The sequence below is a fragment of the Bos indicus x Bos taurus genome, chromosome 6, assembly GCF_003369695.1.
Source record: "Bos indicus x Bos taurus breed Angus x Brahman F1 hybrid chromosome 6, Bos_hybrid_MaternalHap_v2.0, whole genome shotgun sequence".
Lineage (NCBI taxonomy): Eukaryota > Metazoa > Chordata > Mammalia > Artiodactyla > Bovidae > Bos > Bos indicus x Bos taurus.
The window spans coordinates 84,573,487-84,634,434 of NC_040081.1; the positions used below are offsets into that span (position 1 = coordinate 84,573,487).

The 60,948-nt window shown below is 39.0% G+C and overlaps 1 pseudogene; it reads right to left on the reverse strand.

Moving 5' to 3' along the window:
- Positions 1-6,478: 6,478 nt before the first annotated feature.
- Positions 6,479-46,262, reverse strand: LOC113894642 (annotated as a pseudogene).
- Between the last annotated feature and the right edge of the window lie 14,686 nt (positions 46,263-60,948).

Consider the following 60,948-nt stretch of genomic DNA (forward strand, 5'->3'; position numbering starts at 1 on the left):
CCTTTGGGCTTTTTTGTTTAATGAGCTGTATATGCCCTGCATTTTTCATAAATCATAATGGCTCTGTTATTTATTGCTATATAATCAACCATTATTAAACTTGCGGTTAAAACAGCACCATATCATTTGCTCATGATACTCTGGACCAGCAATTTGGGCTGGTTTCAGGGAAATATATCCTCTCTGCAGATTTCCTGGGCTTACTCTTGAAGCTCCAGTTAGTTATCAGCTTGGCTGGGGCAGAATGATCCAAGACAGCATCAGTCACATGGCTGCAGTTTGGCAAATTAGTAGGAAGCTTTTATTCCTGTCTTCCAACCAACAAACTTGGGTTTTTCAAATGATCGCAGAATCCCAGACCAGCTTGTTTGGAAGTTCTAGGACTAGGTTTGGAAGTCATGCAGTGTTAACTTCTGCCAGCTTCTACTGTGTTTAAAGGCAAGTCATGAAGGAAGTCCAAACTCAGGGGTGGAAAATTAGCTTTCACCATTTGGTGAGAGGAATTACAAAATAAATATAACCATTTTTAATTTACTACAGTAGGAAACTTCATTAAATATAAAATCAAATGAAGGGCACAATGAAGTAGTACATCTTTCAAACAAGGTACTAATAAAAAAAATCTACTTTATGTATAAGAAAAGTATGACTAATTTTTGTAAGGTTTATTTTTGCTTGCCTTAAAAACTAAACATTTCTATGTATTCACACCCAAGGATCCTTTCAGATTCAAAGTCTTTATATCTCTTTACTAAATTCAAATTTTTGTATTATTGTAACTGTTGTATTTCTTTGATATAACCATCTAATACCTCCATCAAAAAAAAAAAAAAAAAAAACCCTTAGTTGTGGATGAGCAGTCTCTGGGAATTGTCTGATATGACCTCCTCCTTCTCAATGGACTAAATTTTATTGGCTAAAGAAAACTAAAACTTTGTGGATTAACATTATAATTATTATTATCAATTTTCTGTTTTCTGAGTCTACAATTATTGCAAAGAGGCTTTTGCAAACAAGACCATTTTCTAGCCTTACTTCCAGCTGTTTCATGTTATTCCTTGAACAGGCAGGCACCCATCACTTATTTCTTGACTTGTTAAGAACAGAAATTTATAAAGGAGTTCTCTCAGCTGAATTATAATACATCAAAGGGATAATTTTTAGCTTTATGCTGACACATGTCCCCTTTTATGAATAAACTCAGAAAATTCAGGAACAAGGTATCTAAACCTTGAGTTTAATTGAACTCCTTTATGTTAACATCATTTTACATTATGAAAAAGTGAAGGGATAGCTTTAATTTGGCATAAAATGGCCAAAGATTAAATTATGATTTTAAAAGACTATTATAGGAATGATTATTTTATCATGAGAATAACTGATTAAACACTAGGATGTTGGGGGCCAGAGTGAGGTACTCCGCCCGTGGCAAAGGTCATGAGGAAGGAGGCTCGACATACGCAAAGGCGGGATCGAGCCTCAGGAGTCCCCCTGGAAATCCTCCAGCATCTACCCCCATAACCAGAGCCTGCCTACTTTACTACTTTGTGCTCTCACCTACACCTCTGACTTTACGAGGGCCTGTCCCCCACCACCTCTTTCGGAGAAGGAGTTAACTTAGAGCTCCAGTTAATAATAATTCCTGGACGTGATAAGAGTGTTTTAACCTACAAACTCCTCTGAAGGTTCTCTAGCCTGCCTGACAGGCTTGTCCGGCCACATGTGATTGCTCACAGCCTCCCAACCGTGAGAGGCACGAGATGCTTTAAACCTTCTAAAAACAGGTTCCTTAGAAAAGTTAGAAAACTATTAGTATAAGTATAATGGGCTGATTAGAAATTGTATTGGTGAAGGGTTTTTCATTTGTTGAGCCAATGTTTGTTGCTAAGTCTCCACATCCCCTGCCCTTATACCCATTAATGAATATATAGAAGAAATAAGTATTAACCTTTGATATTAATCACATTAGACCTTAGGCTAAGTAAATTCTTTCCTTAACTAAAACCCACTACACCCTCACCCTATAGGAATGTAACTTTATTTGGGTGGCGTCTGATTTTTTTTTTTTTTTTTTAATTTTTAATTTTTTAATTTTTTCTTTAATAGAAAATTATTTAATTAGTATACATGTGTTCCCCATCCTGAACTCTCCTCCCTCCTCCCTCCCCACACCATCCCTTTGGGTCGTCCCAGTGCACCAGCCCCAAGCATCCAGCATCGTGCATTGAACCTGGACTGGCATCTCGTTTCATACATGACGTTTCACATGTTTCAATGCCATTCTCCCAAATCTTCCCACCCTCTCCCTCTCCCACAGAGTCCATAAGACTGTTCTATACATCAGTGTCTCTTTTGCTGTCTCGTATACAGGGTTATCGTTACCATCTTTCTAAATTCCATATATATGTGTTAGTATACTGTATTGGTGTTTTTCCTTCTGGCTTACTTCACTCTGTATAATAGGCTCCAGTTTCATCCACCTCATTAGAACTGATTCAAATGTATTCTTTTTAATGGCTGAGTAATACTCCATTGTGTATATGTACCACTGCTTTCTTAGCCATTCATCTGCTGATGGACATCTAGGTTGCTTCCATGTCCTGGCTATTATAAACAGTGCTGCAATGAACATTGGGGTACACGTGTCTCTTTCCCTTCTGGTTTCCTCAGTGTGTATGCCCAGCAGTGGGATTGCTGGATCATAAGGCAGTTCTATTTCCAGTTTTTTAAGGAATCTCCACACTGTTCTCCATAGTGGCTGTACTAGTTTGCATTCCCACCAACAGTGTAAGAGGGTTCCCTTTTCTCCACACCCTGTCCAGCATTTATTGCTTGTAGACTTTTGGATCGCAGCCATTCTGACTGGTGTGAAATGGTACCTCATAGTGGTTTTGATTTGCATTTCTCTGATAATGAGTGATGTTGAGCATAATCACCCCTGGAGAAATAAGTGTCCTGGTTGACTAACCGTTGTCACAAGGAGAGGGTCGTAAATTGTCAGCAGGCCCCCCCTGGCCAGAAGATGATGTAACACCCCTAAGACCTCTGTATACATTTGTGTGAAGCACCTGACTTTAATAAAAGTCAGGACTGCTGTCCCCACGTGACTTTTGCATAACATCTCAGTGTATAAAAGTAGACCATGGAAAATAAAGAATTGGGATCAGTTTCTCGAAATACTGGTCTCCCCATGTCGCTCTCTCTCTCACTCTGGTTGAGTCTCCATCTGGAGTGCAGAACCCGCCATGCTTATTAATTATGCCTGGGCTTCTAAGATCTGACCGGGGAGGCCTCAGTGTCTCCTCTCCTTCGGGAGAACGGAAGGACACCTGCGGCCTACGTAAGTGGTGCAAACTTCTTGTCTTGAAGTTTTATTGGTCTCCCGCGTAAACCAAGCTACTCAGCCTCTTTTCTCCACTGAATTTTCCTACTGAGCTATCCTCATCCTATTACTCTTTATATCTTTGATAAAATATTTAAATAAATAGGTCACTGACGCCGTCCCCACTTCGAATACCCTGGATCAGCCGGGGCAGGACCCCGGCACTAGGGTAAGTTATTGCTTTGATTACATGAATTAGATCTTAAGAAGCATTCGTGCTTCAGTTCAGTTCAGTTCAGTCACTCAGTCGTGTCCGACTCTTTGTGACCCCATGAATTGCAGCACGCCAGACCTCCCTGTCCATCAGCAACTACCGGAGTTTACCCAAATTCATGTGCATCGAGTCGGTGATGCCATCCAGCCGTTTCATCCTCTGTTGTCCCCTTCTCCTCCTGCCCTCAATCTTTTCCAGCATCAGGGTCTTTTCCAATGAGTCAGCTCTTCATATCAGATGGCCAAAGTATTGGAATTTCAGCTTCAACATCAGTTCTTTCAATGAACACCCAGGACTGATCTCCTTCAGAATGGACTGGTTGGATCTCCTTGCAGTCCAAGGGACTCTCAAGAGTCTTCTCCAACACCACAGTTCAAAAGCATCAATTCTTCAGCGCTCAGCATTCTTTATAGTCCAACTCTCACATCCATACATGCATGACTACTGGAAAAACCATAACCTTGACTAGACAGACCTTTGTTGGCAAAGTAATGTCTCTGCTTTTTAATATGCTGTCTAGGTTGGTCATAACTTTCCTTCCAAGGAGTAAGCATCTTTTAATTTCATGGCTGCAATCACCATCTGCAGTGATTTTGGAGCCCAGAAAAATAAAGTCAGCCACTGTTTCCCCATCTATTTGCCATGAAGTGATGGGACCAGATGCCATGATCTTAGTTTTCTGAATGTGGAGCTTTAAGCCAACATTTTCACTCTTCTCTTTCACTTTCGTCAAGAGGCTCTTTAGTTCTTCTTCACTTTCTGCCATAAGGGTGGTGTCATCTGCATATCTGAAGTTATTGATATTTCTCCCAGCAATCTTGATTCCAGCTTGTGCTTCCTCCAGCCCAGTGTTTCTCATGATATACTCTGCATATAAGTTAAATAAGCAGGATGACAATATACAGCCTTAATGTTCTCCTTTTCCTATTTGGAACCAGTCTGTTCTATGTCCAGTTCCTGACCTGCATATAGGTTTCTCAAGAGGCAGGTCAGGTGGTCTCATATTCCCATCTCTTGAAGAGTTTTCCACAGTCTGTTTTGATCCACACAGTCAAAAGCTTTGGCATAGTCATTAAGGCAGAAATAGATGTTTTTCTAGAACTCTCTTGCTTTTTTCATGATCCAGCGGATGTTGGCAATTTGATCTCTGGTTCCTCTGCCTTTTCTAAATCCAGCTTGAACACCTGTAGTTTCATAGTTCACATAGTGTTGAGCCTGGCTTGGAGAATTTTGAGCATTAGTTTGCTAGTGTGTAAGATGAGTGCAATTGTGCAGTAGTTTGAATATTCTTTGGCATTGCTTTTCTTTGGAATTGGAATGAAAATTGACCTTTTCCAGTCCTGTGGCCACTGCTGAGTTTTTCAAATGTGCTGGCATATCGAGTGCAGCACTTTCACAGCATCATCTTTTAGAATTTGAAATAGCTCAACCAGAATTCCTTCATCTCCACTAATTTTGTTCATAGTAATGTTTCCTGAGGCCCATTTGACCTCTCATTCCAGAATATCTATCTCTAGGTGAGTGATCACACCACTGTGTTATCTGGGTCATGAAGATCTTTTTTGTATTGTTTTTGTGTATTCTTGACACCTCTTCTTAATATCTTCTGCTTCTGTTAGGTCCATACCATTTCTATCCTTTATTGTGCCCATCTTTGCATGAAATGTTCCCTTGCTGATGTAATATAAAGGTCCAAGTTTCATTTTCCTCCATATTATTATCGAGTTTCCTCAGTACTATTCATAGAAGAGATGACCATTTTCCTATTAAGTGTTTTTGGGTTTTTTGTCAAATATTATTCAATTTTAGAGGTAAAGTTTGTAATCCTATTCATTCATCTATATGTTTTTTATGATAATACCATATTTTAAAATTTTCTATAGTTTTGTAATAGAGTTTAAAATAAGAGGTGGCATGCTTCCAGCTTCATTCTTATTTCTCAGGACTCCTGTGGCTATTTCAGTTCTTTGTGACTTCATAAATATTTAGGGTTTGTTTTTTTTTTTCCATTTATGTGCCCCAAAAGGCTTTAAAAGCTGGTCATTCAACTCACTCTTCCTTGCTAGGTTCCTAGAGGAATTCTTCCTAGCTGTGAAGTTCTCTCTTGGAGCTAAGCAATGCTGGCTTGAGAATATGATGATGCAGCCATGAGCAAGCTGTCTTCTTCATTCTGAACTGTGTGACTATTCTCAGGTTTGTTTGTGTTTTTTTTTTTCTTTGTTCCACAGTGTTGCTGAAATATCATAAGTGGACTTTAGATCTCTCAAAGATGTTTTTGTTCATGGATAGCAACTAATTATTGACCTTAGGGAATAGTGAGGCTGGGTTAGTCTATGTTTCCATTTGTATCTCTCCATTTTACTTCATGAACTTTCTCTTCCTTTAATTTAAATATGTCAATATAGAATATTTTAAATAATTATTAAGTAGCATTATTCCATTTTTATAATTATTTCTTTTTTCTTTTCTATTTATAAACTAGCACAAAAATATCTAAACTAATATTTCTGTACTGGTAATTGGTTATAACTACATGAGGTGAGTTAAGTGACTTTTTTTCATTTTTATTTTTCTATATTTTTGTCATATTACCTACATTCTTTACAATGGTAATATCTTTTAAAAAATAAATATTAACAATGAAAAAATATGTTCCTTTAAAAATAGCTTAGTTTCTTTAAATAAATTTCTTTGAGGTTGGAATCTAATATCCAGTAACAGTAGTGAATCTAAATGCTTTCACAGAAGTTGAGACATACCAAACAATTCCATTTGATTTTAACTATGTCCTGGAGATTATGTAAAAGTACTAAATTTAACTGAATGAAATGAATTACTCCTTTTAAAATACTGATGCTTCTCAGAAAAATATACATCCTATACTACATAAGGTTGTTAATAACTTCATTCAAAGCATTAATCAGATCAGAACTCATCATTCTATGCAAGACTAATTCAACAGCTGTCCCTTTGGCTTTTACTCAAGCAACATTATCAAGCTGATCACCCAACAAGAGAATTCCCACCATAGAGACCCATGGTAAACAGCTTCATATATCCCATTGGTTCCATAGTAAGTGATAAAAGCTCTGGTTTTAGGATGGCCTAAAAAGGAAAAAAAAAAAAATATATATATATATATATATATACACACACACACACACACAAGTGTTTAAATGGTAATAGTTCCACAAACAGAAAATCATGGCACCTGTATAAATCATTAATTCAATTAGGTAACATCTTCTATATAACTCTGTGCCATGAGGACATATATAAATTCCTATAAGCTCCAAAGAAGGCAATAATTGATTGGCTAAGCATCAATTAGTAATTCCAGCAGTTAAGTAATTCCACAACCTCTGAAAGTTTTGTGTAGAGTTAAGTGTGGAGAGTACTTGCCACTGGACAGGTTGTTGGGGTGAGGATACTTTAATAAACAAGAATGGAGGAATTTAAGTAAACAAATGCTTGTGTGAATGGGAAATTGAAGGTGAGATATGCAGGGTTTCAATGAGAGAATGTTGGCATCACAGGCTAGAAAGATCAACTAGTGCAAGTTCATGAAATATATGTTTAAGAAAACAGGATTTTGTATTTGAATTTATAGCAATCTGGTCACTCGGTCATGTCCAACTCTGTGACCCCATGGACTATACAATCCATGGAATTCTCCAGGGCAGAATACTGAAGTGGGTAGCCATGCCCTCCTTCAGGCAATCTTCCCCACCCAGGGACTGAACCCAGTCTCCCACATTGTAAGTGGATCCTTTACCAACTGAGCCACCAGGGAAGCCCATAGGAATATGGAAGCATTTATAATATGATAGATGATAAAATGGTGTTTCAGATTTTTTTTCCCAGATACGTACTGTGGGGAGAGTGCAGAGAGGTGGGAGAGAATGGATACAGACAGTCAGAAGAATCCTGCAGTATTCTGTACAAAAGTTAATGAGAACCTGATTTAAACGTATTTTCCTTTACCCTGATGCTGAAGTGGGAGAGTTTGCATCATAAATGGGATAATTATAAATTTCATATTTATGTTAAAGCTTGATAAAGATTCCGTCCTTGCCCAAAGTCTAGTCAGGCTCTTCTGAACTCTCTTCTCAAGCAGGTCCTGATTTGGAAGCTTGATTGTTAATCCCTGCATTACTCAATTTTAGCAAGCATCCTACTGAGTCAGTTTAGCTAGACTCCTCCAACCTTGATATTTGATCACCTTTTCCGCTGTTGATTCATCCTTCACCATCCTCCACCCTGGCCTGCATTAAGCATGCATCTGATTAGGTTGCTTTTTGCCAGAGTCCCCTTCTCTGTGTCAGTCATTCAGTCAATCAGTACAACTCTTTGCAACCCCTTGGACTGTAGCCCTATCAAGCTCCTGTATCCATGAAATTCTCCAGGCAAGAACTGCAGTGTGTTGCCATTCCCTTCTCCAGGGGATCTTCCCAAACCAAGGATTGAACCTAGGTCTCCTACATTACAGGCAGATTCTTTACCATATAAGCCACCAGGGAAGGGAGTAAACTTTGAGCAAACTCCAAGAGATGATGAAAGACATCATGGTCAAGGAAACCTGGCATGCTGCAGTCCATGTGGTCACAAAGAGTCAGACACAACAGAGCAGCTGTATAACCCAAATCTCTGATGTTTCCTCTTAGTAATTTTCTACCCAGTGACTCCCTACTCTACACTTTGACCACTTTTCCTTTTTTACTCAGTTGAATCCAATCTCTCCAACTTACTGTAGTAGTAACTACATTTATCATGATCAGGCCAGATCAGTCACTCAGTGGTGTCCGACTCTTTGCGACCCCATGAATCCCAGGACGAAAGGCCTCCCTGTCCATCACCAACACCCAGAGTTCACTGAGACTCACGTCCATCGAGTCAGTGATGCCATCCAGCCATCTCATCCTCTGTCGTCCCCTTCTCCTCCTGCCCCCAATCCCTCACAGCATCAGAATCTTTTCCAGTGAGTCAACTCTTCATATGAGGTGGCCAAAGTACTGGAGTTTCAGCTTCAGCATCATTCCTTCCAAAGAAAGCCCAGGGCTGATCTTCAGAATGGACTGGTTGGATCTCCTTGCAATCCAAGGGACTCTCAAGAGTCTTCTCCAACACCACAGTTCAAAATCATCAGTTCTTCAGCACTCAGCCTTCTTCACAGTCCAACTCTCACATCCATACATGACCACAGGAAAAACCATAGCCTTGACTAGACGAACCTTTGTTGACAAAGTAATGTCTCTGGTTTTGAATATGCTATCTAGGTTGGTCATAACGTTCCTTCCAAGGAGTAAGCGTCTTTTAATTTCATGGCTGCAGTCACCATCTGCAGTGATTTTGGAGCCCAGAAAAATAAAGTCTGACACTGTTTCCACTGTTTCCCCATCTATTTCCCATGAAGTGGTGGGTACGGATGCCATGATCTTCGTTTTCTGAATGTTGAGCTTGAAGCCAACTTTTTCACTCTTCACTTTCACTTTCATCAGGAGGCTTTTGAGTTCCTCTTCACTTTCTGCCATAAAGGTGATGTCATCTGCATATCTGAGGTTATTGATATTTCTCCCAGCAATCTTGATTCCAGCTTGTGTTTCTTCCAGTCCAGGGTACCTCATGATGTACTCTGCATATAAATTAAATAAACAGGATGACAATATACAGCCTTGACGTACTCCTTTTCCTATTTGCAACCAGTCTGTTGTTCCATGTCCAGTTCTAACTATTGCTTCCTGACCTGCATACAAATTTCTGAAGAGGCAGATCAGGTTGTCTGGTATTCCCATCTCTTTCAGAATTGTCCACAGTTTATTGTGATCCACACAGTCAAAGGCTTTGGCATAGTCAATAAAGCAGAAATACATGTTTTTCTGGAACTCTCTTGCTTTTTCTATGATCCAGGGGATGTTGGCAATTTGATCTCTGGTTCCTCTGCCTTTCCTAATACCAGCTTGAACATCTGTAAGTTCATGGTTCACATATTGCTGAAGCCTGGCTTGGAGAATTTTGAGCATTATTTTACTGGTGTGTGAGATGAGTGCAATTGTGCAGTAGTTTGAGCATTCTTTGGCACTGCCTTTCTTTGGAATTGGAATGAAAACGGACCTTTTCCAGTCCTGTGGCCACTGCTGAGTTTTCCAAATTTGCTGGCATATTGAGTGCAGCACTTTCACAGCATCATCTTTCAGGATTTGGAATAGCTCCACTGGAATTCCATCACCTCCACTAGCTTTATTCGTAGTGATGCTTTCTAAGGTCCACTTGACTTCACATTCCAGGATGTCTGGCTCTAGGTCAGTGATCACACCATCATGATTATCTGGGTCGTGAAGATCTTTTTTGTACAGTTCTTCTGTGTATTCTTGCCATCTCTTCTTAATATCTTCTGCTTCTGTTAGGTCCATACCATTTCTGTCCTTTATCGAGCCCATCTTTGCATGAAATATTCCTTTGGTATCTCTGATTTTCTTGAAGAGATCTCTAGTCTTTCCCATTCTGTTGTTTTCCTCTATTTCTTTGCATTGATCACCGAAGAAGGCTTTCTTATCTCTTCTTGCTATTCTTTGGAACTCTGCATTCAGATGTTTGTATCTTTCCTTTTCTCCTTTGCTTTTCGCTTCTCTTCTTTTCACAGCTATTTCTAAGGCCTCCCCAGACAGCCATTTTGCTTTTTTGCATTTCTTTTCTATGGGAATGGTCTTGATCCCTGTCTCCTGTACAATGTCATGAACCTCATTCCATAGTTCATCGGGCACTCTATCTATCAGATCTAGGCCCTTAAATCTATTTCTCACTTCCAGTGTATAATCATAAGGGATTTGATTTCGGTCATACCTGAATGGTCTAGTGGTTTTCCCTACTTTCTTCAATTTCAGTCTGAATTTGGCAATAAGGAGTTCATGGTCTGAGCTACAGTCAGCTCCTGGTCTTTTTGCTGACTGAATAGAGCTTCTCCATCTTTGGCTGCAAAGAATATAATCAATCTGATTTCGGTGTTGACCATCTGGTGATGTTCATGTATAGAGTCTTCTCTTGTGTTGTTGGAAAAGGGTGTTTGTTATGACCAGTGCATTTTCTTGGCAAAACTCTGTTAGTCTTTGCCCTGCTTCATTCCGTATTCCAAGGCCAAATTTGCCTGTTACTCCAGGTGTTTCTTGACTTCCTACTTTTGCATTCCAATCCCCTATAATGAAAAGGTCATCTTTTTTGGGTGTTAGTTCTAAAAGGTCTTGTAGATCTTCATAGAACCATTCAACTTCAGCTTCTTCAGCATTACTGGTTGGGGCATAGACTTGGATTACTGTGATATTGAATGGTTTGCCTTGGAAATGAACAGAGATCATTCTGTTGTTTTTGAGATCGCATCCAAGTACTGCATTTCGGACTCTTTTGTTGACCATGATGGCCACTCCATTTCTTCTGAGGAATTCCTGCCCGCAGTAGTAGATATAATGGTCATCTGAGTTAAATTCACCCATTCCAGTCTATTTCAGTTTGCTGATTCCTAGAATGTCGACATTCACTCTTGCCATCTCTTGTTTGACCACTTCCAATTTGCCTTGATTCATGGACCTGACATTCCAGGTTCCTATGCAATATTGCTCCTTACAACATCGGACCTTGCTTCTATCACCAGTCACATCCACATCTGGGTATTGTTTTTGCTTTGGCTCCATCCCTTCATTCTTTCTGGAGTTATTTCTCCACTGATCTCCAGTAGCATATTGGGCACCTACTGACCTGGGGAGTTTCTGTTTCAGTAACCTATCATTTTGCCTTTTCATACTGTTCATGGGGTTCTCAAGGCAAGAATAGTGAAGGGGTTTGCCATTCCCTTCTCCAGTGGACCACATTCTGTCAAATCTCTCCACCATGACCCACCCGTCTTGGGTTGCCCCACGGGCATGGCTTAGTTTCACTGAGTTAGACAAGGCTGTGGTCCTAGTGTGATTAGATTGACTAGTTTTCTATGAGTATGGTTTCAGTGTGTTTGCCCTCTGATGCCCTCTTGCAACACCTACCGTCTTACTTGGGTTTCTCTTACCTTAGGCATGGGGTATCTCTTCACGGCTGCTCCAGCAAAGCGCAGCCATTGCTCCTTACCTTGGACGAGGGGTATCTCCTCACTACCGCCCTTCCTGACCTTCAATATTTATCATGATCTTGAATAAAGTGTGCCTTACAGTCTTAGCAAGTGTCATGAATATTTTTTTCTCTAGAAGAAATGTGAAGAAGACAAAAAAAAATTTTTTTTTTGCTTATTTTGAATGCAAATTTGTTGAACTTATTTGTTATTAAACAATTGTTCACATTATCCCTCATTCAGTTCTATTTAGTATTCTTTTCTTTGGTCTTACCAAGAAGATCATTCTGTAGAATCCATTCATATAGCTAGGTATTGGCTCCTAATATTTCTGGTTTCTTTCCTGTGTATCTTCACAGAACCTGTTAAGACAAAGGTCTTTATACTATTAGAAGATTTTTAGGTTTTTCACATCCTATCAGAGGAAGCCAGCTAACCTAGAATTAATGTGATTCAATAACTCCAAGTAATACACAAGCAAACTGAGGCCCTATGCAAGCAATGAATGTTTTTAAATATTGACCTTATAGACATATTTTCAAGTGCTTGCAAAAATATTAATCATTAGGCTGTCATCATCAGATTAATTCTCATTTAGGAGATAAAGAATAAAAAGGCAATCTGTACCAGAGTGAGATCTGTACCTTTATCTGGCCTTTGTATCAGGGTGAATCTGATCTCATGAAATTATTTAGTAAATGTTTCTCTTAAATTTTTTTAAAGATTTGAAAAGGATTAGTTTGATTATTTAATTTTTTAATAGTTTAATAGAATTTACCAGTTATATTATCTCTCTAGGATTTTTCCTTTTTGGGAGACTTTTGCTTATTTATTCAATCCCTTAGTTTGGCATAAATCTGTTGAAATAATTGATTTTTCACTCAGACTCACAGATACAGAGAACTAGTGATTGTCAGCAAGATAGGGGGTAGGAGCGATATATGAGTAAGGGGAAGTGGGAGGCACAAACTGTTGTGTAAAAGACAGACTCAAAGATCTGTTGTTCAACACAGGGAATATAGCCAATATTTTGTAATAACTGTAAATTGAAAGAAACCTTTAAATTTGGACAAATTTTTCAAAAGTTAATCAATTTGAGGATTCTTGGGTTCAGTTCAGTTCAGCCGCTCAGTCGTGTCCGACTCTTTGTGACCCCATGAATTGCAGCACGCCAGGCCTCCCTGTCCATTACCATCTCCCAGAGTTCACTCAAACTCACATCCATCGAGTCAGTGATGCCATCCAGCCATCTCATCCTCTGTCGTCCCCTTCTCCTCCTGCCCTCAATCCCTCCCAGCATCAGAGTCTTTGCCAATGAGTCAACTCTTCGCATGAAGTGGCCAAAGTACTGGAGTTTCAGCTTTAGCATCATTCCTTCCAAAGAAATCCCAGGGCTGATCTCCTTCAGAATGGACTGGTTGGATCTCCTTGCAGTCCAAGGGACTTTCATGAGTCTTCTCCAACACCACAGTTCAAAAGCATCAATTCTTCGGCGCTCAGCTTTCTTAACAGTCCAACTCTCACATCCATACATGACCACTGGAAAAACCATAGCCTTGACTAGATGGACCTTTGTTGGCAAAGTAATGTCTCTGCTTTTTAATATGCTATCATTTAAGTTAGATATATTATAATCTTCAGAGATATGTATATATTTGCAGAAGAGAAAGCTATCTCAGAAAAGTTGAGTAATTTGTCCAAGACTACAGAGCAGTAATTGGCAGAGGCAAATTTCTAAGATAAGCTTGTTTTTTGTAGAGCCAATGAGTATATTCAGTACACATTATTCCATTCTGACACTCTCTCCACAATGCTCCAAATGAAGAACTTTTGATTTCTACTTTAAGTTAAATAGTTCTGGTGCTGCACTTTGTATTAGCCTTTGGATGCTAATAAGATTATCTTTCATTTTTCAGTCTAGTCACAGTCAGTATAAAGGCATACATTTGAGGTATTCACATTTTTTCTGTTGTCTAAGTTTCAATTGAGTCTACATTGTTTATGCTTTTCTCTTTGTGTGAGCTACCACAAACACAGTTAGAAACAAAGTAGCAATATAATTACTATAGAGCTTACAACTGTATTCATTCATTATGCTCAAAGTCCTTCAAGCTAGGCTTCAGCAATAAGTGAACTGAGAACCTCCAGTTGTACCAGTTGGCTTTTGAAGAGGCAGAGGAACCAGAGATCAAATTGCCAACATTCCTTGGATTCTAGAGATAGCCAGGGAGTTCCAGAAAAACTACTCCTGTTTCATCTACTATGTTAAAACCTTTAACTGTGTGGATGACAACAAAATGTGGAACATTCTTAAAGAAATGGGAATAACAGACCACCTTACCCATCTCCTGAGAAACCTGTATGAGGGTCAAGAAGCAACAGTTAGAAACAGTTATGGAACAACTGACTGGTTCCAAATTGGTAAAGGAGCATGACAAGGCTGCTTATTGTCACTGAAGCCCCAATACTTTAGCACCTGATGGGAAGAACCAACTCATTGGAAAAGACTCTGATGCTGGGAAAGATTGAAAGCTAAAGGAGAAAGGGAAGCAAAGAATGAGTTGGTTAGATAGCATCACTGACTCAATGGACATGAATCTGAGGAAACTCTGGGAGATAGTGGAGGACAGAGGAGCCTGGCATGCTGCAGTCTATGGGGTTGCAAAGAATCAGACATGACTTAGTGACTGAACAACAATAGCAGCCACTCTAATTGAAGAAAGTGAAGATGAACTAAAGAGCCTCTTGATGAGGGTGACTAAGTAGAGTGGAAAAGGAAGTTTGAAACTCAACATTCAAACAATTAAGATCATGGCATCCAGTCCCAACACTTTATGGCAAATAAAAAGGGGGGGAAAATAGAAGCAGTGACAGACTTTATTTTCCTGGGCTCCAAAAATCACTGAGGATGGTGACTGCAGCCAAGAAATTAAAAGATGTGTGCTCACTGGAAGGAAAACTATTATAAACCTAGACAGTGTATTAAAAACCAAAGACATCACTTTGCTGACAAAGGTCCTTATACATAAAGCTATGGTTTTTCCACTAGATATACATGAATATAAGAGTTGGACCATAAAGAAGGATAGTTTAGTCGCTAAGGTGTGTCCAATTTTTGTGACCCCATGGACTGTAGCCTGCCAGGCTCCTCTGTCCATGGAATTCTCCAGGCAAGAATACTGAAGTGGGTTGCCATTTCCTTCTCCATGGGACTTCCTGACCCAGGAATCAAACCTGGGTCTCCTGCATTGCAGGCAGATTCTTGAGGGAACTTCAAATAAGAATGAGCACTGAAGCACAGATGCTTTTGGACTGTCATGTTGCAGAAGACTTGGGAGCCTCTTGGACTGCAAGGAGATCAAACCAGTCAATCCTAAAGGAAATCAATCCTGAAAGTTCATTGGAAGGAGTGATGGTGAAGCTAAAGCTCCAATACATTGGCCACTTGATGGAAAGAGCTGATTCATTGGAAAAGAGCCTGATGCTTGGAAAGGTTGGAGGAGCAGGGGCTGGAAGACGATGAGTTGGTAAATAGCATCATCAACTCAATGGACAGCAATTCGAGCAAACCCTGGGAAATAGTTTGAGGAGCTTGGCATGGTGCATTCCACAGGGTTGCAAAGAGATTGACAGGACTTAGCAACTGAACAACAACAGGTCGACAGAGTAGCCATGTTGGGACACATCCTGTTGACATCACAAAGGAAAAGAGAACTCTGGAGTATGTGGTGAGCTAAGTCGCTTCAGTCGTGTCTGATTCTTTGCGACCCTATGGACTGTAGCCTGCCATTGGATTCTCCAGGCAAGAACACTGGAGTGGGTTGCCATACCCTCCTCCAGGAGATCTTCCCAACCCAGGAATCGAACCCAAGTCTCCTGTAGCCCCTGCATTGTTGGCAGATTCTTTACCACTGAGCCACTGGGGAAGCCCCTGGAGTATCTGGACCTAACAATTATGTGTTGGACCTGGAAGTGATACATGCCACTTCAGCTCATTTTTATTGGTCAGAGAGTTTTGCACAATTGTGCTAAACTCAAGGACTAAGGGCATTATTGTTGTCAAATATCTGGCATATTTGTTGAGCATCACGAATGATTACCACAATAATGTATTAAATACTTCTGATAGCATAGCAATCTAAGGTGGATAATTCCCATTAATTCCTGTGCCCAGGTTTTCAGTTTGAGTGTCAAATACTAAAATAATAAGCTGGAAATCATTCCAGAAGGTAAATACTCAGAGAAATAAAAAGAAGCATGGTTAATTACCTTAGGCAGGGGCTTTGCAGACTTGTATTGCAGTCCTCCAACAAATTCAATGTTAGGTTAAGTAAGGGTATGGAAATTCAAAATTCTGTTCAAATCAACCACATTTCAGCTTTTCCCCATAATCTCACATAATGTGGTAGGTTTTCCTGAACAAAAATGTAAGATGATAGAGGGAAAAGAATCTGATATGATAAGTGATACATGTATTGCCATCAAATTTTCTGAGTAAAGTCGTTAAAGAACCAATATTAGTTTCAGGCAACTCATGAAAAATCAATAGTTCTTCCCCCACCAAGAGTGCACAACACTGAGATTATGAAGAAACAAACACTGATTTAAGCATGGAACAAACCAAAAGCCGCTGCTTTCTATTTGAGCTAAACCCAAGCCCCACTCCATGCTCAGAATCAGCACATGCTTCTAGCAATGAACAAGAAACTCAGCCAGTGATCCTCAGCCCACTATGCTAGAGTCTCCTTCTCTTCTGGAATTCCAATTTATCTCATCCTCATCACTCCAAAAGCCTCTGAAAGCTTTAATAATGACTTTTGTAATTGACTCTTTTTTTTTTTTTTTTCTTTCCTGGTGTTTGGGAGTGTGCTGCCACAACTAATTACATCCTATCCAGAAAGGAAATCTTACAATAAAAATTTTAAAATGATTTGTTCATTTTATACACAATGAAAGTTTCTATTTCCTAAGGCTTTGTCCCCTTTTGTGAAAATAGAGCATTGCATCATAATCTGGTGGCTAAATATTTGCTCTTTTGACATATTTGCCGACAAGCAGTACAGAAGAGTTCCCTTCCAAACAAAGTGGAAAGCAAGTGAATATTCACAGAATAAGAATGCAAGTAAGTGACTGAATTAAATCACTTTCCTTAGTTTGGAGCCTGAGCTTCATTCCTGAATTCTGCGTAACTACTGTGGTGTAAGGAACCTTACTCAGAGTTGGTGTCTTTTTGATATATGCATTCTGTGTCACTGAGAGGAGGAAACTGTAGCTCTCTGATTTCTCACCATAAGGCTTTTTGAATATTTTCCTTGGTGTTCCAAGTGTGCTAAAGTTTTAATTAGAAAATGTGAGGATTTTGATCTGTCAAGAAAATCTATATACATAAGAGATCATAAGCAAAACTCTGTAGTTTAGTGATCTGATTCTGGTAATGTCAAAATTCAAAATCCAATTTCAGACTCAGTATAAATTGCATTTTGGAGCCTTACTGGTGTCAGCCAAGGGTATAATTTATTCTCTTTGTGAAATGTTTTACTTCCATGCCCTTAAGCCTATGAGGGTTTTATTAGGATATAATTTAAATATCATGCAATTATTCCTTTTATCTAAACAGCTATATAGCTTTTTGTGTATTTATAACACCATGAAATCATCATCAACATTACATTTTAGAAAATTTCATTACTCCCCAAAGAAATCCTGTATCCATTGATGGCCATTCCCCATTTCTTCCTCTTCCCAGCCCCTGATAACCACTATTCTACTTTCTCTCTCTCTTTTCCTATTTCAGAAAAACCTTATTTCACTTAATATAAATGAAAGCATATACTATGTGATCTTTTGTGCCGCTTTCACTTAGCATAACATTTTCAAGGTCCATAGTGCGGCCAGATATATCAATATTTCATTACTTTTTGTTCCTGAATACTATTTTTGCAAGGATATTGTGCATTTTTTTTCATCCACTCATCAGTTGATAAAGATTTGGGTTGTTTTCTTATTTGGCTACTAAGAATAAGGCAGCTATAAGCATTCATGTGTGTGTTTCGTGTGGGAAAATGGGTTCATTTTTCTTGGTTATAGACCTAGGAGTAGAATGGTGGGATCATGTCATTGATTTGCTTTATTTCATACCAAGATCCTTTTTTTTTTTTGTTAAATCTCTACTCCTTAGTAATCCACTGTGCTTCAAGCATCTTATTGAAATGAAGACAATATAGTAGGAAAACTAAAAACTATGTCAATTATTGATATAATTGATCTGGATAAACAAATTGTGAGAAAATATTTCAAATTTGGAAATACATTTCCCCCATTTCCAAAAGCACATGCCACTTTTGATACTATGCTGGGGCATTTGTTGAAGAATGAATGATTGAAAGATATTTTACATCTATAGAAAAGTGCACCTATGTTTTATTTTGTATTTATTATTGATTTCATGCAGATTTTTGTGTTTAGACACTGTGAAGTTAAAATGTTAACTTGCATATTTCTCTCTGGTAGAAAAAAAATCATCCCTTAAATTATGATTTATTGCCCTATTAGACATTGACTATTTTTGTATATACCCTAATAATATTATCTTTTCACTCTTTTTTCTCCAAGATGTTTATAGTTCCTCAAAATATTTTTTGAACCAGATGTCATCTTACTTGTTTCTTCCTCAATTATTAGAACATATTGGCACATATTTTAATATTATATAAATTATAATTTATATCTTTAAATTTGAAAGATATACTTAGAATACATTATATAATGAAGATTCTAAACTGATCCTAAATGCCAATCTATATCTAATAGCATTTTTAAATTTATGAGAGTAAAATAAATGTTTTCCTTCTATTTTACAAGACTTTATTCTTCTTTCTCACATTAATAATATATTTCTCAAAGAATATTTTAGGGGAGAATAGAGAGAAAGAGCTAGGAGAGAATTAGAATCTTATCTCATTATTAATGCTTCACTATAAAAGAGGTTCCAAAACTGAGTACCAAACTGCTGGAACCAGAAATAAAGAATTTAGATCCACGTATAGATCAGTCACTGGTTGGTCCATGGCTCAGAAAATGTCACTAGGATGAGATTTTAAGTTATCTGTTTTCAGTTTTGCCTCTTGTATCTTGGACTCTAAACATGAGTGAGCAATGTATGCAGCAGTTTTCCTCCACATTTTTTAGGGTAAAGACTAGAGAAACAGCACCTATTTCTGTCACAAAATTTCAGGAAAATGTCTCAGTGCAACAAGTCAACCTTGATTAGGTCATATGCCTTTTGAACTTATTTCATATTCCTTGGCAGCATACTTCATTAAAAGCTTTCATGTGGTTTGTGAGTTGTTGAAGAAATAATTCCTTACAGGAAATTTAGAATAGATACTCAAAAAATGGAAAAGGGAAATGGCTATAAAACAAGACATTGCAACTATCAAGGAAAATTTTAATTTTTGAGAAATGAGGGGTTTTTTTTTTTGTAATGATATAATATTAGAGATACTTTTGTCAAAAAATCAATAAATAAAACAATGTTGAAATTCATATGAAATTGAAAAAGACCCCAATAGACAAAGCAATCCTGAGAAAAAAGAGTAACCCACAGGCATCACACTTTCTGATTTCAAGTAATAGTATAAAACTATAGTAATCAAGGTCATATGGTACAGGTATAAAAACGGACACATGAACCAACAGAACACAATCAGAATCCCAGAAATAAACTCATGTATATATGGTCAACTAATATTTCACAATGGAGCCAAAAACACTCAATGGAAAAAGATAGTCTTTTAAATAATTCTTCCTGAAGAAATGAATATTCTCATGCAAAAGAATAAAAATAGACCCCAATCTTATTTCACTACAAAAATTAACTGGGAATGGGTTAAAGACTTTGATGTATGACCTGAAACCATAAATTTCCTAGAAGAAAACATGGTAGAAATTTTCTTAATACGGATCCTGACAATGATTTTTTTTTAAATTAACACCATAAGCATAAGCAACAAAATTAAAAAATAAACAAGGGGGACTAATTCAAACAAAAAAGACCATGCATAGAAAAAGAAATGATCCACAAAATGAGAAGGCGACTCATAGATGAGAGATAATACTTGTAAACCCTATATCTGATTCAGGGTTATGATCCAAAATGTCTAAGGAACTCAAATACAATTCAGTACAAAAAATCAATTTTATAAAATTAGCAAAGGATCTGAATATAGAATTTTTTTCCAAAGAAGATATTCAAGTGGCTAACAAGTACATAAAAAGATGTTCACCATTGCTAATCAGGGAAATGCAAATTAAAACCACAGTGAGATATTAGGTTGGTGGAAAAATAATTTCAGTCTTGCATTGTTGACCTTTGCCATTTGATATTGGAATACATTCTTAAATAAATGTGGTTATGATATACATCATTTTAATATGTATTTCTTGCTTTGTTTTGTGCTAATGAATTATTACTGCTATTTATTTTATGTATATTTTAGACAATGGAAATAATGTTAGACAAAAAGCAAATTCTAGTGATTTTCTTATTTGAGTTCAAAATAGCTCATAAAGCAATGGAGACAACTCACAACATCAACAATGCATTTGGCCCAGGAACTACTAATGAACGTACAGTGTAGAGGAGGTTCAAGAAGTTTTGCAAAGGAGGCTAGAGCCTTGAAGATGAGCAGCACAGTAACTGACCTTCAGAAGTTGATAATGACCAACAGAGAGGACCATGAAGCTGATCGTCTTACCACTACACAAGAAGTTGCCTAAGAATTCTACATCGACCATTCTACAGTTGTTCTGCATTTGAAGCAAATTGTAAAGGTTGAAAAGCTCAATAAGTGGGTGCCTTATTGTGAGCTGACTGCAAGTCAAAAAAATCATTTTAAAATGTCATCTTCTTTTATTCTATGCAGCAAAAAAGAACCATTTCTGTATTAAATTGTGACACGCAACAAAAAGTGAATTTTATACAATAACCAGCAATGACCAGCTCAGTGGCTGGACTGAGAAGAAGCTCCAAGGCAGTTTCCAAAGCCAAACTTGCACCAAAAATGAGTCCTGGTCACTGTTTAGTGGTCTGCTGCCCATCTGATCCACTACAGCTTTCTGAATCCTGGTGAAACCATTATATCTGAGAAGTATGCTCAGAAAATCAATGAGAAGCACTGAAAACTGCAACACTTGCAGCCAGCATTGGTCAACAGAAAGGGCCCAATTTTTCTTCACAACAATGCCTAACCACATGTTGCACAACCAATGCTTTAAAAGTTGAACCAATTGGGCTACAAGGTTTTGCTTCATTTGGCATATTCATCTGACCTCTTGCCAACTGACTACCATTTCTTCAAGCATCTCCATGACTTTTTGCAGGAAAAATGCTTCCACAACCAGCAGGATGCAGAAAATGTTTTCCAAGATTTTTATGCCACAGGAATAAACTTACTTTTCATTGGCAAAAAATGTGTTGATTGTAACTTTGTGCAATGATGAGTGTTAACTAGAGTTCTTGTGGTGTTCATTTCACAATGTTGTTGTTTGCATCCTAAGCCACTTCAGTCACGTCCAACTCTGTACGACCCATGGACGATAGCCTGCCAGGCTCCTCTGTCCTTGTGATTCTCCAGGCAAGAATATTGAAGTGAGTGTTGTAGTTTAGCTGCTAGGTTGTGTCCAACTCTTTTGTGACCCCTTGGACTGTAGCCTGTCAGTGTCCTCTGTTCATGGGATTTCCCAGGCAAGAATACTGGAGTGGGTTGTCATTTCCTTCTCCAGGGGACTTTCCCAACCCAGGGACTGAACCCATGTCTTTTCCATTGCAGGCTAATTCTTTATCACTGAGCCAGCTGGGAAGCCTTCATTTCACAATAGCACACATATAAAATCATTATATCATATATTTGTGATAAAGGAAAATGATTTTAAGGCAGGACAAGAAAAATTTAATACAAAATTTACTCTGTCATTTGTGATAATACTCCATCCCCTCCTTCAGTTTATCTGCATTATACATTAACTAGATCCCCCTTAGAAGATACAGAAATGCCTACTCACAAAAAAAAATGAAACAAAAAACTTCCTCCTGCTGCCAGAAAGTTAATGCCTCAGGAGATAATACTCCTTCCTTAATCCTTTTGGAGAAGGCAATGGCACCCCACTCCAGTACTCTTGCCTGGAAAATCCCGTGGACCGAGGAGCCTGGTGGGCTGCAGTCCATGGGGTCGCTAGGAGTCGAACACAACTGAGCGACTTCACTTTCACTTTTCACTTTCATGCATTGGAGAAGGAAATGGAAACCCACTCCAGTGTTCTTGCCTGGAGAATCCCAGGGACAGAGGAGCCTGGTGGGCTGCTGTCTATAGGGTGGCACAGAGTCAGGGCCGCAGTGACACACCACTTGCCTTGTTGGCCTATGTGAACTGTCAATATTACTCTGATGTATAACCCTATGATGTATAACCCTTTATATCAAAAACCTATACAAATATGTTTTTTACTTCTAACGGGCAGAAATTTCCTCAGTGCTTTCTGAAAGACATCTTCTGGGTTATAATCCTAAATTTGACTTAAGATTTTCAATCTATTTTGTACACTGGCTATTGATTAATTTTTCACTGACACCTGAAATTAATGCAGTGTTTCATGTTAAATATATCTTTAAAACATCAAACTGAATATAAGCAGGGAACTGCTTCCTCAAAGATATTTTAGGCAAAATCATCCTTAACACAATTATATATAAAAGATCAATTATGCAAAAGGAAAAACAAAAGGGTAAACAGATGTGCTAAAATAGAGAAAAAAAAATGTGCTCAGGGTTACATCTCACTAGTGGACATCTAATGCAATTATGAATAGAACACTGCCAACAAGAAAAAGGGGCTTCCCTGGTGGCTCAGACAGTGAAGAATCTGCCTACAATGCGGGAGGCCTGGGTTCAATCCCTGGTTTGGGAAGATCCCCTGGAGGAGGGCATGGCAACCCACTCCAGTATTCTTGCCTGGAGAATCCCATGGGCAGAGGAGCCTGGTAAGCTACAGTCCATGGGTTTGCAAAGAGTCAGACACGACTGAGCAACCAAACAGGAGCAGGAGGAATAAGAAAAAATGCAATTAGATTAAAAGTTTATAAACATAGTCCTTTACAGAAAAATCGTAATTTTCTTTTCCCTTTTCTAAGACAAGAACAGATGAAAACAAGATATATTTATTTTTTAGTTTCATGCTCACCACACGTCAATCCCTACAACCAGCCAACCAAGTCTAGATAGGATGCAAAAAAAAAAAAGCCTGAGAAAAAGATTAATCAGAAAGAAAGCAGGCTGTAAAAAAAGAGATGTAAACAAGAAAGAAGTAAACCAAGGTTATAGAAAGTAAGCACACTGTAAGGTTTGGGTTTTTCCAGATTTTTTTTTTTTTTAATTTAAAAGCATCAAGCAGGTTTTACTCATAAATAGAGAGAATATTCCTTCTCTGATATGTGTTCAGTACTCAATCATATAAAACAAACACAAAAAGATAAACATTGTATTTTCTTCAGTCAAAACAATTTAGCAATGACCATGTGAGATTTCACTTAAAAATCTTTTCTAAATTTTCATACAATCAGATAAATATTTACACTATACATATGAAATAAGAATCATTCTTACATGCAAATTTCTTTTGCCTAAAACCTTGCTGTAATACTCATCCCATTGTGGAAATACGTAATATGAATAAGTCATATCACTCATTGTATACAATAACCAATTCACCAGTCTCTGTATGAAAGTTATGTTGTCTGTCAGTCTTGATGCACTTACAGGAACATATGAAAATGGCATAGAAGTCCAGAACACAATTGCTCAGTGACATTCCCAAAGGAAACCCGGAAAGATTTGTATATAGGGAATGTTGAGGAGCTCAGCCACCAACTCCCCACAAAAATTTAAAGGATCAGCAATACAGATATCAAACTTAGCTGCCTGTAGCCTGTTAGGTAACTCCTATTTGTGATAGCACTATCACATAATCTGTTGGCTTTTGCTAATAAAGTATTCATCAGTTTTTTCAGGTTTACTTGCATTTTTTTCAAGTCCCACAGTGAGAGTTTGGGCAGTTCAAAAGAAACTACATAGAGATCAGTAATGAGCTCTTCCATGAGAGTTTGTTTAGTTACTGGCCGTTGGATAGTCTCTACATTAAAAGGAATCTTGGTATGATCCATCAGAAGGCTTGGTGAAGGTACAAGAAAGGGTATCTCCTGTCCAGGAAGGTGGAGTTCTACCAGAATAACTTTTAATCCAATCAACTAAAATTCTCAGGCCTTCCAGTACTTTCCCCATCCTTCCAGAGTCAAAGTGAAAAGTGAAAGTTGCTCAATCATATCTGATTCTTCGCAATCCCATGGAATATACAGTCCATGGAATTCTCCAAGCCAGAATACTAGAGTGGGTAGCCTTTCCCTTCTCCAGGGGATCTTCCCAACTCAGGGATCAAACCCAAGTCTCCCGCATTGCGGGCAGATTCTTTATGAGCTGAGCCACAAAGGAAGCCCAAGAATACTGGAGTGCATAGCCTTTCCCTGATCCAGCAGATCTTCCTAACCCAGGAATTGAACCAGAGTCTCCTGCATTGCAGGTGGATTCTTTACCAACTGAGTTAGGAGGGAAGCCTTCCAGGGTCAAAGAGACATAGAATCAGCGTTAAAAGGACACAGAAGTCTTTCACAGTCTTCATGACTAATTCTTGCTCAAACTAAATTTGGGCTTAAGCCAAGTGTGTGAAACTCACAATTCAAAGTTTCTTAACCCTCCCAATGTTTATAGTAGGTTGGGCTGAACTTTGAATTGTGTACTTTGCAATAAAGACTAAAATGAAATGCAGCTGTTACTGATTGGAAAAATGTTGATTAAAGTCAATAAAAAATAAATAAGAGAAAAAAAAAACTCAGAAGAAGAGTTTATAAGTTTCAGAGAATATCAAAAGAAAGGGCTTAAAGTTAAACATAAACCCATAATAACTTTTAAATAATGTTAAGAAAATTCATCATCAGGTATGCATATTTAATTAAGACTGGATGTCTGGGATCTTTTTCTCTGGCTTTATTTAAATGTTCATTTGATCAGAATTATAAAAATCTCTTTGGCATTTCTCTTAATGATAATTATGCTAGATATTCTACATAGAAAAGAGAATATCACTTACTGCCATAAGGAAAGAATATGCTCACTTTAAGAGGTGTTAAGGCAAAGACACTTTCAAATAAATATTTTGATGTTAAATAAAGTGCTATTTTCACTAAATCACATATATCTTTATGAAAAAGAGATAAATATATCTTTTTACTATAGCTGTAGATATAAAGTTCAGATTCTAGGTCTGATTCACATTATGTTGTGAAGAGATATCTCACAGTGGAAAAGGTATGTCATAAAGATATCTTTGTAATTTTATCCTTCATTCCAGGGTATCTGCTTCTATTTCCTTTACTTTCTGTTTGAATATATTTCTTATAATGTAGAATTCCTTTTTTTTTTTTTTTTTTTTGGCTTGGATTTTACACGTGGAAGCCATGATCTGGTGTAAAAATGGATTCAGTGATATTTAGGGCAATAACTTCATCTATAACTTTTTTGCTTAAAAAGTTAACTTTCTTCAAGTGGATAATCAATAAGAGTATGTGATGATAATAGTATCATCTTAAGAATAATTGGCTAATAATGAAAATATAATTCAGTAATTATCCCGAGATAAAATTATGAAAGAACTGTGAAGAAATAAAACACCTCATTTCATACAAAGGAAACCCTATAGGAATATTCAGGCTTCCCAGGTGGCACTAGTGGTAAAGAAGCCTCCTGTCAGTGTAGAAGACATAAGAGACATGGGTTTGATCCCTAGGTCAGAACAATCCCCTGAGGGAGGGCATGACCACCCATTCCAGGATACTTTCCTGGAGAATCACATGGACAGAGGAGTCTTGAGGGCTATGGTCCATAGCGTCATACAGATTCGGACATGACTGAAGTTTTATAGCATGCATACACAGGGATATTACTGACTTTTTTAGAAAAAAGTCCAGGCCAAGACAGAGTTGGTTCATACATTCAAAGTTCTGAAAGAAGAAGCGCTATAACCCCAATAATTTTACATGAAAATGATGTCCTTCAGAAATAAAAGAGAAATCAACATTTTGTCAGACAAATAAAATCTGAGTACAAAATTCATCTTTGGTGAATGTAGATGTAAAATTAGCAAATAAAATTCAACAGCACAAAAATTGGATCATACTCCATGATCAAATAGAATTTATCTATGGGTTTCAAGGATGGGTCAACATACATAAATCAATAATGCGGTACTCGTCATTAAGAGAATGAAAAACAAAATTAAAAGCTCATCTTAATATATGTGAACAAATTTGGAAAATATCACAACTCTTCATGATAAAAATGCTTAATGAACTGGATATAAAAACAACATGATCAACATAATAAAGTCCATCTATGACCAACCTGGGCTTCCCTTACAGCTCGGTGGTAAAGACTCCATCTCCAATGCAGGAAACACAGAGATGCAGTTTTGATCCCTGGGTTTTTGGGAAGATCCCCTGGAGGAGGCATAGCAATCCACTCTAGTATCCTTGCTTGAAGAAACCCCATGGAGAGAGGTACCTGGGGAGCTATAGTCCATGGGGTTGCAAAGAATAGTACACAACTGAAGTGACTGAGCATGACAGGCCTACAGCTAGCATCATACAAAATGATGAAAGGCTGGAAGTTTTTCCTCTGAAATTCCATCAGAAATAATGCATGTGTGCTACTCAATAGAATAATAAATGTCCTAGCCAGAACAATCATGCAAGAGAGAGAAATAAAAGATATCCAAATTGGAAAGGAAGAAGTAAAATTTTCTTCCTTTTCAGATGATATGATCTTATATATAAGAAATTCAAAGACTCCACCAAAAAACTGTTAGAAGCAACTAATGGATTCAGAGTATTTTTAGGATAAAAATCACCATACAAAAATAAGTTGCATTTCTATACACCAACAGCAAAACATCTTAAAAATGATGAAAGGAAACAACCCTATTCAAAATAAAAACAAAAGCAGTAAAGTATTTGAAAATAAATTTACCAAGGTAGTGAAAGTTCTGAACACTATAGACTTTTTTTGAAATAAATAGAAGAAACATAAAAAGTTACAGGTATATATATATATATATATATATATATATATATATATATACATACTCATGGATGGGTAGAATTAATATTGTCAAAATGTCCACGCTAATCAAAGGTGACTTTTTTCAATGCAATTAATATACTAATTACAAAGCATGTTTAAACAAATAGAAAAAAATCTGAATATTTGATTAGGCCACAGAACACCCTGAATTGTTGAAGCAATCCTGAGAAAGAAGAACAAAGCTGGAGGCATTATACTTCTTGTTCAAATTATGTCACAATGCAATAATAATCAGAACAGTATGACACTGGCATAAAATATGCACATACACCAATGGAACAGAATTGAGAGTTTAAAAAAGTATCAAATATAACATCAGCTAACATTTGATATGGGATCTAATAACACTAAAAGGGAAATGGATAATATACTCAATTAATGGGATTAGAAAACCAGTGGCTCATATCACTTTTATATATCCCAGTCTTATGAATTGCTGAAATTGCTAAAATGTCAGGTTAATGGTATGTAACCATTTTGCTGAGTTCATGCAGATAATAAAATAAAATCATTCCCAGTATATGTGACTATTCCTATCAGGGTAAATAGCCACTGTGAAAGAGATCCAAGTTAGAAAGTAGGTGCCAAGTATCCAGTTGGTCTACTCAAACTATGGTGCCATATTAGGAATTCAGTGTTTAATTAGACCTTTAGCAGATGTGATCCTCCTGACACTCAGTTAGGGCATAGTTACATGAGTTTGGTAAATAGGAGTCCAAACACTGGGGCCCATGTAAAGCTTCACTTGCCATCACCACAGCCATTTTGTTAATTTGTTCTAGGGACTGTCACTGGGGTAGATCATGATAGAGGCTGTCTGATGTGACCTGGCTGGGTAATTTGGCCTGTGTTATTGCTTAATGCCTATTCTATGATGGATGGTTTATGGGGGGAAATAACAGTGTCTCAGAGCCAAGGAACACGATGCACTATCAGTAGTCAACAGACAAGAATGAATGGATTCTTTCAAAAACTCAAAACATAATGAACCATGGCAACACCTTGATTTGAGATTTCTGGCTTCCAAAACTGTGAAAGAAGAAATTTCTATTAAAGTATACTTTACCATCTGAGCCATGGCTTCCCTGGTGTCTCAGATGGTAAAGTATCTGCCTGCGAGGCAGGAGATGCAGGTTCTGTCCCCGGGTCTGAAAGATTCCCTGGAGAAGGGAATGGCAACCCACTCCAGTATTTTTGCAGGAGAAGTCCATGGGCAGAGGAGCCTGGTGGGCTACAGTCCATGAGGTCACAAAGAGTCAGACACGACTGAACAACAAACACTAGAGTAAGCTACCAAGTTTGTGGCAATTTGTTATAGCAGCCCTAGAAACCCAATACAGAGTATTCTACTTGACTTTTTCTACTCTTTTTCCACAGGCCAGGAATATAATTTGGGTTTGTGCCAACAACAAAGTGTATCTATTCAATTACCCATTTGGTAATTGATAAAATCCTTGGTTGTGACTGTGATACTACTGTCCTCTTGAGAAATAATTGAGGGGATCATTAGGGATCATTAGCATGTACACCTACTAAGATGTTACCATCTGAGCCACCAGGGAAGCCCGTGGTGACTCAGATGGTAACATCATAGTGTACAAGCTAAAGAACCTGTCTAGTAAACAGGAGATCCAGGGTTTGAATCCCAGTAGTGCCTGACTGTTGACTACAGTATATTATTGTGAATTCCCTGGTGGTTCAGAGGGCAAAGAATCTGTCAGCAATGCAGGAGACTCAGGTTTGATCTCTGGGTTGGGAAGATCCTCTGGAGAAGAGAATGGTTACCCACTCCAGTATTTTTGCCTGGAGAATCCCATGGACAGTGGAGCCTGGTGTGCTACAGTCCATGGGGTCACAAAGAGTTGGACATGACTGAGCAACTAACACTTTCACTTCACTTTCACAGGATGTTACACCATTCTTCTTCTGAAGGACCCAGTCTCTTCATTAGTCAATGGATCAGATCTGAAAATTTTCAGGCCTAAAAATGTGTCAAATGATTATGATTTTAGGGTAGCAATGGTCCTTATCATTCTGATATTTATCCTTGAACTCTTCCAGTAGTATATGCATAATATATGAATTATAAATTAAACACATTTTATATTCTGTTAAGAGTGGTGAGGAAATAGAAATATGAGTTTCTTAATGGATGTTTTTCAACCATTATTGAGAATTTCTACAAGCAACCTAGAAGTCTTTGAGATTTTGGACCTTGCTCTAATTTGACATTGATCAACTATGTTAATATTTCTTAGGCTTGTTTATTTAAAGTGTTATATGTGCATTGGTTTCCTTAAATCATAATATCTCTGTTATATATTGCTGTATAATTAATCAATCACCCTAATATTTGTTCATGACCCTCTGTATCAGCAATTCGGGCTGGGCTCAGGGAAATGCCATCTTTTTTAATTTCCTGAACTTATTCTTTACTATACAGTTAGCCATCAGCTTAGCTGGGGGAGAGTGATCCAAGAAGACATCCTTCTCTTGGCTGTGGTTTGGCAGGTTAGCAATAATCCTTGATTCTCACCTTCCTGTGGCCTCTAAGAGGACAGCCTTGGACTTTTCCCATGATAACAGAATCTTAGACCAACTTGCATGAAAGTTCTAGGCCTGGAACTTGGGTTTGGAAGTTTGGGTTTGGAACTTGGGTTTGGAAGTTCCTGGGTTTGGAAGTCATGCAATGTCACTTCTGCTTCTGCTATTGAGTTTTGGAACGAGTCATTAGTCAATTCCAAATTCAAAAGGTGGAGAAGCAGCCTCCACCTCTCGATGGGAGGAGATACAAAGCAAACATAGCCATTTATCATGTACTATGGTCAGAAGCTCATGAACTAGAAAAATCAACAAAGCAAAGTTAATTTGATTCATAACAGGAAGGGTGTGAAGTATTTTGACAGGGCTTTACTACTGCCTCAGAGCAGGGAAATCAGGAGCAGATATTTAAGGTGTTGAGGCCTGGAAAGTGATATCAAGGGGAAATTTGTAATGTAAGGAAGAGGTCGGGACTGAACAAGGTTTATGACATAAATTTATTATTTTATTTTTTTATGGCATAACTTTAGATTGCTGCACACAGTGAAGTGAGGTCTTGAGTCTTGTCTTACTGAGCAAGCTAAGTGCTTTAATAAGTATACTACTTGAGTTGGTCACATCTTATCACCCTGCAATAAATTAATAAGATATTTTTTTCTGGTTCTCATTATTATCTAACAGAGGACTTGGGGGAAAAAATGGTTCTGATATTTTTTGACATGTCTAATAAAATATAGATGTTTTTATTACTCATTTTAAAAAAACCTGCTTTGCTGCAATGTGGCAGGTTCTTCACAAAACTTTTCTCTTTACTGCCATCTATTGTTGAGAATTGATAAATAAATCACACTATGTGCTAATTGAATGGCATCACCGACTCCATGGACATGAGTTTGGGTAAGCTCTGGGAGTTGGTGATGGACAGGGAAGCCTGGTGTGCTGCAGTCCATGGGGTCGCAGAGTTGGACATGACTGAATGACTGAACTAAACTGAATTCACTAACTATGCCTCATCCAGAAATTTTATTTTTTGATTAGTCTTCTTTACCCCATACTGTTTTATATCAGACTTTCATTAACACATCTGTCTTGGTACTTTACCTCTAAGATAATATAGGAAAATGGCACTACTTTTCTCTGGTACAAATCTATTTCATTGAATTGGGGACTTTTTAGGATAACCATTTTTTATTTAAAATATATAGGAATAAATGTGATGTTTATTAAAAATTTCATAGTTGTAAAAATCCAAACTCTCTAATTCTTAAAAACTTTGCTATTTTTTAAAAATTTTGCTGTGTTTTTAATATCAGCACTTAATGAATCAATTACAATACTCAGACTGCTGCATTGTTAAGGAAGTGGTTAAAGTCTAAAGACATACAAACCAACTCAAAGTACCAGGATATTTGCCAGTAGAATCCAGAACAGGAAAAGCAAGCTCTTCCAACAGGAAAGGATTAAGTCAGTTGTGATATTTTTATTGTCAAAGGTCAAGAGAAATATTTGATACTGCTTATTGTCTCTCTAATATTGAATAAGTTACATGACAAAACTCGCCTTTATAACTTTATTGATTTAACTACATATTTGCAACTTTTACAGTAGTCCAGCCCTTTTGTACGGAGAAGGCAATGGCACTCCACTCCAGTACTTTTGCCTGGAAAATCCCATCGATGGAGGAGCCTGGTAGGCTGCAATCCATGGGGTTGCTAAGAGTCGGACACGACTGAGCAACTTCGCTTTCACTTTCATGCATTGGAGAGGGAAATGGCAACCCAATCCAGTGTTCTTGCCTGGAGAATCCCAGGGACGGGAGAGCCTGGTGGCTGCTGTCTATGGGGTCACACAGAGTCGGACACGACTAAAGTCACTTAGCATAGCATAGCATAGCCCTTTTGTAACTTTATCTCCTGTGCTCTTTAAACTTGCCTTGCAAAGTGGCCCAGGTATTTCTTGTCTAACACCATTCTTCCACAGGCTTTAAGATTAAGAAAATCTGCATGACTTACTGGATTCCTGATCTAAGTTTTCTCCACTGCTGGGGAAGAAGCTACTTGCACACCACAGTATGTGCTGCTGCTGCTAAGTCACTTCAGTCGTGTCCAACTCTGTGCGACCCCACAGATGGCAGCCCACCAGGCTCCCCCGTCCCTGGGATTCTCCAGGCAAGAACACTGGAGTGGGTTGCCATTTCCTTCTCCAATGCAGGAAAGTGAAAAGTGAAAGTGAAGTCGCTCAGTCGTGTCCGACTCCTAGTGACCCCATGGATTGCAGCCCACCAGGCTCCTCTGTCCATGGGATTTTCCAAGCAAGAGTACTGAAGTGGGGTGCCATTGCCTTCTCCGACCACAGTGTATGGTATGGCCTACAAATAACTGCAAGGAACCTATCTCTGTAGCTGTGTTTCAAATATGCATATTTTACTTAGGACAGGCACATTGAGTATCATGCTAAGATAATGAAATTTTCTTAATTTTTTGAAACCAATTGTCACTTATAATTTATGCAGTAAATTCTAAAAATTAAAAACACATTCTAAACTGATTTCTAATTAATTCCAAAACTGTTCTACTTAATTCTAAAAATTAAAAAGGCAGTATCTTAAAATGAAGTTAGTTAATATATTAATATTTTTAATATTTGCAACATTTATACTGGTTTATTTGAATTTAGGAACTTCTCTGTTATTAAGAACTATTCTGTAAAGAAACAGTGAAGGAGAAAATTAACTCTAAAAAGCTCAAAACATTTCCCACTAAATACTGTCAACTAAAATATAGAGTCACAACCTTAAAGTAGAGAGCTATTCTAATTGGTGGGCATGTTTAGGACTCCAAGCCCAGGAGACAGTATCTAAGGAGCTCCAAGAAAACTGTTCCAAGGAGGCAGGAGGGGAAGTCAGGCTGTGTACAAATTTGCAATAAAGGGAGCAGGCAGTCTGAACACCAAAGATCAGGTATCAAGCTAAGGAATTTAGCATTCTATGTAGGGGAAGGTGCGAGCCTCTGGGCTCCCTGAATTCATTCTTTTCGTATGCACCTCAGCTCTCTGGGCCAATTGTTTCCTAGTTCACCTTGCTTCTTGCACTCTCCTGGTTCCTCAGCAATCACTGAAGGGGGTGGCAGCATCCATGTGATCACAGTTTTGGGAGTCCTCATTCTCATGTGGAGGCCAGAAATTGCTGATGGCTGTGACATTCTTATTTATTAATATGGAAGTTAGATATTTTCATTTCACAATACTAATATAAATGTGTAATGAAGATTATAAAAAATTATTCATTTAAATTTATACAAACTATTTTAAACTCAAATACTATTTTAAAACTCAAGTACATATATAAGATGAAGAAAGTAGACTGAAAGAGAATACATTGCAACAGCCTAGACCATACTGTTAATTCTACCATGCTGCCTGAAATAACAGGCAATCTGGGCTTGGATTACAATGTGAAGCAGGGCAAAGGCTAACAGAATTTTGTCAAGAGAAGACACTGGTCATAGCAAAGCCCCATTATCAATAACCCAAGAGATGACTCTACACATGGACATTACCAGGTGGTCAATATCAAAATCAGATTGATTATGTTCTTTAATGCCAAACATGGAAAACTCTATACAGTCAGCAACAAAAAACAAACAAACATGTAGTTGACTGTGTCTCAGATCATGAACTCCTTATTGCAAAATTCAGACTTAAACTGAAGACAGTAGGGGAACCACCTAGCCATTCAGCTATGACTTAAGTCAAATCCCTTATGATTAGTCAGTGGAGATGATGAATAGATTCAAGGGATTAGATCAGGTGACAGAGTGCTTGAAGAACCACGGATGAGAATACATAACATTGTACAGGAGATAGTGACCAAGAAAAAGAAATGCATGAAGGAAAATTGATTGTTTGAGGAGGCTTCAAAATAGCTAAGGAAAGAAGAGAAGCAAAGGTAAGGGAGAAGGGAAAAGGTATATACAACTGAATACAGAGTTCCAGAGAATAGCAAGGAGAGATAAGAAGGCCTCCTTAAATGAACAATGCAAAGAAAACAATACAATGGGAAAGACTAGAGATTTCTTCAAAAACATTGGAGATATTGAGGGAACATTTCATTCAAGGATGGGTATGATAAGGGAGAGAGATTATAGGGGCCTGAAAGAAGCAGAAGAGATTAAGAAGAGGTGCCAAGAATAAACAGAGCTATTAAAAAAGGTCTTAATGACCTGGATAATCATGATGGTGTGGTCACTAACTTGAGCTGGACATACTGGAATGTGATGTAGTCCATCAAGTGGGCCTTAAGAAGCATTACTATGAACAAAACTACCGGAGGTTATGGAATTCCAGCTGAGATAATTAAAATTCTAAGAAATGATAATATTAAATGCTGCACTCAATATGTCAGGAAATTTGGAAAACTGGGCAGTGGCCATAGGATTGGAAATGGTCAGTTTTCATTTTAATCCCAAAGAAGAGCAATGCCAAAGGATGTTCAAACTACCAAGCAAATCTGCTCATTTCACATGCCAGCAAGTTTATGCTCAAAATCCTTCAGGCTAGGCTTTAGCAGTATGTGAACCGAGAATTTCCAAATGTACAAGCTGGATCTGGAAAAGGCAGAGGAATCAGAATTCAAATTGCCAACATCCATTGGATCATAGGATAAGAAAGAGAATTCCAGAAAAACTTCTGCTTCATTAACTGTGTTAAAGTAATGAATTGTGTGGATCACAACAAACTGTGCAAAACTCTTAAAGAAATGGGAATACCAGACCATCTTACCTGCCTCCTGAGAAATCTGTATGCAAGTCAAGAAGTAGCAGTTAGAACCAGACATGGAAAAATGGACACGTTCCAAATTGGGAATGGAATAGGTCAAGGATGTATATTGTCACCATGCTTATTCAACTTCTATGCAGAGTACATCATGCAAAATGCTAGGCTGGATGAAGCACAAGCTGGAATCAAGATTGCCAGGAGAAATATCAATAACCTCAGACATGCAAATGACACCACCTTTATGGTAGAAAATGAAGAGGAACTAAAGAACCTCTTGATGAAAGTGAAAGAAGAGAGTGAAAGAGTTGGCTTAAAACTCAACATTCAGAAAACTAAGATCATGTCATCAGGTCCCATCAAGAAGACATATCAAAGTGAAAGTTGCTCAGTTGTGTTCAACTCTTTGCGACACACGGGATTCTCCAGGCCAGAACACTGGAGTCGGTAGGCTTTCCCTTCTCTAGGGGATCTTCCCAACCCAGGGATTAAACCCAGGTCTCCTGCATTGCGGGCAGATTCTTTACCAGCTGAGCTACAAGGGAAGCCCAAGGGAAGATCTGGTCCCATCAATTCATGGCAAATAGGTGGCGAAACAATGGAAACAGTGAGAAACTTTATTTTCTTGGGTTTCAAAATCACTGCAGTTGGTGAGTACAGACATGAAAGTAAAAGACAATTGCTCCTTGGAAGAAAAGCTATGACAAACCTAGACATATTAAAAAGCAGAGACATTACTTTTCCCGACAAAGGTCCATTTACTCAAACTATGATTTTTCCAGTAGTCATGTACGGATGTGAGAGTTGGACCATAAATAAAGCTGAGCACCAAAAAATTGATGCTTTTGAACTGTGGTGGTGGAAAAGACTCTTGAGAGTCCCTTACACAGCAAGGAGATCAAACCAGTCAATCCTAAAGGAAATCAATTCTGAATAGTCATTGGAAGAATTGATACTGAAGCTGAAGCTCCAATACTTTGGCCACCTGATGCAAAGAGCTGACTCAATGGAAAAGACCCTGATGCTGGGAAAGATTGAGGGCAGGAGGAGAAGGGGGCTACAGAAGATGAAATGATTAGATAGCATCACCTACTCAATGGACATGAATCTGAGCAAACTCCAGGAGATAGTGAAGGACAGAGGAGCCCCATGCTGTAGTCCATGGGGTCAAGAGTGGGACATGACTTAGCGACCGAACAATACAGCAGAACCCTACTGCTTTATGATTGTTATGTTAGAATATTATGAGTAACCAAAGTTGCTATATGTATGTATTTAAGTATAATCCTTGTATTCCTTAATTCTTTTAAATAAAAAAATGGAATATAAATATATTATATATACACACTGTACACTAAACACTTTTATACTCAGATAATTTCAGACTTAGAATTAAGTTTAGGATTCATGTTAAGGCATTGTAAAATAAACAATTTCAAGTGTTTTCTTGGAATATTCTAAGTGTATTTATAATTTTTACAGCAATGCTCCCAAATCAACAATAAAATTATAAGCCTTTAATAAAGAGAAGTAGAATTTTTTAAAATTATAGAATTTACCAATTTGATATTTAGTAAAATAAACTAAATTATCAACAATTAACAACTTGGTAATAGCAAAACAATTAGACATCAAGATCATCATTTTTGAGAAACAAAATATCATGGCAAGGCCTGCTGAAGCTTCTTAACTCCCTTTCCTCTCCCTTGCTCCTGATGAAATTTACAATGTCATGAAAATTATGACTTGAATATGTATCTAAACAAAAATCTCTGGACTGGAATATGGGTGGGAGTGGAAAATGGACCACAAGGGTGACTTTTCAGAATGCATACATGGCAAATATTGAGTGTCTTTCCTTTGGAAATGAATACATTGACTTCTTTGTCTAGAAAAGCTTGTCTCTAGGGCTTTTAACTGGAGAAGGCAATGGTACCCCACTCCAGTACTCTTGCCTGGAAAATCCCATGAACGAGGGAGCCTGGTAGGCTGCAGTCCATGGGGTCGCAAAGAGTCGGACACGACAGACCGACTTCCCTTTCACTTTTCACTTTCATGCATTGGAGAAGGAAATGGCAACCCACTCCACTGTTCTTCCCTGGAGAATCCCAGGGATGGGGGAGCCTGGTGGGCTGCCGTCTCTGGGGTCGCACAGAGTTGGACACGACTGAAGTGACTTAGCAGCAGTAGCAGGGCTTTTAACAGATGGTTTTCACAGACTAGCTCCTCTAGAAAAGCTGCACAATATTTCATCTGAGTGTACCTTCTCTCCTACCTCCTGACGTTCATGTTTCAGTAATGTGCATTGAATGTTATAACTATGCTCCGAGTTTTGTGTCTGAATAAAAACAACTGAGTCTGAGATAACCTGGAAATACATTTTAAAATGTATGTATTCACATTTGGAGCAAACACTGAAACCAAGATCAAAAATGTGACTTAACAACTTGAACAACATTAGGGAAAAATACACAAAAATGATGGACTTACAATGTAATTAGGCATTACACATAATTCAAAAGAAGTAGAGAGTTTAAGTAAAGTGAGAACTTGAGAGTTGAATAACACCTCAAAGATCAGATTATGAAACAATAGGAGGTAATAAAATATATTTTCAGCTATTTTATAACTGGTATGAATGCCAATTACTCTCTTGTGCATAAAATACAATTGAATAGAGAGGGTCATGAGCATAAATTTCTTCCTTATTCCTTTATATTTTGAGAGGAATTGCTAAATGAAAGAAAAGCACGGTTTTATTCCTTCCCTGATAAGCAACAAAAAGTGATGGTTGTATTCCACAGCTTCAGATAGCCCCTGCTTTCTTGGAGTCGACTCTGTACTTCAATTCCCAAATGGGACAATACGAAATATTTTTCACTTTCATTTTCAGTTCAGTTCAGTAGCTCAGTCATGTCTGACTCTTTGCGACCCCATGAATTGCAGCACGCAAGGCCTCCCTGTCCATCACCAACTCCCGGAGTTCACTCAAACTCACGTCCATCGAGTCAGTGATGCCATCCAGCCATCTCATCCTCTGTCGTCCCCTTCTCCTCCTGCCTCCAATCCCTCCCAGCATCAGAGTCTTTTCCAATGAGTCAATTCTTTGCATGACATGGCCAAAGTACTGGAGTTTCAGCTTTAGCATCATTCCTTCCAAAGAAATCCCAGGGCTGATCTCCTTTAGAATGGACTGGTTGGATCTCCTTGCAGTCCAAAGGACTCTCAAGAGTCTTCTCCAACACCACAGTTCAAAAGCATCAATTCTTCTGTGCTCAGCTTTCTTCACAATCCAACTCTCACATCCATACATGACCACTGGAAAAACTATAGCTTTGACTAGATGGACCTTTGTTGGCAAAGTAATGTCTCTGCTTTTGAACATGCTATCTAGGTCAGTCATAACTTTCCTTCCAAGGAGTAAGTATCTTTTAATTTCATGGCTGCAATCACCATCTGCTGTGATTTTGGAGCCCCCCAAAATAAAATCTGATACTGTTTCCACTGTTTCCCCATCTATTCTTTAGTTTAATTTGTGATTATGATCAAGATAGCACAGTACTTTATCAAGTAGGATTTTATTCTAAGCAGAGTTGCAGTTCTCTGTGCCTAACAGGATGAATATCCAGTGGAGGAAAATCTGATGAGACAGGATAAAGGTGATTTTTTTTTTTTTTTCACTATAGTAGCCTAAAATGCTGACTCATTTATTCCACACGTATTGGCTCCAAGAAGTGAGGCATGTCCCAGACAGGAAAGCAGGCATGGCTGGAGCAGAGCATCACTAGTGCCATCAGCAAAGTATCTGGGGGCGTTGACAGACAGAGGGACTTAACATCTCAGCCAGTAGGGTGAGAGGCACGCATATCCTCTAAATTCACCCTGCTCTGCCCTGAATGACCGGCAGGTGGCGCACAAACCCGCATTTTTTCTGTGTGGGTAGCCCCACTCACATATACTTGTAGCTGGTTTTCCTTTCTGTAAGAGTTGAGAAAGTGAAAGTGAAAGTGACAGTGAAGTGGCTCAATCGTGTATGACTCTTTGCGACCCCATGGACAGAGTAGCCTACCAGGCTTCTCTGTCCATGGGATTTTCCAGGCAAGAGTACTGGAGTGGGCTGCCATTTCCTTCTCCAGGGGATCTTCCCAACCTAGGGATTGAACCTGAGTCTCCTGCATTGCAGACAGACACTTTACCGTGAGCCATTTAGTTTGAGAGAACTAAAAGTTGAAGAGGAGCATATCAATACAAAAGAGGTAGTTTGCAAACATTGAGATTAAGTAAAGCTATTTGTCTATTCTTTTTTTTGAAGGTCTTTGGAAAGTGGCATTGTAAATGAAAAATAGAAAATACACAGGATGAGTTTAGACAGAAGGTGAGTGTTAAAAGGCATTAAAACAAATATGATTATGTAAATTTACTTGTCATGAGGGCATCTGAACTCTTAAGTTTCAAATGTAATGTTTTCCAAAAATATAATTAGCTTTAAATTTTTATTGTCTGGTTTTTGACTGATTTGCTGTGTTTTTCCCTTCCCTCACTTCCTTCCTTCCTTTCTTTTTCTCTCCTGTTTTCTATCTTTCTCTGTCTCTCTCTCTCTCTTCTGTCTCTCTCTCTTTTTTTTTAAGATGTTTGAATCATTTATTGAATCTGTGCTTCTTAAATCACTAGAGGTAAAGCTTATTTTAATAAGTCTATTTATGGGGACTTAAGCTGTGAAATTAAAACATGCTTACTCCTTGGAAGAAAAGTTGTGACCAACCTAGATAGCATATTGAAAAGCAAAGACGTTACTTTGCCAACAAAGGTCTGTCTAGTTAAGGCTAGCTATGGTTTTTCCAGTGGTCATGTATGGATGTGAGAGTTGGATTGTGAAGAAAGCTGAGTGCCAAAGAATTGATGCTTTTGAACTGTGGTGTTGGAGAAGACTCTTGAGAGTCCCTTGGACTGCAAGGAGATCCAACCAGTCCATTCTAAAGGAGATCAGCCCTGGGATTTCCTTGGAAGGACTGATGCTAAAGCTGAAACTCCAGTACTTTGGCCACCTCATGGGAAGAGTTGATTCATTGGAAAAGACTCTGATGCTGGGAGGGATTGGGGGCAGGAGGAGAAGGGGACGACAGAGGATGAGATGGCTGGATGGCATCACTGACTCAATGGACGTGAGTCTGAGTGAACTCCGGGAGTTGGTGATGGACAGGGAGTCCTGGCATACTGCGATTCATGGGGTCGCAAAGAGTCGGACACGACTGAGAGGCTGAACTGAACTGAAGAAAAGCTGTTAAAACAATTCTCTTGTTAGTTTTCTTAAATCATACTATTCTAGCCCATTTCAATATTGTATAGATATATTATTTAATGAAGTAGCTTGTTAGTAAGAGGGTAACAGGCAGGAAGGCTAGAGGTCTGTAAATGGAGGAAATAGTCTACAAGTGTCAGACATATTTTATCTCTCTCTTAAGTGGCAGGACTGACTTCCCTGGTGGCCAGACAGTAAAAGTGTCTGCCTACAAAGCGGGAGACCCAGGCTCAATCCCTGGGTCAGGAAGATCCCCTGGAGGAGGAAATGGCAACCCACTCCCGTATTCTTGCCTGGAAATTCCCATGGACAGAGGAGCCTGGGGCTACAGTCCATGGGGTCCCAAAGAGTCAGACAGGACTGAGTGACTTCACTTTCACTTTAAGTGGAAGGAGGAAACATACAAGTGTTAGATTTTTTCTGCTTCTCCATACAAATTTAAAAAGAGGTTTCTTTTGAAAATCTGTGTTGCCATGATGACACCTGGCTTCAGCTGAACTTCACTTTTCTCAAACCTTGAGCTAACCAATGTGTTATTCTTAATCCTTGTTTGGAAATGTTTGTCTTAAGCTATGTTAACGAACCTACGCATTTACCCTAGACTCTTGTCTTCAAGTGGGTTCCCCTAAGACTCAGAACAAACTTGACAAACCAGTATGTTTTCCTCATACATTGTTCTCCTAATCTATGTTAATGGAACTCTGTATTTACTTGGAAACCTGCCTTTCTTCAAGATTCATGCCAATCGTTTTATGACCCCAGATGACTCACCTGGTGCCAATGTTATCACAAAATGCATGTTGTGGGTGAGGGGACTGGTGCCAGTCTCTGAGTTTTGAGACATTGCTTTTCTCTAATTAGCTGACTGCTAGTAGCTATATAACATCTGGCTAAACACCAGCAGGGGGGCACTATTTCTGCCCCCTTCTGATGTCTATGTCAGAAGTTTTCTCTATCTCTTTTATACTTTAATAAAACTTTATTACACAAAAGCTCTGAGCGATTAAGCCTCGTCCCTGACTCCAGATTGAATTCTTCTCTGGAGGCCAAGAATCCCAGCGTCTTTCGTGGTTCAGCAACAACTTTTCATTAGGATGCTAATTTTTTGTTACGTAATTTTTTCTTTTTGAAACTCTGCATGAAGAATTTCAGATTAAATACTAATAGGTAGCAAACTTTTTAATAGAACAGCTAAAATTAAAAATACAGAGTTTTAACAGGCCTAATTAGTACAATTATAGAGTTTTATGTGAAGTCACTCAGTCATGTCCGACTCTTTGTGACCCCATGGTCTGTATCCTCCATCCATGTATCCTCCATCCATGGAATTTTCCAGGCAAGAGTACTGGAGTGGGTTGCCATTTCCTCCTCCAGGGGATCTTCCCAACCAAGGGATCGAATCTGGGTCTCCTGCATTGCAAACAAGTGCTTTTACCGTCTGAGCCACCAGGGAAGTAAAAATATAAAGACAGGGTATTTCGTGAGTGGGAATATATGAAGAGTAGAAATCTAGAATAAACAAAGTTAATCGAATGCAATAAAGAAGAAAATATACACCGTTTGACAATAGTGTTGTAGCCACGCATTCCGGGAAACAAACTCACTCAGAAGGACAATGCAGATAGTGCAGTGCAGTTTATTACACCCACGGGCCCAAGGCAGAGTCTCCTCTTAGCCAAGGGCCCCGACCAGCATTTGTGAAAATCTTTCATACCCCATGTGCACATGTCTGAACCCACCTCCCCAAATTCCTTGAGACTTACATAAACCAAGGAAAATACAATCCCAATAACCCCATCATTCACGTGCTATGTGCTCTTGTGCTCAAACAGTCAAACAATTAGCCAATAATCACTAAGCCCAAGGTTACACTCCAATAGACACAGAAAAATTTATGGCCTGTCTGGAGGGAGGGGTGATTAGTGTGTTTTCTCTTAGGCGATGAGTAACCTAGATATGATCTTCAAGGTTCCCCTGTCTGGAGGGGGTCTTATCCTTCTGTTGTTGTTTTCATAGGCACTAAACACAGAGTTCAGAGTCCATTGGAAGGGTGGCTGAGCGTGATCAGCATGAACAGGCCTAAGGTGAAGTCCAGGCCCTATGAATTCCTTCTTCAATTGCATTAGGATTTTTAATTGTTCTAATTATAGAAAATTCAACTTAGAAAGATTAGGCTTCTATTTCTAAACCAACTACACTTTAAATCTTAATAAAGCTTAGAGATATAAAGAATATTCTTGAGTGTGATTCCTCTCTATGTGTTACCTCTCTTTTCCTGGACCTTGGAGCTGACACCTCTGAGAACTTTTGGAAAGAATCAGTACAAGTCATAAGATTTCAAACAATAAAAAGTTACTAGAATCTTAACATTTTCATCTCTTTTTCATTGAAAATAAGTGATTTCCTAAAAAGATGTATTTTCATAGTAATGTGAAGACTCTGGAGGCAAATGGTAAAATGTGCCCCACATACATTTAAATGTTTTGAGACATTTTTACTTAAAGGTGGTACCAGTTCTGCTCAGTAAAGGATGAGTTACAACTTTCATCTTAAGAGTACTATTAGCTACACATTTTCTCCAGTTTGCAAAGTGGCTACTCACAAGGATTGGAGTTTGAAATAACTTTCTCTAGAATCTGGGCGAGGCCTGAGGCAATGCGATTGGCCTTTTCTTCTGTGAAGTATGTGACCACTGACCCCAGAGGAAACATCACAATACTATATTCGCCTGAACTTTGAACAAATTCTTCCATTTCCTGCAGGGATAAATTTCTCTCTGTTACACAAGTGCAGGATCCTAGTGGGAAGAGGCTCTTCTACACCTCCAGATAGGCAGATTTGAGAGATTTGTGAGAGACACTGTTAGACTGAGTCTGTCTCCTGCCACCTAGAGCCATCTAGTCTGCTTAAGAGGAAATGTGTTTCTGAAAATGATGGCTTAAGTATATAATGAGTGATTACACCTAAAGACATGGAACCAAATCATTACCCAAAATGAATAAGTGATAAGAGCCAGATGTTCTCATGGTGTGTGTGTTAGTCACTCAATTGTGTCTAATTCTTACAAGCTCATGGACTGTAGCCTGTCAAACTCCTCTGTCCATGGAATTCTCCAGGCAAGAATATTGGAGTGGGTTGCCACTCCCTTCTCCAGGGGATCTTCCTGATCCAGGGATCAAACCCAGGTCTTCTGCATTGCAGGCAGATTCTTTACTCTTGGAGCCACCCACCTCTCAAAATTAATTTTATGAACCAACAGACCTGTTCGCAAATTTATAAAGATATTTTTTGTAAGGAAGCCCAAGAAGGGTTTCAAACTAGACTTTTAAAATTTGTAGCATACCAGTTTATAGGCAATATATTTTAAATAACTTGATCTAACTTCCTGTTATTAGTTCAGGATACTTTACTCACCTTTATTGTTTCACTTATTAATAGGGCTAAAAAAGATCTTTTAAGAAATGGAGTATATGTGAATGTCACCCTCTCGAGATGTGTTATTTCTTTGTAAATATTTATAGTCACCCTACAATTAATGATGTTTCTCAATTTAAAGCTAGTAAAATTACCAGGGGAAAGACAGTGCCATAAACAAATGTAGACTGCTATTTTTAGCTTAGCTAATGTTAAGAGAGTATCTGATATCCTAGGAATTGGTGTTTTACCATTTTGACTCATTTCCCTAAACAGTGACTGAAAAAAAAAATTACACACACACAGATATATTAAAAGTTACACACTTATACCATGTTTCATTAGGAGTCTTGATTTAACTCGCAGTTCTTTTCTATTCTGTGACTGGTATAATTTTTTCATCAGAGACATAAGCCATGATTGGTATTCATATTACTCCAGTATCTATATTAATAATTGGGTTTAGAATAGAATAATTTCCCACTCTTATGAAGCATGTCTGTTATTTTTCTGAAATTGCATGTGAAAAGTTGGGGGTGGAAGGATAAATGTAATAGTGTGGCATGGTATTATCTGGTGAGCCATGGAATACGTCATGTCTCTTTCTGTTCCTTTAACTATTTAAGATAATGTATTACTACCTCCAGTAATAAGTCAATAGAGCTTGTTGTCTTCAGCTATAACTTGATTGGTATGAAAACATATTCAGAATCCTGAAGTGAAATTTGTCGACTAAAAAAGATGTACAACTTGAGAGTTGTGAGTTAAGTTTTATTTTGGGCAAAATGAGGACTGCAGCCCAGGAGACAGCATCTCAGATAGCCCTAAGAGACTGCTCCAAAGCGGCAGTGGGGGAAAGTCAATAAAAAGGTTTTGGCGAAGGGGGACTTCAATATCATGAAGTACCCAATTTACAAAAGGTTTTTTGTTAGTCATGAGGTTCTGATGTCACCATGGAGGGATTTAGTGCTTCTCTAGCTATGAGGAGATGTAAGGATTGAGATCATAAAATCTGTTCCTAAAACATCCAACTATCTAAAGACTTGTCCCACCAGATTCCCTGGAGCACAGGGTGCCTCAGTCCATCCTGAACTCCTTCAGGGATTGTTGAAGATCAACAGCTGTAGCAGCATGGGATTCAATCTCAGTAGAGGCAGATGGCAAATGCCTTGTTGTTCAGTCATTGGCAATGCTCTTGGTAAGTGCCAATTTGTAGTTAACAAATTTCATTTAAAACAATTTTTAATGTCTTATTTTATATTGCAGTATAGCAGACCAACAATATTGTTATATTTTCAGGTGGGCAAAAAGGGACTCAGCCACACACATAAATGCATCTGTTCTCCTCCAAATGAAGTGAAAATTTAAACTTCAGTATCAATGTTACCCTTAACAAAAATCAGGAACTCTCCGGGGAATACCTCTTACCCTGCTATCTCCTACAGAGATTATGCTCATTTACCTGTGCTGTGCTGTGCTTAGTTGCTCCCTCATGTGAGCAACTTTGTGACCCCATGGACTGCAGCCCACCAGTCTCCTCTGTCCATGAGGATTCTCCATGCAATAATCCTGGAGTGGGTTACCATGTCATCCTCCAGGGGATTTTCCCAACTCAGGGATTGAACCCAGGTCTCCCACATTGCAGGCAGATTCTTTAGCATCTGCACCACCAGGGAAGCTCAATACTGGAGCCTATCTCTGCTCCAGGGGATATTCCAGACCCAGGAATCGAACTGAAGTTTCCCATATCATGGGCAGATCCTTTACCAGATCACTTACACCCAGGTTAATGAATATCTGTCTCCTCACTGCCTATTAATATAGTACAATATTCTTTCTATGTTTACCTCTTATTTCCTTTTACTTCTAAATGTTTCCTTCCAATATTTCTGGCAGCTCATATTTATTCTTTAATAATATTGAAATATGGATATATGATTTTCTTTTTCACCCTAAAATACCCAATATTATGGTCATAAAGAACCAATTCAACATTTAGGTTTCTCAGTTTTATGGTTTCTAATTTATGTTGAGGACTCCCGATTTATTTCTTATGCTCTCTGATGAGACTGACAGTTTCTAGAAATCTTCACCAGAAAATTATTTTCACTTCTTAAAGTGAATTTGAAATTGAATTCGTTGTCACATCAGAAAACTTTTTTCAACTCTTTCCTGGCTGAGTAAAGTCCATTGCTCTCCAAGAAGCCCTGTCTGATTTCACATCTTCCAGCCACACATAACCTTCTTACTGACCAAAGTCTGTAGTAAGAGTCTGCTCAAGACTCACTAAAGCAACTTATCACTCAGCTGATCATAATAAATACCCCTATTCATAAGTCCATCATGCTTGTTAGGAAGACTACAGCAGGCTCTTTAGTGATTTCCAAAGTTCTTTCAATCCAATATCTGTAAATACATGAAGACACTTATATTTTTTAACATGTCACTTGGAAGACTTCATTCTTCTGCATAAATATCAATGTAAAGGGGAAAAAAAAAAAAAAAGGTAACAACATTCATATGAGACCCCAATGGTTTTGAAAATATATTAGGAGTAGTAAACTGAAGACATTCAGCAGCATATCTCTGTTATTGAAACATAAACTTTAAAGGACAATAAAGATTTTATCATAAAAGACACACAAAAAAATCCCTTTACTGTAATAGACTTACCTTAGGAAATGACTTCCCTGGTGGCTCAGACGGTTAAGCGTCTGTCTACAATGTGGGAGACCCGGCTTCGATCCCTGGGCCGGGAAGTTCCCTGGAGAAGGAAATGGCAATCCACTCCAGTACTATTGCCTGGAAAATACCATGGACAGAGGAGCCTGGTAGGCTACAGTCCATGGGGTCGCAAAGAGTCAGACGTGACTGAGCGATCTTCACCGAGTTCACTGAGGTAATGGTTTGGCAGATTTACAATACAAACCTCCTACAAACTCAAAATTCGGTAAGTATGGGCAAGGAAATTCAAAATCCCAATAGGTCCTGATGAGCCAAATTTCTGCTTTTCCCATGGTCTCACATAGCATAGAGGGTCTTCTTGGAGAAAATAAAGTTTGCTCCAAGGTATTGGCATACATACTTGCTGGGGGAAAATTGCAGCATTGATTTTCTGATGTGTTACAGGGGAAACCAATAAATGTGGTTTCTCTAGATTTCTTATCACATCTAGATGTTAAAAGGAAAGGAAATGCAAAGGAATAAGAAAGAAAGAATTCAGGGAGGGAAGGAACAAAGGAAAAAGGATAGAAGACAAGGATAGGAGGTGGGAAGGAGGCAGAAAGAATGTTTGGGTAGTGAAAGAACAGTAATGTGTAAAATAAAAATAAATTCAGCAAAATCAAATAAAAATGCAATTCTTTGACAAAAATAAGTTCTTTCAGGAAATAAATTCAATCAAAAATTTTAATCACTACTCCAAGTACTGATGGATTTAATACTCATTGTTTCTCCCCAGTTAAATGCAGATGACAGAGTAGTTCTAGCTTATTAACACCAAGTCAACTCTCAGTGGTTTTCTAATTTCCATTCGGCCTCTATTTCTACTTTTCAGCTTGTTTCAGCTTTCACTGCTGCTTGTTCACTTTCACTGTTGAAGAATCTCACAAATATCAGTTTACCTTATCTTGCTGAGTCAAATATCATGACTTCACTAATTTTCCATTGTTTTCTCAGTAGGAAATCACTGAGTAACTTATACCTAATGCAATCATCTCTGGAACGTAGAGTACACATGCATGCATTACTAATATCACACACTTATTTGAGTGTTATCTCTCAGTGATGTTTTTTGAAAGAGAAAAATTCCAAGTATTAATTTTAGAAAATTACGGAGAAAAAAACATGTATTTGCAAGTATCCAGTCAATCACTTATATACACAGAAAACCTGTTTTACATCTAAGTAAAGAAAATTGAATGCTCCTTTCTTGAGGGTTCTATTCAAAGTTGGTGATCAAATATTCCCTAGGATGGATAACCTGTTTTTAGAATTATTACTACTTTGTAATGTTTAGGAGCTACCCCACACCCCTAAGCCCGAGGCCAGGGGCGGTGGGTGGGAGGAACTACCCCACGCCCCTACGCCCAAGGCCAAGGGCGGCAGGCGGGAGGAGCAACCCCACGTCCAAGGAGCCGTGGCTGTGGGGGCGCAGGAGGGCCTACAGGAGCTATCCCACGTTGAAGGTCAGGAAGGGAGGCAGTGACAAGATACCTCTCATTCAAGATAAGGAGCATTGGCTGCGCTTTGCTGAAGCAGCCATGAAGAGATACTCCACGCCCAAGGTAAGAGAAACCCGAGTAAGACGGTAGGTGTTGCAAGAGGGCATCAGAGGGCAGACACACTGAAACCATACTCAAACTAGTCAGTCTAATTACACTAGGACCACAGCCTTGTCTAACTCAATGAAACTAAGGCATGCCTGTGGGGCAACCCAAGATGGGTGGGTCATGGTGGAGAGGTCTGACAGAATATGGTCCACTGGAGAAGGGAATGGCAAACCACTTCAGTATTCTTGCCTTGAGAACCCCATGGATAGTATGAAAAGGCAAAATGATAGGATACTGAAAGAAAAACTCCACAGGTCAGTAGGTGCCTAATATGCTACTGGAGATCAATGGAGAAATAACTCCAGAAAGAATGAAGGGATAGAGCCAAAGCAAAAACAATACCCAGCTGTGGATGTGACTGGTAATAGAAGCAAGGTCCAATGCTCTAAAGAGCAATATTGCATAGGAACCTGGAATGTCAGGTACATGAATCAAGGCAAATTGGAAGTGGTCAAACAGGAGATGGCAAGAGTGAATGTTGACATTCTAGTAATCAGCGAACTGAAATGGACTGGAATCGGTGAATTTAACTCAGATGACCATTATACCTACCACTGCGGGCAGGAATCCCTCAGAAGAAATGGAGTGGCCATCATGGTCAACAAAAGAGTCCAAAATGCAGTACTTGGATGTAATCTCAAAAATGACAGAATGATCTCTGTTCATTTCCAAGGCAAACCATTCAATATCACAGTAATCCAAGTCTATGTCCCAACCAGTAACACTGAAGAAGCTGAAGTTGAACGGTTCTATGAAGACCTACAAGACCTTTAGAACTAACACCCCAAAAAGATGTCCTTTTCATTACAGGGGACTGGAATGCAAAAGTAGGAAGTCAAGAAACACCTGGAATAACAGGCAAATTTGGCCTTGGAATACGGAATGAAGCAGGGCAAAGACTAATAGAGGTTTGCCAAGAAAATGCACTGGTCATAACAAACACCCTCTTCCAACAACACAAGAGAAGACTCTATATATGGACATCACCAGATGGTCAACACCGAAATTAGATTGATTATATTCTTTGCAGCCAAAGATGGGGAAGCTCTATTCAGTCAGCAAAAACAAGACCAGGAGCTGACTGTGGCTCAGACCATGAACTCCTTATTGCCAAATTCAGACTTAAACTGAAGAAAGTAGGGAAACCACGAGACCATTCAGGTATGACCGAAATCAAATCCCTTATGATTATACAGTGGAAGTGAGAAATAGATTTAAGGGCCTAGATCTGATAGATAGAGTGCCCGATGAACTATGGAATGAGGTTCGTGACATTGTACAGGAGACAGGCATCAAGACTATCCCCATGGAAAAGAAATGCAGAAAAGCAAAATGGCTGTCTGGGGAGGCCTTACAAATAGCTGTGAAAAGAAGAGAAGCGAAAAGCAAAGGAGAAAAGGAAAGATATAAACATCTGAATGCAGAGTTCCAAAGAATAGCAAGAAAAGATAAGAAAGCCTTCTTCAGCGATCAATGCAAAGAAATAGAGGAAAATAACAGAATGGGAAAGACTAAGGATCTCTTCAAGAAAATCAGAGATACCAAAGGAACATTTCATGCAAAGATGGGCTCGATAAAGGACAGAAATGGTATGGACCTAACAGAAGCAGAAGATATTAAGAAGAGATGGCAAGAATACACAGAAGAACTGTACAAAAAAGATCTTCATGACCCAGATAATCATGATGGTGTGATCACTGACCTAGAGCCAGACATCCTGGAATATGAAGTCAAGTGGACCTTAGAAAGCATCACTACGAACAAAGCTAGTGGAGTGATGGAATTCCAGTTGAGCTCTTTCAAATCCTGAAAGATGATGCTGTGAAAGTGCTGCACTCAATATGCCAGCAAATTTGGAAAACTCAGCAGTGGCCACAGGACTGGAAAAGGTCAGTTTTCATTCCAATCCCAAAGAAAGGCAATGCCAAAGAATGCTCAAACTACCGCACAATTGTACTCATCTCACACGCTAGTAAAGTAATGCTCAAAATTCTCCAAGCCAGGCTTCAGCAATATGTGAACCATGAACTTCCTGATGTTCAAGCTGGTTTTAGAAAAGGCAGAGGAACCAGAGATCAAATTGCCAACATCCGCTGGATCATGGAAAAAGCAAGAGAGTTCCAGAAAAACATCTATTTCTACTTTATTGACTATGCCAAAGCCTTTGACTGTGTAGATCACAATAAACTGTGGAAAATTCTGAAAGAGATGGGAATACCAGACCACCTGATCTGCCTCTTGAGAAATTTGTATGCAGGTCAGGAAGCAACAGTTAGAACTGGACATGGAACAACCGACTGGTTCCAAATAGGAAAAGGAGTTCGTCAAGGCTGTATATTGTCACCCTGTTTATTTAACTTATATGCAGTGTACATCATGAGAAACGCTGGACTGGAAGAAGCACAAGCTGGAATCAAGATTGCCAGGAAAAATATCAATAACCTCAGATATGCAGATGACATCACCCTTATGACAGAAAGTAAAGAGGAACTCAAAAGCCTCTTGATGAAAGTGAAAGTGGAGAGTGAAAAAGTTGGCTTAAAACTCAACATTCAGAAGAGGAAGATCATGGCATCCGGTCCCATCACTTCATGGGAAATAGATGGGGAAACAGTGAAAACAGTGTCAGACTTTATTTTTCTGGGCTCCAAAATCACTGCAGATGGTGACTGCAGCCATGAAATTAAAAGACACTTACTCCTTGGAAGGAAAGTTATGACCAACATAGATAGCATATTGAAAAGCAGAGACATTACTTTGACGACAAAGGTTCATCTAGTCAAGTCTATGGTTTTTCCTGTGGTCATGTATGGATGTGAGAGTTGGACTGTGTAGAAGGCTGAGTGCTGAAGAATTGATGCTTTTGAACTGTGGTGTTGGAGAAGACTCTTGAGAGTCCCTTGGACTGCAAGGAGATCCAACCAGTCCATTCTGAAGGAGATCAGCCCTGGGACTTCTTTGGAAGGAATGATACTAAAGCTGAAACTCCAATACTTTGGCCACCTCATGCGAAGAGTTGACTCATTGGAAAAGACTCTGATACTGGGAGGGACTGGGGCCAAGAGGAGAAGGGGACAACAGAGGATGAGATGGCTGAATGGCATCACTGACTCAATGGACGTGAGTCTGAGTGAACTCCGGGAGTTGGTGATGGACAGGGAGGCCTGGCATGCTGCGAGTCATGGGGTCGCAAAGAGTCGGACATGACTGAGCGACTGATTGGATCTGACCTGTAGTGTTTGGATATATGTCTGAAGTAACATAGGCAATGAGTCAATTGATAGTAAAGAGGCAATTTCCAAGGATATTGACTTGAAAATGTTGGAGATTAAATGAGATCACTGCCTCAGTTTTCTTACCAATATGTTTATGTTCTTGTCATGTCTTGTTCCATGTGTGTGACATCCTGCCTTGATTACTAAGTCCTTAAGTAAAGTTACTGATGAAAACTGCAGGCCACATTTTAAGAAAGACCAACTTTAAAGTGTTCACTAGAATTCTCTATTTGAAGTAGTTATGCACAGTGTGAAATGCAAAGTCAATCAAATGTGAAAAGAACAAAATTGTGCAAAAGTGTGCAAAATTTGTTATATGATTTCCTAAGACATTCTAAATGTCATACTGAGGACTGGTAAAACAAAAATATGGAATTAAAATTTACTGCCAATCTTTTTCCTATAATTATATTACACAAAATGAGTTATGAATACAGTGGAGAATTATATAAATAACTGATTGATGGGCACTAAGGCCTTCCCAGGTGGTGCTAGTGGTAAAGAACCCACCTACCAATGCAAGAGATGTAAGAGACATGGGTTCACCCCCTAGGTTGGGAAGATTCTCCTGGAGGAGGACATGGCTACCCACTCCAGTATTCTTGCCTGGAAAAATCCCATGGACAGAGGAGACTGGGAGGCTACAGTCTATGGAGTTACAAAAGAATCAGACAGCATTTAGTAACGAAACAAAAACAATTCTCATAGAATGTGTTAGAAATTATTCCCTCAACTTCTATCCTTTAAAAATGACTGTATAGAATTAGTATAATTTCATTCTTGAATTCATTTTTGTTACAATGTATTTATCTGTTTTTTGGTTTTGCATGTCTCTGCTTATACAGGTGATCTATTCTTACATACTGTCTACTTTATCCATTAGAGCCCTTAGCATATTACTCAGAGTTGTTTTAAATCCTTGCTTTGATAATTACAACATTCTTGGCATTTCTGGTTCTGATGATTGCTCTGTCTACTCAAAATGTGTTTTTGCCTTTTGATGTGCCTTGTAATTTTTTTCTTGATACCCAGACATGTTGTATTGGGTAGAATTGTAAATGGATTTTTTTTAATGTGGTGGTAAATTGGGCAGAGAAGCATTCTAAAGTCCTAGGATTAGCCTTACTGCTGCTGCTAAGTCACTTCAGTCCTGTCTGACTCTGTGCAACCCCATAGACGGCAGCCCACCAGGCTACCCCAACCCTGGGATTCTCCAGGCAAGAACACTGGAGTAGGTTACCATTTCCTTCTCCAATGCATGAAAGTGAAAAGTGAAAGTGAAGTCGCTCAGTCAGGTTGGACTCCCAGCTACCCCATGGACTGCAGCCTACCAGGCTCCCTCATCCATGGGATTTTCCAGGCAAGAGTACTGGAGTGGGGTGTCATTGCCTTCTCCAGGATTAGCCTTAGTATTAGTCTAAGTCTCTGGACTCTTCACAACTATTTCTCTCTCTCTCTCTCTCTTTTTTTTTCCATTTTATATGGAGCAGGATGGTCGGGAGTTAAAATATCCTTTTTCCATGAAATAGTCAAGAAGGGCCTGGAGTAAGGTGTTTTTCTTGCCCCAGGTCAGTTAGGCTCTGATAATATTCCCAGCACATTGTGCACCCAATTAATTTACCTTGAGGACAGACCTTGTTGGTAAGAACAGTGTTCTGGCTTCTTTCAGAATGCTTCCTTTCTGCCTCCTCTCACTGAAAGCAAGAGATTTTTTTTCTGATATTTAATATGGAAAATTGCTTGAGTTCCTGAAAGTAAAACTTACTATATTTGGGGGACCCACATATGACTGGATCCCATTGGGTTTTTTCTCTCAGAATTATCCACAGTGAATCTCTAGCAATTCATCAATTACATTTCAGATGTTCCTACCCAGGCACTGGTTCCTGTGGTGATTTCCCATCCTGAGTTTTTGCTCTTGAGTGTCTGTTTAGATCATCTGAAATTCTCTGTTTATTCCAAAAGAATATACAGATTTGTTATTAGAATAAATGTGAAAATCTGTCATTTCAATGAATACAAAAAAGATAAAATGACAACTGCAATTTTCGTGTGTGAATAAAAGAAAATATAACTAAAATGTATACTTTGACTTATGATTCATGAATAATTTTTTAAAAGATATGCAAACTTTGCTGCTGCTGCTAAGTCGCTTCAGTCGTGTCCGACTCTGTTCGACCCATAGACAGCAGCCCACCAGGCTCCCCCGTCCCTGGGATTCTCCAGGCAAGAACACTGGGGTGGGTTGCCTTTTCCTTCTCCAATGCGTGAAAGTGAAAAGTGAAAGTGAAGTTGCTCAGTTGTCTCCAACTCTCAGCGACCCCATGGACTGCAGCCTACCAGGCTCCTCCGCCCAGGGGATTTTCCAGGCAAGAGGATTGGAGTGGTGTGCCATTGCCTTATAATTAGAATTATAATGTCTTACTGAAATCCATTATAGTAAAATAAAGAGCTATCACATTCATTGATAGGAAATCAAAAATTATAAAGATGACCATTCTCTTCAAATCAGTATACAGACTCCTTGTAATTCTTACTAAAATTTCAAAACCCCAAGCCTCATGAAATTTGATGATTTTTGTAGAATTTTGCTTTTAATTTTTAAAATCCATAATAAAAGAACAGAAAGCTAAGAATAATCAAGGTACTCCAGAAGAAATACAAGGGAAGGGAGTATTACCCTTCCAAATATTTTGAGCAGGATGATCAAATAAGATGTGTCTCATGTACTCTCCCCAGCAATGATCTGGCGTTTATCCACAGACCTACGTGTCTTTGTGGGAGCTCTGGGAGCCAGATAGGAGATTGTGAAATTTGGGTGCACTCCAAAACAGAAAATGACATTTGAGAAGGGAAGTTTGCAACAAGGTTACAGACCCAAAGAGTGTGTTCCTGGCTGCAGACATGGCGAAAAGTTCTGTATCTCTGAGAACTCAGCTACAGGCTGTTTCTTTTTGATTGTATCACCAACACCATATGTCACGGCACACAAGAAGAGTCATTCCCAACTCCATGTTGAGTAACAAACATCCAGACCTCAGTACCAGCTGTGGACCTTGAAGTGGCTCATGAACTGGCTAAAGCTCCTGTATAAAAATTTACTCAATCTCAGGAATAACCAAGGGAATCTAAATAAAACCTAAGATACAATTTCAGACTCATCTTACTAACAAAACTTTAAAAAAAAAAATCATTTCTTGGGGGGATTACAGAATTAGAACATGGAGACAATGGTTGAACTTTGTAAACATAGTAAATATCATGGTTCGTGGGGAAATTTTAGGGTATGTCAATTATTCCTCAAGATAACTGTTACTAAAACTCATTCAATAATATGCTAAAAGTAATGATGTGGCATTTTGGACTCTTTGTTGAGCATGATGGCTACTCTATTTGTTCTAAGGGATTCCTGCCCATAGTAATAGATATAATGGTCATCTGAGTTAAATTCACACATTTCAGTTAATTTTAGTTTGCTGATTCCTAGAATGTCGGCGTTCAGTCTTGCCATCTCCTATTTAACCAATTGCAATTTGCCTTGAAGAAAGCTGAGTGCTGAAGAATTGATGCTTTTGAACTGTGGTGTTGGAGAAGACTCTTGAGAGTCCCTTGGACTGCAAGGAGATCCAGCCAGTCCATTCTGAAGGAGATCAGCCCTGGGATTTCTTTGGAAGGAATGATGCCAAAGCTGAAACTCCAGTACTTTGGCCACCTCATGCGAAGAGTTGATTCATTGGAAAAGACTCTGATGCTGGGAGGGATTGGGGCAGGAAGAAGAGGGGACGACAGAGGATGAGATGGCAGGATGGCCTCACCGACTCGATGGACATGAGTTTGAGTGAACTCCGGGAGATGGTGATGGACAGGGAGGCCTGGCGTGCTGCGATTCATGGGGTCGCAAAGAGTCAGACACGACTGAGCGACTGAACTGAACTGAACTGAATTTGCCTTGATTCATGGACCTAACATTCCAGGTTCCTATGCAATATTGCTCTTTACAGCATCGGACCTTGCTTCTATCACCAGTCACATCCACAGCTGGGTATTGTTTTTGCTTTGGTTCCATCCCTTCATTCATTCTGGAGTTATTTCTCCACTGATCTCCAGTAGCATATTGGGCACCTACTGACCTGGGGAGTTTCTCTTTCAGTAACCTATCATTTTGTCTTTTCATACTGTTCATAGGGTTCTCAAGGCAAGAATACTGAAGTGGTTTGCCATTCCCTTCTCCAGTGGACCATATTCTGTCAGGCCTCTCCACCATGACCCGTCTATTTTGGGTGGCCCCACACAGCATGCCTTAGTTTCACTGAGTTAGATAAGGCTGTGGTAGGTGTGATCAGATTGGCTAGTTTTCTGTGATTATGGTTTCAGTGTGTCTGCCCTCTGATGCGCTCTCACAACACCTACCATTTTACTTGGGTTTCTCTTACCTCAGATGTGGGGTATCTCTTCACAGCTGCCCCAGCAAAGCGCAACCGCTGCTCCTTACCTTGGATGAGTCGCCCCTCCTGACCTTGAACGTGGAGAGGCTCCTCTCAGCCCTCCTGCACCCTTGCAGCTGCTCCTTCGAAGTGGGGTTGCTCCTCTTGGCCTCTGCCCCTAACCTCGGCCGTTGGGTAGCTCCACTCTCGGCCACTCCTGCGCCATCACAGCCTGGCACTCTCAGTTGCCACCCCAACCTTTGGTGTGGGGTAGCTCCCATCAGCCATGCTTCCTGCATGGTCCGTCACAGCCATTGTTCTTCCTGTGAGGTCCATTGCAGCCGCTGGAATGATCTCTGTTCCTTTCCAAGGCAAACCATTCAACATCACGGTAATCCAAGCCTATGCCCCAACCAGTAATGCTGAAGAAGCTGAAGTTGAACAGTTCTATGAAGACTTACAATACCTTTTAGAATTAACACCAAAAAAAAAAATGTCCTTTTCATTATAGGGTACTGGAATGCAAAAGTAGGAAGTCAAGAAAAACCTGGAGTAACAGGCAAATTTGACCTTGGAGTTCAGAATGAAGCAGGGCAAAGGCTAATAGAGTTTTGCAAAGAGAATGCACTGGTCATAGCAAACACCCTCTTCAAACAACACAAGAGAAAACTCTACACATGGACATCACCAGATGGTCAACACCAAAATCAGACTGATTATATTCTTTTCAGCCAAAGATGGAGAAGCTCTATATGGTCAGCAAAAACAAGACTGGGAGCTGACTGTGGCACAGATCATGAACTCCTTATTACCAAATTCAAACTCAAATTGAAGAAAGTAGGGAAAACCACTAGACCATTCAGATATGACCTAAATCAAATCCCGTATGATTATACAGTGGAAGTAATGGCACCCCACTCCAGTACTCTTGCCTGGAAAATCCCATGGATGGAGGAGCCTGGAACGCTGCAGCCCATGGGGTCACTGAGGGTCAGACATGACTGACCGACTTCACTTTCACTTTTCACTTTCATGCATTGGAGAAGGAAATGGCAACCCACTCCAGTGTTCTTGCCTGGAGAATCCCAGGGACATGGGAGCCTGGTGGGCTGCCTTCTATGGTGTTGCACAGAGTCGGACATGACTGAAGCGACTTAGCAGTAGCAGTAGCAGTGACAAATAGATTTAAGGGACTAGATCTGATAGACAGAGTGCCTGATGAACTGTGGACAGAGGTACGTGCGTGACATTGTACAGGAGACAGAGATTAAGACCATCTCCATGGAAAAGAAATTCAAAAAAGCAAAATGGTTGTCTGAGGAGGCCTTACAAATAGCTATAAATAGCAGAGAAGCAAAAAGCAAAGAAGAAAAGGAAAGATATAAGCATCTGAATGCAGAGTTCCAAATAATAGCAAGGAGAGATAAGAACACCTTCCTCAGCAATCAATGCAAAGAAATAGAAGAAAACAACAGAATGGGAAAGACTAGAGATCTCTTCAAGAAAATTAGAGCTACCAAGGGAACATTTCATGCAAAGATGGGCTCAATAAAGGACAGAAATGGTAGGGACCTAACAGAAGCAGAAGATATTAAGAAGAGGTGGCAAGAATACACAGAACTGTACAAAAAAGATCTTCATGACCCAGATAATTACTACTGTGTGATCACTCACCTAGAGCCAGATCCTGGAATGCGAAGTTAAGTGGGCCTTATAAAACATCACTACAAACAAAACTAGTGGAGGTGATGGAATCCCAGTTGAGCTATTTCAAATCCTGAAAGATGATGCTGTGACAGTAATGCACTCAATAGGCAAGCAAATTTGGAAAACTCAGCAATGGACATAGGACTGGAAAAGGTCAGATTTCATTCCAATCCCAAGAAAGGCAATGCAAAAGATTGCTCAAACTACCGCACAATTGCACTCATCTCACATGCTAGTAAAGTAATGCTCAAAATTCTCCAAGCCAGGCTTCAGCAATACGTGAACTGTGAACTTCCAGATGTTCAAGCTGGTTTTAGAAAAGGCAGAGGAACCAGAGATCAAATTGCCAACATCCGATGGAGCATTGAAAAAGCATGAGAGTTCCAGAAAAACATCTATTTCTGCTTTGATGACTATGCCAAAGCCTTTGGCTATGTGGATCACAATAAACTGTGGAAAAGTCTGAAAGAGTTGGGAATACCAGAACACCTGACCTGCCTCCTGAGAAACCTGTATGCAGGTCAGGAAGCAACAGTGAGAACTGGACATGGAAGAACAGACTGGTTCCAAATAGGAAAAGGAGTACATCAAGGCTGTATATTGTCACCCTGCTTATTTAACTTCTATGCAGAGTACATCATAAGAAACGCTGAGCTGAAGGAAGCACAAGCTGGAATCAAGATTGCTGGGAGAAATATCAATAACCTCAGATATGCAGATGACACCACCCTTATGGCAGAAAGTGAAGAGGAACTAAGAAACCTCTTGATGAAAGTGAAAGAGGAGAGTAAAAAGTTGGCTTAAAGCTCAACATTCAGAAGAGGAAGATCATGGCATCCGGTCCCATCACTTCATGGCAAATAGATGGGGAAACAGTGAAAACAGTGGAAACAGTGTCAGACTTTATTTTTCTGGGCTCCAAAATCACAGCAGATGGTGATTGCAGCCATGAAATTAAAAGACGCTTACTCTTTGGAAGGAAAGTTATGACCAATCTAGATAGCATATTCAAAGGCAGAGACATTACTTTGCCAACAAAGATCCCACAGTGCATGGGGTCTCATAGAGTTGAACACGACTAAGTGACTAACACACATATGTAAAGGTCTGAGGATAAGAGCTAAATGGTTCAAAAATGTTAGAGGGCATTGTGGCTGAGATATAAGTACAATGAGTTTAGGGCAACAATTCTTTTTGGTAACACCAGAGCTGGAAAATTTAACTATGGCTTTCACACTAGACCAGTTCAATGATGTGTTATATCCACTCATATGAATGTTGCTGCATCAATTTAAAGAATAATGTACATTTTAATATGTTGTGAGTATATATGTCAAATCCATATTAAGTGAAAAAATAAAGATGATTAGTCATTGTCCTAATTGGTAAAAAAAAAAGAATATATATATATTTTTTAATAATACAGAGACAATATCTTGATGAAAAGACAAGAAAAGTTAAAACTTCTTATATAAAAGAATACATTTGAATCAGTTCTAATGAGGTGGATGAAACTGGAGCCTATTATACAGAGTGAAGTAAGCCAGAAGGAAAAACATAAATACAGTATACTAACGCATATATATGGTATTTAGAAAGATGGTAACAATAACCCGGTGTACGAGACAGCAAAGGAGACACTGATGTATAGAACAGTCTTATGGACTCTGTGGGAGAGGGAGAGGGTGGGAAGATTTGGGAGAATGGCAATGAAACATGTAAAATATCATGTAGGAAACGAGTTGCCAGTCCAGGTTCGATGCACGATGCTGGATGCTTGGGGCTGGTGCACTGGGACGGCCCAGAGGGATGGTATGGGGAGGCAGGAGGGAGGAGGGTTCGGGATGGGGAACACATGTATACCTGTGGCGGATTCATTTTGATATTTGGCAAAACTAATACAATTATGTAAAGTTTAAAAATAAAATAAAATTAGAAAAAAAAAAAGGAAAAACATGAAGCCAATTATCATTCATTATATATGCTTTTGTTCTATTCAATTTTTTTTTAGCAATTTATATTAGCTGTGTTTATCATTACATCAAGAATGAAATGATACCCATCGTGCATTCAGAATTACTTAATAAAGAACATGATAGAGTACAGCAATGAAAATCAATGACGGTGTGAAAGTTGCTCAGTCATGTCTGACTCTTTGTGACCCCATGGACTGTGACCCACCAGACTCCTCTGTCCATGGAATTCTCCAAGAAAGAATACTGGAGGGGATTGCCATTCCCTTCTCCAGGGGATCTTCCCAACTTAGGAATCGAGCCTTGGTTTCCAGCATTGTAGGTGGATTCTTTACTGCCTGTGCTATCAGGGAAGCACAGTGCTTACAATAAAAGAAAGATCTGTTAAAGATAATAGAGTTAAAATTTTCCAATTGTTACTACGAACTATATTTGTTTCATAATATGTATCCATACAGAATCATATACCTTCCCTATATTAATGAGTAATACAACAAATATCCCAGAAAATTATTGGTTGGAACTAGGACAGCATCTCTAATTATCAGAATATATTCCTAACTCTATGTTTTACATGTATTTCTGAAAGAAGAATTGAGATCAAGGCCCTGGTCTTACTTACCTTAAATAAGGTAAATAAGGTCTACACCAGGAAGTGCTTCAGTCATTTCAGTTCAGTTCAGTCGCTTAGTCATGTCCGACTCTTTGCGACCCCATGAATAGCAGCACGCCAGGCCTCCCTGTCCATCACCAACTCCCAGAGTTCATTCAGACTCACGTCCATCGAGTCAGTGATGCCATCCAGCCATCTTATCCTCTGCCATACCCTTCTCCTCCTGCCCCCAATCCCTTCCAGCATCAGAGTCTTTTCCAATGAGTCAACTCTTCGCATGAGGTGGCCAAAGTACTGGAGTTTCAGCTTTAGCATCATTCCTTCCAAAGAAATTCCAGGGTTATCTCCTTCAGAATGGACTGGTTGGATCTCCTTGCAGTCCAAGGGACTCTCAAGAGTCTTCTCCAACACCACAGTTCAAAGGCATCAATTCTTCCACGTTCAGCCTTCTTCACAGTCCAACTCTCACACCATACATGACCACTGGAAAAACCATAGCCTTGACTAGACGAACCTTTGTTGGCAAAGTAATGTCTCTGCTTTTCAATATGCTATCTAGGTTGGTCATAACTTTTCTTCCAAGGAGTAAGTGTCTTTTAATTTCATGGCTGCAGTCACCATCTGTAGTGATTTTGGAGCCCAAAAAAATAAAATCTGACACTGTTTCCACTGTGCTTATTGGTTGTTAAATTATTTATTGAGAAATAAATGCAGTGTAAATTCAAAATCATGTGTAAAGCTAAGGATTTTTAAGCATTTTTTTTTTTTTTAATCTTAGCTCTATTAAACAATGTATCTATTAAAAATAAAAATTATAGACTGAATTATGTTCCTTTAATATTCATATATTGAAGTCTGAGAGTATTTGAAGGTAGGTCCTTTAAAGAGGTGTGTGTGTTAGTCACTCAGTCGTGTCTGACGCTGTGTGACCCCATGGACTGTAGCCCACTAGGCTCCTCTGTCCATCTAATTCTCCAGGCAAGAATACTGGAGTGAGTTGACCATTCCCTTCTCCAGGGGATCTTCCCTACCCAAGGATTGAACCCAGGTCTCCTGGATTGCAGGCCAACTCTTCACCATTTGCACCACAAGGGAAGACCAGCACTTATTTTTAAAGAGGTAATTAAAGTTCAATGAGTCCATAGAGTGACTCCTGATCCAATATGACAGGTTTCCTTATAAGACAAAGAGACTCAAAGGATGTGCATACACAAAGGAAAGACTATGAGAAAACATAGTAAGAAGGTGGACATCTACAAGGCAGAAAGACTGGCCTCAAGGGAAAGCAGCTCTGACAATACTTTGTTCTTTAACTTCTAGCTTCTGGATCTGTGAGACAATAAATTTCTTTTTATACCACCCAGTTTTTTAGATTTAGTTATCACAGTCCTAAAAAACTACTACATTAAGGAAGTTAAATTAGTTATTACCTCTAATACCCAATATGATCTTTTGTTTGTTAGTTCATGTTTCTTCGTGACTCTCAAAAATATTTGGAGTGATAAAAAATGCTGGAGATGTTGTGGGGAAAAAGAAAACTTCCTACACTGTTGGTAGGAATGTAAGTTGGTGCAGCTGTGGAAAACAGTATGGAAGTTCCTCAAAAACCTAAAAATAGAATTACCATATGATTCATCAATCCTATTACTGGGAATAAATGGAAAAAAAT